The sequence below is a fragment of the Papaver somniferum genome, unplaced genomic scaffold (assembly GCF_003573695.1).
Source record: "Papaver somniferum cultivar HN1 unplaced genomic scaffold, ASM357369v1 unplaced-scaffold_133, whole genome shotgun sequence".
NCBI lineage: Eukaryota > Viridiplantae > Streptophyta > Magnoliopsida > Ranunculales > Papaveraceae > Papaver > Papaver somniferum.
Window position 1 is genome coordinate 6,640,659 of NW_020622492.1, and position 72,089 is coordinate 6,712,747.

At 35.7% G+C, this 72,089-nt stretch overlaps 1 protein-coding gene and 2 long non-coding RNA genes across 24 annotated transcripts; 2 read left to right on the forward strand and 1 right to left on the reverse strand.

Annotated features, from left to right (window-relative positions):
• Positions 1 to 12,633: 12,633 nt before the first annotated feature.
• Positions 12,634 to 16,662, forward strand: LOC113333704. Of its 22 annotated transcripts, none has more exons than XR_003352222.1 (9): positions 12,965 to 13,323; positions 13,429 to 13,477; positions 13,565 to 13,939; positions 14,023 to 14,086; positions 14,218 to 14,285; positions 14,379 to 14,799; positions 14,882 to 14,983; positions 15,683 to 15,787; positions 16,294 to 16,662. It is a non-coding gene; the product is annotated as an uncharacterized LOC113333704 (long non-coding RNA). The 22 variants fall into 22 exon arrangements; XR_003352221.1 differs by having other exon boundaries at positions 14,027 to 14,086; XR_003352212.1 differs by having other exon boundaries at positions 13,565 to 14,086.
• A 12,541-nt stretch (positions 16,663 to 29,203) lies between these two features.
• On the forward strand, positions 29,204 to 30,368 carry LOC113333526. The gene is made up of 3 exons (XR_003352111.1): positions 29,204 to 30,051; positions 30,133 to 30,196; positions 30,312 to 30,368. It is a non-coding gene; the product is annotated as an uncharacterized LOC113333526 (long non-coding RNA).
• Positions 30,369 to 62,207: 31,839 nt separating this feature from the next.
• Positions 62,208 to 66,036, reverse strand: LOC113333681. The gene is made up of 3 exons (XM_026580105.1): positions 65,257 to 66,036; positions 63,848 to 63,934; positions 62,208 to 63,737 (listed from the first exon to the last, which is right to left on the reverse strand). The coding sequence occupies exons 1-3, from the start codon at positions 65,641 to 65,643 to the stop codon at positions 62,565 to 62,567; spliced, it is 1,647 nt and encodes a 548-aa protein (XP_026435890.1). The 5' UTR covers positions 65,644 to 66,036; the 3' UTR covers positions 62,208 to 62,564.
• Positions 66,037 to 72,089: the final 6,053 nt, after the last annotated feature.

Sequence of the window (72,089 nt, forward strand, 5' to 3'; positions counted from 1 at the left end):
TCTTCTTCCTTATGTCATCCTTGTCAACTTGCAAAAATCAAGAGATTGCCTTTTTAATTATCTTTATCACATGCTTATTCTCCACTTGTTTTAGTTCATTGTGATGAGTGGGGTCCTGCTCCTGTCACCTCATTTGCAGGATATAGATACTATATTCTTTTTGTTGATGATTTTAGCAGATTTCATTGGATTTATCCAATGCAGCTTAAAAATGAGTCTTTAAAATGCTTTCAACATTTCAAAAACTTAACTGAGAATCTTTTTAAAACAAAAATAGTTGCTTTTCAAACTGATGGTGCTAGTGAGCTAGTTAAAGGCCTTTATTAAAACTTTTTTGGAAACATCTGGCATTCAAATAAGAATCTCTTGTCCTAAAACTCCTGAACAGAATGGTCTTGCTGAGAGAAAGCATAGACACATTACTGAAATGGGTAATGCTTTGCTTTTTACTACTTCTTGTCCTAAAGAATATTGTATGATGCATTCTTAACAGCTACTTATTTGATAAATAGAACTCATACTCAAATTCTTAATAATCAATCTCCTTATCAAGTTTTGTACAATGAATGTCCAGATTCAACACCTTGTCTCCACCAAACTTGACTCTAGTAACTACCTCATATGGCGTGCTCAATTCGTAGCTCTTCTACGCAGTCATCGACTCATGAAATTTTTCGATGGATCTAATCCCTGTCCTCCAAAAACCCTCAATGTTGTTACTCCATCTGATGATGGTAAATCCGAATCTACAAAGGAAGAACCAAATCCTGCATACGAATCATGGCAACAACAAGATATGACCATCGTAAGCTGGATTTTCTCTACTCTTTCCGACTCAATCTTAGTATTGGTAGCTCGCCTCGAAACATCAGAAGAAATTTGGATGGCTATTGAAGGAAAATTAGCTTCAAAGTCTCAAGCTCGGATAATGCAACTTCAACACAGTCTTCGTACAATCCGCAAAGGTGAGTCATCTATGAGCGATTACCTTCTTAAAGCTAAAACCCTAGCCGACAACCTAGCTACTGCAGGTGATCCCGTCTCTGATCATACCTTTCAACAAATTATTCTTGATGGCTTAGAGACATCATATGATCCTATTGTCACCACCTTAACCGCAACCATAGATAACAAATTATTTTCTATGGATGATTTTCATGCACATCTCTTAGCTTTTGAGCTGAGAATAGAGGCTCAACATTCTGTTCTTTCACCTCAACCCACAGCTAATATTACTACTTCATATTCACCATCCCAACATGCCCGCAATCAACCACAAAACCGTTATCGTAACAGCAATCCACATCCCCGTAATTCTTCTCCGTTCCCATCCCCATCTCGAAATCCTCACTCTACTCCTTCCTACACAGGATCCCCCTGTCAACTGTGTGGTCTTGATAATCCCCATGCTACTCGTTGTTGCCGTCATTTCGATAGAAATTTTAAGAACTTCCAGCAGCGTTCTATCTTACCCTCATCTCAACCTCCATTGTTGCCAACTCCTCCTCGGCCAAATCCTGCATATATTTCTGCTCAATCTACCCAACCTATGTCGTTGCACCAACCTCATATAATAATGGTAACTGGATCCTAGATTCCGGAGCCTCTCATCATGTTACTGGTGATCTCCAGAACCTCCACTTATACGAAGAATATAGTGGCCCTGATAATATCCGTATTGGCAATGGTCAAAACCTTCCCGTAACTCATACAGGTAAAGCTTCTTTATCTTCTGTCCTTTCATCTTTTTCTATGGATCACGTATATTTTGTACCATCCTTGAAGGCTAATTTACTATCGGTTTCTCAATTCTCTAAAGCTCATAATGTTTACTTTGAATTCCATCCCTTCTTTTTTGTTGTGAAGGACCGCGGCACGCGGAAAGTGGTACTACAAGGCTTGCATAAAGATGGACTCTACTACTTCACCAATGCCCAAGAGTTTACTTCCGGTATCATCAAAAAGTTCGGTTTAGTTTCTAGCTTACATAAATCAACGTCTCTTGATGTGTGGCATCAAAGATTAGGTCATCCATGTTTCGTACGGTCCAACGGATTGTCAATGAATTTTCTCTTCCAACTATTAGTAATAAAATTTCACATTGTTCTTCGTGTCTAGTTAATAAAAGTTCTAAAGTCTCATTTACAGACAGCCTTACTCATTATTCTTCTCCTTTGCACTTGATTGTCTCTGATTTATGGGAGCATCTCGTAGCTTCTCGTGATGGATTTCGATATTATTTATTGCTCATGGATGTTTACAGTCGTTTTGTGTGGATTTTTCCTTTACATCGTAAATCTGATGCTTTACCGGTATTTATTAGCTTTAAGAACAAAATTGAAAACCTTCTCAATTCTAAAATTAAGATTTTTTAGTCCGATAATGGTACCGAGTATCGAAAAGTCACTCCTTATCTTGATTCTCATGGCATTTTTCATCGATTCTCTTGCCCTCATACCTCGGAACAAAATGGTCTTGCAGAGCGGCGTCATCGCCATATCCGTGAAACTGATACCTCACTACTCCACCATGCGTCACTTCCGTTTTTCATTTTGGGTAGATGCTTTCCAAACCTCCTGCTATCTTTTAAATCGTTTGCCATCTCCTGTTCTAAATAATCGACCCCCTCACCAAGTTCTCTTTGGAAATGATCCCGACTATAGCTTACTTCGTGTATTTGGTTTTCTATGTTTTCCATATTTACGTGCTTATGGTGAGCACAAGCTTGCACCACGTTCGCTTCCGTGTGTTTTCTTGGGATATCATTCTTCGTATAAAGGTTATGTTTGCTACCATATTCCGTCCAAGAGGTTGTATGTATCTCGGCATGTGAAGTTTGTGGAGGACGTCTTCCCATTTGCAGCTGTAGTATCTACTCCCCTGGCAGACGGTAAGTTCAAATCAACTAGCATTCCACTTATGTTTTCTATACCACCACATCCAAAGTCTCCTGAAATTTTACCCTCTACACCCACTAATCAAAATGGTTCTGGTTCCCTCTCTTCTTTATCTCCACATAATATCAGCCCCACTGATCTCTCTAGTTTAGCCCCATCGGACCTCACTACACCAAGTCACACACGTTCTCCTCTATCCACTCCAGCACCTTGTATCAACGACCCCACCAATATCTCCGCTTCAACTTCTAGTCCACTTCCAACAACTTCTGTATCATCTTTTCAACCTGCTCCACCTCAACCATCTTCCGCAACCAGTACTTCAATCTCCCTTACTGTACCTGGACCACAACCTTAACCTAGTGGTACTCTAGCTCCAAGTCATCCCATGCGAACTCGTGGTAAATCCGGTATATTCAAGCCCAAGATTTTGGTTACTACTCGTCACCCAGTTTCTACAGTTGAACCTACCTGTTACTCTCAAGCTGCCTTAGTCAAAGAATCGCGCGATTCTGTGGATACTCAATACAATTTTTTGATTAGTAACGGGACATTTACAATTGTTCCTCCAAAACCAGGCTCCAACATCGTTGGTTGTAAGTGTCTTTTTTGCATAAAAAGACACGCCGATGGCTCTATTGATCGGTACAAGGCACGATTAGTTGCCAAGGGTTTCCACCAACGTGAAGGTATTGATTACAAGGATACATTCAGCCCCGTAGTTAAGTTATGTACCATTCCTACAGTTCTAACAATTGCTCTATCTCGACAATGCCCTATCAAGCAAGATGTCCAAAATGCTTTCCTTCATGGAGACCTTGAAGAAGTATATATGCAGCAACCACTAAGGTACGTTGATCCAGAACACCCAAATTATGTTTGTCGTCTTCACAAGTCTGTACACTGCTTGAAACAAGGTCCTCGTGCTTGGTATACAAAACTTAGTTCATTTTTATTGCAAAATGGGTTCACTAGCTCGAAGGCTGACATCTCCCTATTTATCAAAATCACACCTTCTGAAACCTTATATGTGTTGGTATATGTTGATTGATATATTAGTTACAGGATCCTCTCCGCAAAGTGTTCAAGCGCTAATTTCTCTTCTCAGCACATCATTTGCTATTAAGGATTTGGGTTTGTTGCATTATTTTTTGGGCATTGAAGCAGACTTTTCACCGTCAGGTTTATTTCTTTCGCAGCGCAAGTACATTACTGATCTGTTAACAAGAAGTAAAATGGATGGGTCAAAGCTAGTTTCCACACCCTTGGATTCTAAAGTCATCTTATCCGCCTTTGATGGTCCTCGAATGACTGATCCTACTATGTATCGTAGTTTCGTGGGGGCTCTGTAATATCTAACTTTTACTCGCCCCGATATATCTTTTGCTGTCAATAGGGTATGCCAGTTTATGCAAGATCCTCGTGAATTACATTGGGTTGCTGTGGAACGTATTTTACGGTATCTAAAAGGGACCATCGAGCTAGGTTTATCTCTCTATAAAGCTATTAATCTTGATCTTTGATCGTATTCAGATGCTGATTGGGCTGGGTGTCCTGATTTTGTCGTTCTACCAGTGGGTATTGTGTCTTTTTTGGCAACACATTAATTTCTTGGAGTGCTATGAAGCAGAAGACAGTAGCTAAATCAACTACAGAAGCAGAATATAGGGCTTTTGCAACTGTCACTGCCGAACTTATATGGATCCAGTCCTTATTGCGCGAGTTAGGCATTAATATTAACCCACCATTACTGCGGTGTGACAATCTTGAATCTACATATCTTACGGCTAATCCGGTGTTTCATGCTCGTACAAAGCACATCGAGATCGATTATCACTTTGTTCGTGAGAGGGTTGCTCGTCGCCAACTTGTTGTTCGTTTTATCTCTACCAAGGACTAGCTGGATGATATCATGACCAAATGTTTGGGTTCTCAGCGGCATGATCTTCGCTTCAAGTTGACCGTAAGACCGCTCAACTTGCGGGGGCGTGTTAAGGATAAGTGATGAGCATGCCAATGCTCACACGTTCGATAGCTTTAGCTTCAAGACCACGTCTTTCCTATAATTGTGTTTCCTTTGTATAGCATGTCTTTGTCTACAAGAATGTTAAATATAGAAATCTCTGTAACCATGAATTTATATATATATATATATATTATGGTCTCTGCAGAAAGTAAGTCAGAGAACCAGAATTCTTCAATTAACTTATAACCTTTACCAGAACTGTGTATATTACCGGCGCTAGTTGAATGGTGGTTTGTATCTAACTCTCATGGTCTAGGAAACCTGCACGAACAAAAAATTGTTCTATTAGATGATCTACTCGTACTTTGAACTGCTTCTCATCTCCTGCACTACACTGCGGTTACCTGGTTTCTGTTGTACTTCAGCGACAATGATTTGTGCTACGCTGCGGTCAGATAACATCTTTACAATAACATGGAATTGGGTTACGCTGCGGTTACATAGCGGCTTTACAGCAACATTGATTCGGGCTACACTGCGGTTACATAGCGGCTTTACAACAATATTTATCCGGACTACACTAAGGTTACATAGCGTCTTTTCAGCAATATTGAGATGGACCGGAGCTATCATCGCAATGGGTGACCGGAGCTATTGTCGGAATTGAGCTGGTATGCGTCATTGGAATGGGGAATTTGAGCTATCACCGGAATGGAGGATCAGAGCTACATCGCCGTCGGATTTAAGCTACGCGTCACATGAGCTGTACTTCGGGTTACTTGAATCATCGTCATAGGATTTTGGATCGCCTGGTTACTTGTACGTTGGGTAGCACGTTGGTCAACTACATAAAATAAAATGAAAAATAGATTCGTCAGGAATGCCACTTGGAAAATAATTCCTTGAGTTGAACTGCAAGCCCATTTTAGTTGCATTCCACTGTTCTTTTCTATCGAGCAACCTCATCACGAGCTTTGAGAACTATCTGTTATCAGCGGTAGTGAATTTTGTCTTTTATCTTGGCAATCAGCTTAGACTGCAGCTGTATGATCGGATTTTAGGATCGGGATTGCATGTGACTAGGGGTGCACATACCCTACCTATACCCGCCATCCCTACCCTACCCGTCAGTTTTTTAACCGTATCCTATCCTATCCACTATTTGGCGGGTAGGGTGGCGGGTAGAGATTTTCTTAACCGCCAGTAAACGGGTAGGGTGGCGGGTATAGGCCATATCCTACCCACCCTACCTAGAAGTGCACATACCCTACTCCTACCCGTCAACCCTACCCTACCCGCCAGTTTTTTAACCGTATCCTACCCTATCCATTATTTGGCGGGTAGGGTGGCGGGTAAAGATTTTCTTAACCGCCGGTAAACGGGTAAGGTGGCGGGTATATGCCATATCCTACCCACCATACCCGTTGTGCAGCCCTACATGTGCCCAATGACAATTTCTATGATGACCGTGTTCGTTGATGACATAGATGAAATATAAACTTTATCTGATGGTTGCTAAACGCGGTCTACTCCCGATGGTCTACTTCCGTTGCACGCGCAACGAAGGTTGTACTTTCCTTTATCTTAGCTCTAGCTAAAACGAAGTCTAAGATGGTACTCTCTCCACCCCACTGTTAAGTGACCTAGTTCAAATTTGCACAATTTTTAAGGCAAGCAATGGAAAAGAATATTTTAAGCATATTTTACAATTATACCCTTATAGATAATAATTAGTGAAATTTTGAAATGATTTATCTCTCAAACTACACCATTGATGTTCGCAAACTTTAAACCATTGAAAAACATTTTAAAACACCTACTTAACGAATATAAATATGCTTATCAAATTATGCATATTTCATATATTTCTTATAATTAATTAAAAGGATAATTTAAAAAATATCACCTTGTTTAGTGATATAGATAACTTAACAATGGGACAAAATCTAAAAGTAAATAGGTCATTTAATAGGGGGACGGAGGGAGTATTACTTAGTTTGCCCCAAAAAAACAAAATTATTGATGAGAAATGTGGTTATCACTCAACATCAAACTTGAAATATTTAATAAATACTTAATTTGGCTAAATAAAAATAATCCAAACTCAAATTTCATCGATAAATGAACAGACCAAGACAAAGTTTAAAAGTTTGCAAAACTAGGAGAAACTTTGCTGATAAAACCATGAAGACCATAAAGATTTCCAAAAACGGTATGATGTTGGGTTGGAAACCAACATAACTAGCTGAACCAAGTCTCAAAGTTTAAGAAGATTTTTTTTTAAAATATCACGATTCACTGAATCATTTTCTCAAACAAGTCAAAGGTAAGTTTAAAAGCTTCATGCAAAGCTCGATTTAGTATTGAGAAACAAAACTCATAAACCTATATAATAGTTGAGCTCCTAAATAATCATTTATGAATTTTCAAATCATACACAGGAACAAAAAATTTCGTCTAAGTAAACATCAGTTAAAAACTGTTTTAGGATGAAATGTATTGGAAAGGTAAATATCCTATTGGTCTATAGAGACGCGTGAAAAAATTGAGAGATTTCATCAATTAAAAATCAATTTCAAAAAGGAAAAAATAAGAAAGATAAATTCTTTACCGGTAGCCTACTACTAGCGCCAAATTGTAACTATCATTTATCTGATGTCACGACCAATTGAAGCATATCATAAAACTAATATCAAATAAGATATAAACTGAAATCATAAAACAAGAGTAAGGTGCAGAGAAATTAAGCAAAAATTGATTCAAGCATATACGTGGTTCGACAACGGAGTGTTTACATCCACGGATAAAAGAGGGTTGAAGTGTTTATTCATAATTGTTCAATTATATTCAAGAAACTCCTTTATTTGAGTTCATTGAGTTTAAGATCGTAAGAAGAGAAAAAAAATTCCCTACTCAACCTAATCACTTGGGATTATAAGGAAAAGTTGAGCTCTAAAACATTACTCTTCTATCCATAGCTTAAGATTGAAGCAATCCTGAAGTTGTTACCGTGTACACCATTGCTTCATAATACTTTACTTCGACTCTAATCATCTGCCACATGTTGAGGTAAATTATGGTGTCTACAGCTCCTTTCCATCTCCCATTTCTGCGATCCATACATTAACCCCAAATAAACGTCATTCCACTTTAATCATTTAAGTTCGGCCCATGAACAGACACTAAGACAAAATCTTGTCCAATATACCCACTAATAAAATAATCTCCATCCGTACAAGTAAAATCAAGCTTCTTTTGGAGTTGTGAACCACATTAATAATTTTCAAGTCTTCCCACCATGCAAACCGTGCCATGTCACACCCCTTTAGCATCTTTCATCTTTACTGGCTCACTCTCACTACTAGTGCATCTTCCTCCAAGATTAAGCAAACACATTTAGTTCCCACATCATTTTCCCTTTTCCAAAGGTTAGCCATACCATACACAACATACGAAAGGAATATAAAATCATCATGTACTCCTTCACGCCAATCGTATGTCAGGATTAAATTACAGTAAAACTATTTTAAAATAATATTCGATAATATTATAGTCTCGCTAAAATAATAAAATTTTCTAGTCACGACTCGGACCCTTAGTGCTAAAATAATAAATTCGATAAAATTATAATATAATACGTTTCAAAAGTTCCACTAGGCTCCAAATATTATATAAAATAATAATTCTTCATATAAAAATAGAGTTTTTTCGAGCGCTATGGTTAATCGGAGCTTCTGGTTGATTCTGACCCCACCAAATTTTTAAAAAGGAAATTTTCCACACGTGTACAAATAGAAAAAGTGTAAAAGCCCCACGTAATCTTTTTTTTTGGAAACAAATTTTTTTTGTTACCAATAAAAATTTATTCCAGTAAATAAAATATTACCAAAAATAATTAAGTCATGCATCCACGGTTTCGCCCAAGAACTAAATTAATCATGCATTAATCACAAAAGTAATCAGGCAATCAATCGCATCAGAAATTTTACAAAAAATAATAAAAAAAATATGTCCAATGTCTTGTTACAATTTTTCGAGTTTCTTTTTTCCTAATTACAACTTCGTTCTATCAGTTAAAATCAAATTGAAGCTAACGAATAAGTTAATCCCGATTATTACACTTCCGATGATGAGAAACTTAAAAAAAAATGATTAAATTGATCGTGGGTACTAACCTTTCGATCGGACGATATGTCTCTCTTGCGAATGGCATTATTATTGATCCTGTTTGACAAAAAAAAATTTACGCAATCATTAGAATTTGAAACAGAAAAATGGAAGCAAATATCGATTAACATACAAAAAATCCAGCAAACAAAAAATGGGCTCATACAAAACAAAACCCGAGCAATATTTCCGAATTAGTAAAATTATTTTCATGTTACTTTTCTTAATATTGTTTATACCATAATTAAAAAAAATAGATATAAAATAAAGAAAATTGATAAATAAGGTAGATACTCCCATTTATGGAGTTTATTATATTTGATAATAATAAAAAGGTGGATTTTAAATATTGTTATATCTTGATATTTCTATTCTAAAATGTAATTATGATGATATGGAGATAACAAAAATATCCAAATTTTAAAGATTTTGATGGGTATCACAATTTTATTCTTTACAAAAAATATTTTTTACCTATTTCGCGGTTTTGTTTTTTTGGAAATTTCGTGCTCATGCCATCTATATAAAGTGCCCCAACAACATTGGGGTCATGTTGTTTCAGCGGTGAGTTTTTTCCCGGCTAGGGTTTTTTCTTCTTGCTTTTTTGATTCGTATTTTTATTATTGTTAATAGTATTAGTAGTTAATATCCGATCTTTATGATGTTGTTTGGTTTTGGTTTGCAGATGTTGGTTGTGCTTCCATTTGCTTTAGGCTTTAGTGCCGATAATTAAATCAATGATGTCGTGTAAAAATGAGGTGATCAGTTTTGTTTTACAGTGGTGCGCATTTTTGTTGTTCCTACGCATTTTTGTTGTTCGTTGTTGTTGTTTTTACTGTTGTGTGATCTATCAATATTAGGAAACGATTTAGTCGTTGTTTGTTTCTTCTTGTGAACTGATAAGGTAAGGGATTCCTTTTTCATATTAATATTTGTTACTTCCCTATGGTTTTCCTAGATTTTATTTTTTTTTCGTTCTCAAAGTCAACCTAGATACTATTAAAAATCATGATTCTTCTACTTTCTGCTTGCAGGTTATTTATTTGCACGATGTTGTTGTATCATTCTGCTAACCGTACCTGATCACCAAAATAACTTAATTATATGCGTACTTTTTATTTTCCATTCCTCTCGGATATCACAATATGCTACATTGTGGACGTGATGCTATTACTTTTCGAGTGTTTTCTACTTATTTAACACCACCAACTCTTTGACTTCCTGCTGGGTTACAACGGTATTGTTTAATGGCAAGCTATATAAGATGTGTCAAACATTCGGGGTTCAGAACTTAAGTATTTGCCTGCTTCTTTAATTTGGGTAAACCTGTTTATGTTTAATGTGTTTAATAGTTGATCTGAGACTCTATAAGAGTATTAGTTTACATATCGGCATCAGTCGCAACAACGAGTTACAAAAAGCCACACGAATTGGAGGATTACCTGTTCTCTGAATTTAGTAAGTATTTATCTGTTTAATCTTTGCTTCCTCACATGACTATGTGATTAGACACGTATATCCTAGCTCAATCCAGTTATACAACTCCTTATGGTGACGGCAGAAGCGGAAATAGGAGTTTTCAGTACCTTCATTGACAATAACATCCCATCAACAACTCATCAAAGAGTTACAGGGATCGACTAGAATTTACTCTGTAAACAAATGTATATCAAACCCACATTCTAACAAGATAGAACAATATAAGGAAAAACCACGGTCATGTAGCTCTAGATTTAACAGACCTTCTTTAGTACCTGGCGGAACTTCATAGTTATTTCTATATTCTGTTCTCATTTGGTTCTCACTTTGTATTTGATAAGAAGCGCGTTTCATTTAAAACCACGCAGACCAACTAAATTTACGTATATGAACAAAATCGGTGGGAGGGTCTTCTACGACCGCCCGTGGCTCTTCCACCATCGCCCGGTTTAATTTAGGTTTTCCAAAAATTATTTTACAACTTCTTTACTCATTTTATCCTGTTTTATCTCAAATAAATATAATATTTTATATAAATATAATATTTTATATAAATATAATATTTTATATTTTAACTTTATCCTATAAAATATTTTATATTATAAAAAAACAGTTGGACCCTAGAAAGCCTTCATTTTGCTTTGATTTTCACATTTATCCATCCACGTGGCTTGGTAAAAAAAATATATTTGGTACCAAAGGAACTACCCTAAGATTCCCATTACAATCACAAGCTAAAACTCAGGGAAAAGTAAAACTAGAAAATTGGTCAAATTTTACATTTCAAAGCCGAGAACATGTTATAATTAATTGGTCAACCCTATGGTGTATCTTGTTAGTTTTAAATGAACAGGTAGACTTTGAAACTAAGAGTTTCTGATGATTTATTTTATTTTATTTAGTAATTTTCAGTGATGTAGTTCTTAAAGTTTCGTATTATACCAATCACTTTAGTTGTATAAGATGTTAGATGATTTGTGCAAAAGAATTATTTAAATCCGGATGATTTGTACCAATGAATTATTTGAGTCCCGAAGATGTATACTAAACCATAATAAATTTTCTATTGAGAAATTTTTCATCTTACAACATTTATATTTTTGTAACAGTTTTCATCTTAAAAGTCCTAATTTTTTGTGCCTTAATAGTTAATAATTCCGATGTAGCTTATTGTCTTCTTATTATCCTCGCTAATTGTCATCTCACATGCATCATTATTTTTCATCTTATGATTCATACAGGTTATTATCCATATGATTTACAATGGTTATATGAGTTTTTCTGCGCAGTTCTTCAATGACCATGAAAGATGATTTACTTTAATTCTATTTTGTGGATCTTACTAATTGGGTTGTTGATTTCAAAGATTTTTTGCGCGTTTTATTTGTATATGGAGAATAAAATGTTTAAATCGAATGATCGTGTAGTTGTAGTAGGTGTCTGTAAAACTGGTAAATCATGTGTTATAAGTCCCGATGTTAAAGAAAAAAAATCGTGTGGTTGTACATTTTATTATAAGGACTTTATTAGCATTTGAGTTTTTTGATATTTACATTTTTAGCATAAAGAATGGTCTAGGGATGAAATCCGATAAATTGATAATGAGACAGCTTACAAACCTTAGGATCGTCGGATGTCGTTGATTAGGATAAAATTTGGATGGAATTTGGATGGTCGGATACAACGTTTGTCTCTCAAAATGTTATCCGACCGTCCAAAGTTCAAAAATCTCTTCTGTTTTGTATTTGTGATTTTATTGTCTCTATATTATTTAAAATCCAATTTATTCTTAGTTTGATGATTTCCACGTAGAAACCATTTTTAGGCAGGGGAGAGAAAACAAAAATCAAGAGAAAACCATTCAACAACCAAAAAAGCTCATTGTTCCCGATTATTTTACCTTAAAAAAATACCCAACACAGCCACATGACTTAATTGAGATTAATGAATATTTAAAAAATCAAGTAACTGGACAATTTCTTTTTTAGAGATATAATGTATCATAATTTCGATAACGCTTTGGCTGATGAAATAAAATAAATAAATAATTAAGCGGACCAACAGAGATGAGAGTATATAAAATAAATGCATGAGCTTTAGAAATTTAAAGAATGTCAATTCAATGAAAGATTGGTGCGACAACGCTCTTAATCAATTTATGAAACTTGAATAAATACCATAGGCTTTGAAGATGTCTAAAATTTCCTACGAGTCCCATATTACATAAAGGTTTTCATATTTTTCCAAGAATTTTCTGATTTCTCCCTATTCTGAAATCATATACAAACTTAAAACATAATATGAGTTTAATTTTAAATAGTCTGTTAGACAAAAAAATCATATTGAATTCTAGGAATTATAAAACACGAGACTTAAATATCATACGAAACATTATTATGGTAAATCAAGCATTAAATATGTATTCTTACCCTTTCGAAATATTATTTCCGTAATTTCTAATCTGTGAACAATTCGCTTCTTCTCTTTTCTCACATCACAAAACCCTAATCTTCACTTCTTCTTCTTTTTTTGATCTATTGTTTAATTCACATTACAAAACCCTAATCTTCACTTCTTCTTCTTCTTCTTTTGATCTATTGTTTAATTGCAGGATGTTTACTTTGACGATCGATTGGCTGAAGTTCTGATCTCATCCGTCAGGCTTGGCGATGACCAAAAGAGGGTATCACTTCTGCAGATAAGTGTGTATACAGAATGTGATTTAGTCTCCCGAGTTCTGGAATCACCACCGCTTTGCCACCAACCTTCATATATCCTCTCTCGCTCTCTTTCAATACGACAATCAAATACTCAGTAAGTACTTAATTTTCTACCCTTTTTTTGGTTAGTTTTTGTACTTCAGTTTTTTATTTTTTCATCGTGGATTCATTAATCAGATTAGTTTCTTATGCATTACAGGGAACTTTGAAGTCAGATCCTTCTCCCCTTTTTCCATGAATGCAGAGAGGTAAGTCCGTTCCCGTCTCCACTTCAATATAATGAATTATGTTGTTCTTATTCAACTGCATCGTTGGTTTATGTGTTTTGTTTTTAGAAAATTATTTGCAGGAAGCTTGGGCTAGCTTGGAAGGCGCAGGAAACAGTTTGACATCTCTCGCAATCTCAATTTGTTGAGGATTTAAACTCCCTTGAAGCCTAACAATTTATCTTGCTTACAAAATCTAATTTAATATAATATTTGTATAGGGACGGCAGTAATCATAATATAACGATTTAGAATCAGAAAGATGTGCCGCTTAATGGATTCATGCATCGAAACGTATTAAAATTTATTGGTTTTTTTTAGTTATCTCTTAATGAGTTCTCTGAGTTTATTTTTATTGATTGGGGTTTGTTGATTTTTGTTCCAGGTTTTTCTACAGGATATACTAAATTTGTGCATGCTCATCTTAACATCTGAACTTAAAAGGTAGGCGTTTTGTTAAAAACACGGCAGGCTCATAATTTTAACAACTTAATTTCAAAGGTGTTTTTTTGTTTTATTGTTTCAAGCTAGGCTCTTGCTGCATGTGTTGGATTTTCCGAAGGAGAATTCAGAAAATTAGGATATAACTGGGTATAGTGATATTACAATTGTTTCGATGATGCCATCTTTATTTATTTTTATATTTCGATTGCGTTCTTTTATTCATGGTCTTGCAAGTAGGAGAAGATACATGCTTATTTTTTTTCTTTACTTTTTTTAAGATACTGGCTGATCTAATGCTTATCCTAAAAGTCGAGCCTTCGGTTTATATCAATATTATTCTTTGCATGTACGTAGTAATTTATATATTGATATTATTCTTTGAATGTATATAGTAATTTATATTGGTTGTTTTGATCTAACTAACTGAGATATTTTGCAGAAAGCACCATTGAGACATGTCCTCTAAGAAATATCGGCACGATAAAGGAGTGTTACTTTTAACGAGGATGCTTTAAACCCAGTAAACTTGAACTCGATGACTACAATAACATAAGTAATATCGATGAGTTAGGATGCAGTAACAATATTCGGGTACAGTTAGGAAGAATAGCCTCCTGGATTAATATGCAAACTCTTGGTGTACAAGAGTGACAAAGTTGAAAGTACAGAAGATCGAAGACCCCCTTTATATGTGATTGTAGTACACAACCACCATTCTATATATATAAATAATTTCTATTCACTTCATTTATCTTCCTGATTATGTTACTGGGAAAGAATCTTAGCATCACTTAGTACTTAGCCGTTCAACCCTGTAAGCAAATGCCCTTCCCAGCCATATCCGGAATGAATGAGAGATCGTAAGTAAATTCTCTATTTTTCTTAGTATTTGGGAGATGTTTTTCTCTCAAAATTTTAATTATTCTTATTGCTTTTTTGTAGGTAGAACCACGGTTTTTTATCCTACTGGTGTTGCTTCTTCGTTCCGGCTGAGGTGTTGCTTCTTCGTTCTGGCTGAGGTGTTGCTTCTTTGCTCCAGTTGATGTACGTATGTTTTAGCTTTTTGCATTTACATTTAAATCTGCGTAGAATAAGTTTTCGTTAGTTTTGCCCTTCGCCGAGTGCTGCTTTTGCTGCTCAAAACTACTATCACCTCACAGTTTTATAGACAGACTTGAATGGAAAGCCACACATGATCAGTTTGGTATTGCTTGCCTGAAATTTCGTTAAGTTTTTGTTGAATGGAAACATTGTTGAATCAACATAATTTTAAAGAAGCATTCTCTGATATCTATATGTTGTATTAGAGGCTATGAATGACGACATTTTTTAATTTATTATGGTTTGAGATGAGGTCGGGTTTGGGTTCTTGGTATATGTATTTTCAGATGAGTTGCCATATCCTGTCAACTACTGCTAACCATGTTCTCTCTAACTTCTTAGTTATTGGGGTTAGAAGAAGTTGCCAGGGCAAGACAATTCAGTGGTCATTACGCGTTTGCAAAACTAAGAAGTAATAGGAAAGAGCTGTTGTGTTTTTTGTTCACTGCAGTTAGTAATTAACCCATGAGGGAAAAAAATCTTTACATTTTAAGGTACTTACAATCTAAAAGAAAGCTCCAATTGGCAACAGGACAGAAGGCTTTAAGGTCTCTTCACCAAAATGAATATGTTTCTTAGGAATTGTTTCTTTTTATTCGTTGTCTTCTACTTTTAAACTAATTTTGCTGAATTTCTATTCAGGCAATGGTGTATAGACTGAGTGGATAAAACGAGTCATATATGATATCCAGCTTGGAAAACTGAGCACGGTGCACCCATTTTCCAAATACACTTGCTCGATAAGAGGTTTGCAGTTGTCGTCCTTATTAAATTTCTACTTCCAAAGTCAATCTGCTACCTTCGTGACAATTTTCTCATTTTCAAGATCTAACCCAGTATCAGTCAGTTGTATGATTTTTTTTTCTTTTTTTTTTTTTGACACGATCAGCGCGGGAATTGAACCCGAAACCTATAGGTTGGTAGCCCAACCCCTGGCCAACTGGGCTAATGCCAGCTGGTTAGTTGTATGATATGTAACTTTTCAAATAAAATGGAAAGAAAAAAAAAATTATATATGTGCGGTATTTTCCGTTCCCTATTCCGGTTATTAGCCAGTCTTTGTTCTGTTTTTGGCTATAGTGTAATTAACATTTGTGTGAGAAAATGTAGAAACATATCCTTATTTTTTTTCCCTTTTTCTTTGAAGGTATTTTGTAGCATTTGGGTGAGAAAACGTCGAGACATATCCGGTTATTAGCCAGTCTTTGTTCTGTTTATAGTTACCAGCTTTTTGTTTTCCTTTTTATTTGAAGGTATTTTGTAGCTACCAAGGGAGGAAGTTTACAGTCTAAAGATTCAAAAGCATCCTTACAAGGTCCGGATAAATTTTGCAGTCGGAAGCCTCCTAAGCAAGTGCCTTTCGGGTTGCCACCATGTGAGCACTCTCAATTGCAGCTGATGGACAGAAACCAGGTGAACAATACTTAGCAAGAACATAATGGATATAAACAAGCAGAATTGTTGGATTGAAACCATAAACCTTTACCTCATTTGTAGTTGGTCGATGTCATTCATGCTTACATTCCTCAATTTTGTCATAGATATTTAGTCCTACTTCTACCGAAGCCTGCAGGTTTGTACATGACACAAAAATAATTAGTTATACCTTCCTTTGGTATTCATTGACTCTTTTATATACACAAATCCATTTTTATATAACTTTCCATAAAGTTAAAATCCATTACAGTTGTCCTTGATGCAAGGGATGAGTGTATTGTTGTGTCAGTGGATAATGGGGATACACGGAATACTATCAGATAAGAGTATTGGCGTTGCGCATGAACGGAATACTATCACACACACGGTGTGTTGCATTATAAAAATGAAGAATACTGATAGAAGAACCTCCTTAAGAGCAACCACAGTCACGGTCAAATTTGGGGACTAAACTCAAATTTGGTCTCAAAATATGCCGCAACGGAAGGGACCAAACCCAAATTTGATCGCCAAAATTAGGGTTTGAGACCAAATGTGGTCGTTAACCCAGACTAAACGAAATATAGTGGGACGGAAGTATTAATAGCGTATGAAAGCAGACGAGATTTTAGTGACCGTATGAAATCAGACGGAAGTATAATTAACGTATGAATCAGGCGCATCTATAAACTCCGCCTAACCAAACGCATGTAATACATACGCCCCAACACAGACGTAGTTATATTGTACGCCCCAATGGGACGTTGGTATATTTTACGTCCCAATGGGACGTTGCTTTAATGTACGCCCCAATGGGACGTTGGTATATTCACTCGTTTAGTGGGCTAATACGTTATTAGAAGAAGATTAGTGGGCTAATACGTTATTAGAAGAAGATTAGTGGCTAATATTTATGTAAATTCACTAATCAGGCGGTCATTAAAAGTGCGCCTGAATCAGGCGGTCATTGAAAGTGCGCCTGAAATCAGGCGATCATTAAAAGTGCGCCTGAATTAGACGGACATTAAAAGTGCGCCTGAATCAGGCGCACATTAAAAATGCGCCTGATATCAGACGGTCATTAAAAGTGCGCCTGAATGAGGCGGACATTAAAAATGCGCCTGAATGAGACGGTCATTAAAAGCGCGCCTGAACTGGGACGGTCATTAAAAGTGCGCCTGAACTGGGGCGTTTGTTATACTTCCGCCTGACTAAAAATAGTCTTCCACGACTGTGGTTGCTCAGTGTAAAATGCCAATTTTTTTTAGCTTTTGGTCTGCTATTTGGCATTTGGTCGACTCCATGACTGTGGATGCTCTAAGAGTGCATTAATATGTATGTCATCAGATAGCTTCCTATACTGCATGACAAGACAAGTTTTAATTCTTAATTTTTTTAAAGTTGCAGCAGATTCAGAACTCATTTCGGCTCTCCGACCAAAGCTTTTATTTTCTTTGTGTCTGGAGGCATAGCCACTTGCCTATGGTGCACCGACAGAAATGACAGGACAAGAGCTCCCAGTGCCCTAGGAAGCATGGAAATACAGCTGCATCGCGAAAAGAGAATCATTAAACAAGGAGTAATCACAAGGGAAAAAAGGTGTTAATCTTTTTTCTTTTTTTTTTGGTTTTTTTGATAGTCCGGGACAGTATTAGTATAATATATATATATCTATTGGAGGATATTTGTAACAAAGTTCTCCGTATATTTTTTTTATAATTCATATCTTTCAAGTTTTGGAATCGTATGTGAGATTAGGGGTGCACATATCCTACTCTACCCGCCAGTTTTTTAACCGTATCCTATTCTATCCACTATTTGGCGGGTAGGGTGGCGGGTAAAGATTTTCTTAACCGCCAGTAAACGGGTAGGGTGGCGGGTATAGGCCATATCCTACCCACCCTACCTAGAAGTGCACATACCCTTTTCCTACCCGTCAATCCTACTCTATCCGCCAGTTTTTTAACCGTATCCTACCCTATCCATTATTTGGCGGGTAGGGTGGCGGTTAAAGATTTTCTTAACCGCCGGTAAACGGGTAGGGTGGCGGATATAGGCCATATCCTATCCACCCTACCCGTTGTGCAGCCCTATGTGAGATCCCTGGCCTGTAGTGTTCTTGCTTTCCGGAATTGGTATTTACCGTGGAGTGAGTGACTATAAAAATCAGTACACCTAGACTATATTACCTGATCTTCTAACTAAGTCTGATGGTCGGAACATCTGTTAATTTATCTTCGGGCCAAACTCCAAAGAGCACCTACCGTTAAATTAGTATTGATGTCAAGTGGATCTATAATTGGAGCAAGTCTTATGGTGGAATCCAACCTATTCCAAATGTGGAAAATTCTTGGAATGTCAAGTCTAGTGGCTTCCAAGTTGGGATTTTTCACAGAAAATCCAAGCAAGGTTCCATGGTTTGGTGGAAGGGTCCGTGGAATCCATCTAAACGCTAATAAGAACAGCGTTAAACGCAATTAAAAATGGAGCTAAAAAAACGCAATTAAGAATTGCGTTTTCTTTTATCTGTAGATTTGAAATGAGTTATTGAAATCTAACGGCTGAAAAAAAAGCTTCATTCCTAATTGCGTTTTCTTTTTATCCTTAGATTAAAAATGAGTTGTTGAAATCTAACGGCCGAAAAAAAAATCTTCATTCTTAATTGCGTTTTTTTAGCTCCATTCTTAATTGTGTTGTTTTAGCTCCATTAAGAACAGCGTTTCTATTATTCCACCATTACACTTGCGCTTCCATCCACAATTCCAAATACTGAGGTGGCGTGGAAGATGGATGGATTCCACCCTAAGACTTGCTCTTCCACTGATTGCAAAAGTTTCAGGACTTTACATCCAAACACCTTCAAATAGTCAGAGCAGCGGTCCCTGGACTTTACATCCAAACTCCTTCAAATAAAAAGGAGTTGTTGTGTCAACAACGAAGTTCGAACCATAACCTCCACTGTGGCAGGTTTCAGAACTTAGAGTTTCAATTAGTAGCTCACTTTGACCAAAATTTCAGACTAAAAAATGCGAATCATTTTGATAGTTTTCTTGGGACTAAAATTATAGACAAAAAAATGTGGATCATTTCAACGACAATGCAGCTTTATTGACCTTTGCATTTCTATATTATAACGGCTGGGATTATGCCTTGGCTATGGATAAAGCTAACCTAGGTATTAACGAGAAACACGGCTGGGTTGTCGTAACTGAGTTTCCTAATATAACCAGATTTCTTAATCTAACTTAATTTTCTAATTAAAAGCAGTTAACCTTAATGCCAAATATTAATTTCCAAAATTATTTAAAGGGCCACGGCTGTAGGCTTGGGTAATTTGATCCGACCACCAAACTACCGGGATCACAGGCCCCGACTAATTTATATGTTAAATATCTAAATTTCAACTAAATCGCTACTAATTTAATATCGGGACTATGTTCGATCCCAGATATTTCAATCACGGGCGGGTCAATAGGCCCCGACTAATTTTATGATACAAACAAAACACCAGGACTGCAAGACCCAGCTAAGCATTGGGCAGTTCTTAATGTCGTGCGCCGAAGGTCCCGAAAACTGTGACCCGACTAATTAAACATGATATAACAACCTCGCTTTTTAAATACCCGTCATGTGAGCCCTGAGTAACTTACATGTTGATTAAAATATTCTGGGGAATACAGACAAACCGACCAAACAACATACGATAAAGGTTGAGCTCCGGGCGTAGGCCCGGGTGTTTGGTTTAAAAGGATTGAACTTACTTGACCAGGAAAAAGGTTTTTTGATTGACATTAAGCTTATGCTTTCGTGTACAAAGATTTTTAAGGAACTTGGCATAAGTAGACACTTGCGTAATTGCCACTAATAGTGGGATGCTATACCTGCTTAAATATTTCCATTATTTCGTAGAAAGTCGACTCCCAGACTCCTTCTTTGTTGGTACTAACAACTGCGGATGCAGGGTAAAAACGCAAGGTATACCAAGTAGATCCAACTTTTTCGTTCAACAACCTGTATAAACAAAATTTAATATAATTACAAGTAGACCAACTTAATGATTCTTGACAATATGTATATATACTTAATATCTCAACCTCTACTCGATACTTAGCAAACAAAAAAATGGTTTAAATATCAATACTTAATTTTAAAAATTAAATAATCGTGGTTATTTTTTTATCTTTATCCTTGAGCAACATGGTGTGATTTTTTGTGTTTGTTAGTCGAAGTCACTAATTTTTTGGCTATTGTTTATGCATGGAGCCAGATACATTGAGTGCAAAACAATTAGAGGAGCACATATGCAGGATCAGATTAGCACATAAATATAAACTTACACTGGTTACAGGGAACATATGAACATTTAGAGCGGGCAACTCTTGAACAAATGGTTTACTACTTAGGGTGACAAGAGAAGTCATATAATATCTTTTGGCTCAAACGCAGGTTGTGCATATGTATATGGCCATTCATCGTGCATTTAATTGTAATTTGGTTTTATTTTTATTTGAAACAAATGTATTTTTAGCGCATGCAGTAAGATTGCATCTACAAGCAGTTCCCAGACAACCAAGATTGGATCTATACGAAGTAAAGGTAAATCATTTAATGCGCAGGGACAAGGTGATACCAAAGCCTCTATTTAAATACTCATCTATTATTCCACGATGAGAGTTGCGCTAACCTCCCCTCTCATTGGCCGATCAGCGAAACCTTCGTTCCTGATTGGCTGGAAAAAAAGGTTATACCCCCTATATTTTCTGGCCGTTAATTTTTAGTAGGGATTGGTTCGATTTAATGCTTCAGATTGTTCGAAAATTTAACAAAATTCTTATACCATATTTACATTATTTTAATAAAATCAGGTCCATAAAATTAATTTTCATTATAAAAAAATGTGCGAAAATCTTTGGTAGCATCTTAATTATCCTTATATTGTTTTCCATGCTAAATATTTATCTAAAAAATAAAAAAATAGACGGAATTACCGACTTTATTTGTTAATAATCATTTGTGTACTATTTACCAGATAATGTTCTACACTCTTATGTTAGTTTCCTAACAAGCAATGGCGTCGAGAAGAGAAACAAATCTATCTTATGCTAAATTTAGCACCCGGAGAACCAAATTTATCTTATGCCAAATTTAGCGACAAAAAAATATTATTTTTGTGAAAAAAATTATTTCTTGAAGTTTTCTTGGTGATCAAGTTAATATTGCGTTGGTGAATTGTCTTTTATACTACTTAGTGAGTGTATATTTGCTACTTTTGGTTTATGGATCTGTTGAATAATAGTCGATACATGTAGAACAGGAGGAGGAGGAGATTCTGCACCTCTACAGTTACAAAAAAATAAGTTGAACATGGATGTATTTCATTAACTAATCCTACAAATATATCCGATGAACATGTGGTTGAACCTGTCAGCGTGTACACTGAGATGTTTCTAGCATTAGATCGTGAAGTACTTGCAGTGTAGGCTGTCAGAAGATTGTAAAGTGCTTCCAGTGTAGACTGTCATAAAAGCCGAGTATGAGTTTGGTGATACTTGAGAGGTCCATCATAAGTCTTACAAAATCTTTGTTATTATGTTATTATTTGGTTCTTTGTATAGGTGGACTTGAAAAAAGCAGGTTTCGTTGCTTTGGTTGTTCCGGAACTGCTTATGCAATAAAAGGTGGTGCAAAAGTAACTCGAGGAATTGGCTTTTCCATTAGTTACTGTTTCCCGTTTCAATTTTAAGGATCGGTGTTTTCTTTCCCTATTTAGGTGCGTACTTCAATAAAAAATCTATTGTATGCAAATGTACTAAATTTCCATAATGATCATTGAATCTCATCGATGGTAATGAACAATAAAATGATGTATATAACAGAAAAAAATACAGAAGATACAAAAAAAAATATATAGCAGAAGATACAAATCACATTATATTGAATTCGCTGTTTTAAGAGATGTAATCAATTCTTATATGTTTAAGGCGGAAAGATACTAAATATTTCTATTACCAAGTCATAAGCTACAATTTAAAGCTGGAATACCTATTGTTCTTCTCAAAAAAAATAAGCAGAAGATAAGACATCATTGAGGGTACACGGTTAGTTATAACGCAGTTAGGACAAGAAAAGATTGAAGCAGAAGTGTTGATCGGTGCTGGTGGTGGTGCTGGTGAAAACTGTAGTACGACGTGGGTTGATGACATTGGATAGTTCAAGGGATTTAAGTAAGCAGTGTATGGAAATTCGAAGTTGGAAATTACGATGATAAAAAAAGAACGTTCGGCAAATTACTATACAAAGACCACTGTTCATAAGCAAAACTATGAAAATTCCCAGTTTATGTATTGTAATATAGACCGAACCATGGCGAATGTAATGGGATAGTTAGGGCACTTGATATCAAATTAGAGTTTAGTTTCGAATTTGGCATTTTGAGCATCCAGAGCTTATGTTTTAGAAAACTTGAGCTAATTTTTTTTTTGTTTTATGGTAGTACTACATTATTCTTATATTAATTTTAGTACGATATTCTTACCTGCAGTATCTATTTTTCGTTGGATGATGTATTGTTATGCATATTTGTAAGCGTATTGGAATTCGTGATTTTCGTATGTGCTACATTCTCAACAGGTATAACAGAACTCTTAGGTAATTATGAGCGTATATGATGATGGTTTGCTTGGTTGTTTATATGCAATGTTGATAACTGTGTATTGTTGGTGCGCTAAACTTTTTTCATTAATATAGAATGCTTAAGTTGAAGGTTTGCTTGGTTAGTTATATGCTATGTTAATATGTTCACTTAGATCTTTAACATCTTCTTCTCTATTAATTTTATAAGGAAAATTTTCTAATTTTTGGATGTCGTCGCTTTACATTTCTGTGTTTTCATTTTCTCGATGTGGTACCAATGTTCTTAGTTTCTACTTTGCAACAAGCTAGATAATTGTTAGAATCTGCAATGAAGAAAATGGTGATTTGAGTTATAATTTCAGGCCATATATTTTGCTACATCTGTCAAGTTCCCGTATTACATGATTCTAAAACAATTTTTTGATTTACGCATATTTCATAGACATGTTAAGAATGGACCCAATGATTTTCACATTTTAGACGTGCAGTGGTTTCTCTATGAGAATGAGTAACGTGTTAAGTTACTTCCAATTGGCTTTAGGGACTTGGAGAATGTAGTTGTTTCTCATGAAATTATAGGATGGTTTTGTGCCAATACGTAGGTGCAGTTTAGCCTGCACAAGGGAACAACTATAGCTAGCACATGTGCAGGATGTAGTTTTTAAACTTTAAGAAATCTTCTGACTTACGGTAAAGTAGATGTTTGGAGGTTAGAAGGAACTAATGTGTTTTCTGCTATTTTGTTAATATTATCCGAACTCATTGTTTTCTGAATTTGAGGATTCTGAAACAAGAACATTAAAATTTGCATCAGAATTGAAGTTGTACTAATACTGTGGAGATGGAGAAAACAATTATTAGTGTGAGTTATAATGGGAGTTTGTTATTGTATCTTCACCAAAATTGTGGAGACAAATAAACCATTCTCTGAAGGAGTAGCGAAGGAGTATTAATGGGAGTCTTATGTTGCAAAGTTAAAATGAAAGCATATCTTTGTGTAATATATCATCACCGATTTTAGAAATGGGAAATACAAAGAATGAGACAAAATAACCTTACTATCTGATGTCCGTAATATAAATGTCCCCGCCACTCCAATCGACAGTTCCCACAACACTTGGTGCGTAGCACGGGTTACATACTAAACATAGCATCCATAATGACAATGTCGATTTGTAAAGCGTTCTATTAAAGAGAAAAGTATGGAGTGTAGATACTAGAGAATAAGGTAACTCTCGATATCATGCAGCCACTGAGTTCACAGTTTGACTTTATTCATTTTAATTCGAATTCGATTCCGGTGAGAGAATTGCTTAGGGAAGTTGAAGGCCTAATAACTGAGGTAAAAGAGGTATTGAGGGAATTTAGTTACGAGCGTCAGCAGTTGTTGATGCTTTTGTTTTGTTGGGTTGAACTTGAAAAGGTTTGTGCTCGAATAGTTTTGTGGTTTAATACACCTGAAACTCTATTTTATCTTAGACCCCACAGCTTATGCAATACCAAATACTTTGGCTACGAAAAAGCTTAAATTATTACAGCAAGGAATTATATTTATTTCCATCTTTTATGTATAAATAACGTAATAACCTACCCACTAAAGGAGTATATAATTTTTGTTACACGGTCAGACTTCTCTCTACAAGAAATTTACCTTTTCGAGGATTCAAAAATCAAGTTTAAGAAGATATAAAAAAACATGGAAAAAATTAACCTTACAAGATATTACTTTTATTTTCTGACACAAATTTCGTTCAGGTCTTTCCGAACTAAGTAGGAGTTTATACGGAGCTATGGAGAACAAGTGTTCTCATTTTTATTTTTTCAATAAAATAAAATAGATAAGCGTTCTCATTGAATATCAAAATTTTATACAACTCTGAGCATCATATAGTCTAAGCCTCATTAAACTTCAATTGAATCAAAATTAATATATTTAGTTAATTTGAGTTAAGTTTTGTTTCTTTTGGATAATATACTATCATATTCCACTTTATAGGGACTTCCACTCCACTCTATAGAAACATGCAGCACCACACATGATAAATATGAGATCATGCATATATCATTTGGGCCTCCAAGTTTAACAAAGACGAAACATGAAGGTTCGAAATATTATAAGAAGCCTGCAAAAACATGTCAAAGTTCAGGATTGTCAGATATTAGGTTTCGATATTTCGAGTAACAAAATGCATTTTTGATGTAAAGACGTTCCAATGCATTTGGACCACGGGTGCGGGGCGAAGCCCCGCCACACCATTCGACAATTCTCACCGATCCCGGTATGTAGCACGGGTTACACACTAGTAAAAAATAATTTTCATACACCTTTGAGATGAGAAGACATCCTAGTGATTTAGAAGCTTGTATTGTTTGTGACTAAATTGAATTGTAAATTGTACGTTAAATACAAAAAATTTCTGTATAAAAATCTTTTTTCATGGAAATTAATAAGATTTATTAATTTAAAAATAAATGCATGCCGTTCTAAAAATATTTTTGTTAATGTTTTTTTATCTTTTTCCATATTTTCCACTTTTAAAAATATATTTCGTTATTTATCCTAAGATACTTTTTTTTAATATGGACATTCTCATTTTTTTTCTAAGGAATTTTTTTAAATTAAGAATTATTCTCTAAATTAATATATTATTATTATAAAATAAGGGTAGATGAAAATTAGTGAAATACTTTTTATATTCTATTCGAAATTACACACCAGAGATTTAAGTTGGCAGCCGAGCGACAAGCTGAGCGCCAACTCCCTTTTGAATAGCAACACCTAATCTATGAAAAACAAACCTTCCTGCACCATAGATGTCATATATAATAATAAACTAGCCTAAGAGAATATATTATATGTATAAAATAATAAATTATTATTTTATCGATTAAGTAATATCTCTTTAAAATAATAGGATTTGGGTGGTCCCAAGCCTAATATTTCATAGATGTTTTACTGTACACCGTCCACGTCCTTAGTCAGCAACCGAACTCTTTTGTATAGCCAATTGCTTCACTATTAATCCAAATCCATTTTGAACTTCCACTTTTTTTTTTTGATCGGCAAAGAAGAGATTTATTGATCAAAAAAGAAGAGGTTATGAAAGGATTATACCACCCTGAAAACAAGAAAGCAAAAGAAGGTAACACACTACCAACTTAAGAAAGAAAGAAAGTGCATAAGAGGTAACAGACTACCAACTTAATGCGCAAAATAGACATCAACCCAATGTTTCATAACCTCAGCTGAGTTCACCCCTTCAAAATCCTTAATATCTAGAGACCAAGAGAATAAGCAGTAAACTGCTTTGTTGATAATAGCTCTGACACTGCAACTTTTATTAGAAAAAGCTCTAGCATTCCTTTCTTTCCAAACGCTCCACATAATGGCTGCAGGAATTAAGTTCCAGACAACAGTTGAAGCTTTATCTCTTTGAATTAAACCCCAAGCATGAAGCACAGCACCAACATCAGCAGGCATTGAGAAAAACCAATTCAACTGTTTCATAAAGTCATTCCAGACCTGAGTTGCAAAGTTGCAATGGAGCAAAAGATGAGAAGTAGTTTGTTCCTCATTGTAGAAAAGACAATTTGCTGGAACATCAATATTTCTTCTGATTAATAAATCTCCTATGGGAAGCCTGTTGTAAGCAATCAGCCAGAGAAAGAAACCAATCTTGGGAGGACATTTGAGCTTCCAAATTAGATTGAAAATTGGACCTGTCACTTATGTTGCATCATCTGCATCAAGAGCTTCATACACAGATTTAACAGAAAATTGATTGTTTCTGTTGAGAGACCACTGCAATTCATCATTAACATTCAAGTTAAAACTGAAATTATTCAAGTCAGCATTTAAAAGATTTAATTCCACTGAAGCTGCAGCATTAAGTCTTCTTGGAAGTTGCAGGTTCCAATTGATAGCAGTGCCAACCATACTACCCACTTCAGCAACAAGAGAGTTCTTTGATCTTGAAACAACATATAAATTAGGATAACAAGTTTTTACTGGGTGTTGATAGAGCAATTATCATCCCAGAATCTACACAAAAGCCCATTGTTTACCTTGAATCTAACATACTTTAGGAAGGTAGAATGATATTTCATGATTGCCCTCCAGACTGACTTCCCATAAGTACATTTTGGGATTTTTGAAGCCCAAGAAACAACACCAGATTCATATTTTTCTTCAACAATTGACCTCCACAAAGCCTTGTCTTCAACAACATATCTCCAAGACCATTTTGTGAGCAAAGCATGATTAACATGTTTAATGTTCTTTATTCCAAGACCACCAACCTTCTTTTTTCTAGATAAATCTAACCATTTAACCAAATGAAGTTTCTTTCTGCCTTTGTTATCATGCCATAAGAAATCTTTCATAATTTTTTCAATCTTCTTAACAACTGAAATTGGCATCTCATAGAGAGACATGTAATACACGGGAAGACTTGCAAGAACACTATTAATGAGAGTTATTTTTCCATCTCTTGAAAGAAGAGGTTTTTTCCATCCATCCAACTTCTTAATGAACTTTTCAATAATATTATCCCACTTAGCAACTCCCCACATCTATCACCTAGAGGTACTCCAAGATAAGTTGTTGGTAAAGAGCCACTGTAACAACCCAAAATTGAAGAAAATATAGCTATATCTCCCTCAAACCCAACTCCATAAATTTGACTATTAGCAAAATTAATTTTGAGACCAGTGAGCATTTCAAAATAAAGAAGAAGAAGTCTCAAGTTTTTTACCTGCTCAACATCTGCATCCATAAAGATGAGGGTATCATCTGCAAACTGCAAATGACTGATATCTAAGCCATTATCTTTAACTTGAAAACCATAGATTAAGCCTTGTTCTTGTGCCCTTTTAATCATGAAGGATAAAGCTTCACCAACTAGCAAGAATAAGAAAGGTGAAATGGGGTCACCTTGCCTGATACCCTTTTTGCTTGTAAAGAAACCAGTAGCACTGCCATTAATAACAACAGAAAATTTGACATACTCCACACATCATCTTATCCATCTTCTCCATATTTCACCAAACCCCATGAGCATAAAGATTTCATCAAGAAATCCCCAATTCACATGATCAAAGGCTTTTTCAAAGTCAATTTTGCAAAGGATATCTGGTTTTCCACTTCTTAGTCTTGAATCTATCAGCTCATTTGCAATTAACACTCCATCTAAAATTTGCCTCTTTTTAACAAAGGCAGTTTGCTGCTGAGAAATAATGTGAGGTATAGTTAGCCTTAACATTAACCAATCATGGATAACATGTCTATCACAAATGACGACAAATCTTATCAAAAACTTTAAGAGTGTTCCCTGCATAATAGTAGTCTCTTGTCCAGAAAATGATCAGCGACATAGATGAAAATTATTGTTGGCTAGCTTGTGTAACTATTGATTGGTGCCGTATTGTAGTTTCACCAAAATATTTGTGTTTTGCTTGTAGTCTCGAGTTTTATGTATGTAGCCTAGAAAAACGCAAAAGTAACAAAACTAGTAAGAGTACAAGAACTAACAAATACAAATTAGGCAATAAAAATAGTAGAAATTAACATTTAGTCCCAAATATGTTGGGCTTTAGACAATCTAGTCCTGCTCTCTCAAGCCTAGTACTGTGAAATCCAAATTTACCTAATCTTAGACGAGTCCGTCCGTTTACGAACAATTCAGTCCAAATAGATTTTTTTTGAAGACAAAAGTACCCATCAACAAAATCTCATAGTTTCAATTTTTCTGTTTCATATCGAAACTCGAAAGAGCCTCCATCTACTTCTGTTTAAGATAAGACAACGTTATAAGATTTGACAAAATTTCAGTTTGAGCTTACGTGTCTCTATCTTTCTCTTCTCTCTCAACCTCGAAGAACCTCAGAAACAAGATCTTAAAACAAACAGATCCGATAAAGTTTCATCTAAATCTTATCCAAATTCATTAGATTTAGATGAGCAATAGTTTTTTTTGTAAGAATTCTTTGGAATTCTGATTACAATTTCTTTTGTGATGTTTTAGGTATTCGTTTCGCTTTTATTAGTTATCAAATGCTAATCTGATTAGTAGATTTGTATACGTGCTTTTGTGTTTAAGTTCCCAGATCGATGAAATTTGTAACATGTTTTTGGGAATTTTTAATTAGTATGAGATTTATTCGAGGCTAATTAAAATTTTGTTGAGAATTCGTTGGTTTTGATCGTCTACAATGCATGCATTTAGACTTGATTTTTCACGAGATTTTTTTTGTCTATTACGTCACATTTCTCCGAATTTTGGTTCTTATATGACGAATCACATACCAATTCTTACTAATTCAATCATTTTTGTTATGTGTTATGAAAAAATTACAGTAATGCGGTGGTAGGAATAGGTATGTTCTTTTTTACCGTCCTTTCATTTTTTAGGTTTGGCCTTTTTGGTAACACTCTTTAGTAATTGGTACTACTAGCTACATTCTTAATTTTTGGTTTATAAGGAAAGCATTTGTGAAATTTGATTTTTATATATGGTGTAGGAAATGAGATTTGGACAATGAATAGTAGTTGGTTCAATTATTGCATTTAGTGCATCAACATTTGGAAGTGTATGAGGAGTGGGTGGTGGAATTTATGTTCCTATGCTTATTCTAGTTATAGATTCGATGCGAAGGCCTCCGTCCCAGTTTCTAAACATAAGAGTGTTGTGCTTGGTTGCTAGAATTTTGTTTTCAGGAACGTATATAAGGACAACATTTTTGCTATTTGGTCTTTATGGTGAGGTGTGATAATGGATAATGCAGCTTCAATTTTTTACTGCAATTTTAAGAGACGGCATCCAATACTTGAAATGCCTGTAACCAACAACACTTTGGCGGTGCTTATACAATCGATGTTAATGTTGGAGTCAGTATCGGTGTAGGTATAGGTGGGATCCTAGCGGATTGGATGGTCATAGTTCTTCTGATTTTTATTTTTAGTGGTAAGAAGCATACCGAATTGCTTTTTTCTTATATCCGAGTATGCTTATTGATGATATTCACTAGTGATGGGGAATCTGCAGGCACATCAGTTATGATGCTCTTGGAGGACATATAGTTTTGGAAAAAAAAACAATAGAAGAGAAGGTAGTTTGTCATAAACTCTTACAGTACATCAATTTTTGAATATAATTCGTGTCATAGTTATTCTTTTTTTGATGCAAATTTTCAACATGGATGCGAATTCGTCTCTATCCCCCAGGTTCTGGAAAATGCTGCACGTATCGAATAACTTACTGAAGAGATGCCTGTTTGTGAGGTATTTTCTAGTTTAATTTAGTTACGCCAATTTACTGTAACTTCGACTGACATGACTCATAAGCTCTAGACTCATTCTCTAAAATGTGGGGCGAAGTCTATCTATCACTATTGACTTTTTAATTTATTAAGCTAATGGAGGTATTATCAGTGGATTTTGGAACGTAATTTTCATGATTTGAATGAAGGAGTCTGTGGAAACCAGTTTGTTCACATTTTTGTTATTGAATTTTAATGTACACATAGTTGTACGTATGTTGATATTTAACATGTACATAATTGTACACGTTGATTTTTCGTGTGTACATAGTTGTACACTTATTTTCTTAATGTTTACATAACTGTTCACATGTTAATTTTCAGTGTGCATATAGTTGTACATCTTATGATGCATTCTTTTGAAGCGTCATTTGTTAGTTATATAACCCAAAAATGTAACAGGTACGCGCCACTATGCGGAAATTGACTGCCATTACATTCCAGATTATGCATTTGTACAACATAGGCATATGAATCATTCAGTTTCTTACCTGTATTGTTGTATTGATCGGAATGCAGACATCAAGGACAGAGTACAATTAAATCCTTGTGAAGAAGCCTGGGGTTGTGACTTCTTGGGAAATTAGGTAAAAACATCCTGATTAAACAATTTCTCGTTTATATATATATATATATATGACATTTTACATGTTTATATTGATATATTGTTGAATTTTAACCAACTATACTTCGGTCTCCTCCAAAATTGAATGAATTCTTATCTTTTTATTCATGCCATAGCTTTTTGAGTATTGTATAAAGGTTCAATCAGTTATTAAAATAGACAAAGACCTTTAGTTTAAATTGCATAACCAACCTATAACTACGGTCTACTGTCTAATAGTACTCTTAGTCAAGGTCTATAAACTCAAAAAAAATTCCTAAGCATAGATTAATAAAACTAAGGAACTAATAGTACTACCAAAGTTAGTTGTCTGTTGGTAAAGATATGAAACATTTTAATAAAATTACATGTGTGCCATAATATGAGTGATGTTTCTCCATAAAGGTGCAATCAAATGCAATTTTACTAGAATTAAGATAGAATCATTTTTATGAACATAATAATGAAATAAGTGAGTGGGTAAGTCTAATGGAGATGTTAATTTAACTAAAATTAATTTTCTGTTATTGTTTAAGTTACTATTTAGTTTAGCCTTCAAGTTGCTGGAGGCTGAATTGGGTTATGATTCTTTGTGAAATGCACTGGAAAGTGAGAACTGAAGAACATGGTTATATTATTTCCCGTCGTTGGTATGTTTGTACAGCTGATGCATCTCAAAGAATGATTGATGAACATTTGAAAGGATTTTTTTCATTCGTTGAATTTATGTCTTTGGATTTTTCTTGCTTATTTTTATATGGTTGTGTATAATTGTTTCCCTTTACTCTATTTTTTCATTTTCTCTAATTATATAGCAGTTGAAATTCAGAAATCACTTTTATACTATTCATTTTTGATATCTACATAATTATACACCTATTCATTCTTAATGTGTACATAATTGTACACCTATTATAATGCGCACATAATTATACTATTCCACTTGTTCCTTTTCATTGTAGTCTGTGTTATTCACTTGTAGGATAATATTAACTGACATGATCGGAGCATTAATTTCATAAGTTTAGGTATAACTTAAGGATTCAACATTGGATGACTTTATAATTTATTAGAGAGGCATCAGTGATGATTCTATAGTTAGTTTCATACTTTTTAAGATAATGTGTACATAGTTGTGCACGTTGCTTGTGCACATAAATGTACACTTGTTGATTGTTCATGTGTACATAAATGTACACATGCTAATTATTAATGTGCATATAAATGTACACATCTTTGATTCTTATGCTCTCTGGCTCTGCGCCTTATATTGATGAAAGTATTCTCACTTTTTCCAGTGCCTCTCATGTTCGACGCAGTCCTAGTCCTAGGAAGAGGATTGCATCTCCTTGCAGGTCTCCTCTATCTAGGCGTGAAATCCCTGATAAATGCAGTCTTGAAAGTCTTAGAAAAAGGAGTCGATCTCATCGTGGACCTGCTCGTTCTCATAATGTAAGTAATCTGACCACATTTTTGTTTTTTAGGCTCGACTTATATTACATGAATGATGTAGTGTTTACATAATGGAAAAATCGCATCTGTTGAGTAGGCGTGTTGTTTAAAAACCGGTGGGTTTTTGCATGTTCTTTTAAAGGTACAAGTGTACAAATATGTACACCTGTTGACTGTTAACGTTTATCTAGTTGTACACATGTTTTGATTATAAGAAACTTCTTTCATTAGAAGTTTATTTGAAAATATTTTCTTTGTACTACTGAATCAAGAACTTCTTTAGGTGAGCATGTTTGGTTGCTTAATAGCGTTATTTCTCTCCCATTCTTGCTTTCTTTATTTTTTTAGGTTCTGAAGTTTTGTTTTTTACCATAGGAGATTTCTTTTAACAAAGATTGAGATTTTAAAACAATCCATAAGATATTGTACAGATTGATTTTACAGATTTTGGGTTAAGTGACAAATGTGAAAATGATCTTAGAAAATACAAGAGGTTGGTTTGGCTTGCTGGTTTGCATCCGTGAGATCAAATGTTTGTTCGATAATGTATAACAATCTTTTAATGTCGACGACTGTAATCTCTTCTTTTATCGTCATTCTATTTATTGTTGGAAATATCGGGAGCCTAAATTAGGCGATAGATAATAACTGCCATTCCTATGAATATAACATTACCTGGAGCCTAGATTTGACCTGCATTCATCTCTTTGATGATTAGAGAAGATGAGTAGGCCTCTGGTACGGAACTTAAGGTGTTATTACACCATCTTGTGAAGTTTTATGTTTCTGCAGCATTATGAGGTTTATTACTACTGTTGCTTATTTTCACTTGAATATGTGTTTGATGAATTCCTTTCTTACTCACATGATATATGCATAGAAGGACCATAGAATATCGGGATGTTTGTTTTAAGGAAAAGGAGAGTGCATGTAACACAAGAATATTTTAAGATGTTGCGGCCAAAGTAATGAAGAAGGAAATATAAAAGAACAGGACGTTAGATTTTTGTAGGTGTGTACATAATCGTGTAACATTGTGATCTCTCAATAATATGAAAATACTAATTCTTGATGAAACCTTAAGTTGTTTTTCGATATCATGAGATGATTTTAATAACATGCTTTCTACGTGTTAGGTACTTTTCGAGGGATCTTAAGAACGTGGAGAAGAACAATGAACATGTTGTATGTGGTGTACAAAATGGTGCACCTTATCTTGTCTTTTGATTTTCTAGATTTTTGTAGATGTGAACATGTTTATACACAAGTGTAAACTAAGATTTTTAAAAAATGAAAATTATATAGCCATATGGGTACTCTTTTTATAGATCTCGAAAAGAGCTTTCCGAATATATAAAATTTGCGAATTTTGGACAAACTGTGCGAAAGATAAATTATTTTTTAATTATTTTTATATTATATAAAATTGTTGACATCATCATGAGTCATTTTGGACTAAACTGTTAATATTTGGACTAAATTGTAAATCAGGAAGGTTATATGTGTATTTTCCGTATTTTAAATAACTTTTGGACTAAACTGAACCTAGTTAACTCGGGATTGACTAAGCCATACTTTTTGATGCGGTTTTGGACTAAACCGTTTTTTCCCTATAAAAATATACAAATTAAGCACCTATGCATCACCAACCAGTCTGTTGGTTGCCCCTATATTCCAGTAATATAATTTGAAATACGAGTATCTCACAACAAGCTTCTATCCTCAAAAGCAGGAAAAGAAATTATACTTAAAGAACTAGAAATTACTAAAGTTAATCTTCGACTGTCAAAAGAAAGAAAACTTAGAAATGTTAGGTTGAATTCTCGGTTGAACCTACAAACCTAGACATGTCAAGTATGTTTTCATATTTTAGGTACCACAACTATTTCTTGATTTAGCTTACTAAAAACAACTTCGGTTTGAAATAATTAGGTAGTAGAGTCTTCGGATTTTCCAAGTTACTCAAGACAAATGAATAAATGAAAAGCACACAAAAACATCAATTTAAAGAAACTTCATGGAGGTAAGTAACGAAGATTGGTCTTTCCTTTTGAACTCGTTTCCATCTATTTATCTATTAACCATAGCAAAATCCGAGGATTTTATAGATGATCACAATTTAGAGAAGATCATATCACGAATTAGGTTCTTGCTAAATCTAGTAATGTTTCGAATTCCAAGCACTTTTTTGTCTAGAACTCGAAACTCGGCTTGAGAGAAAATCACAAGTATAAACGAAAAATTTAAGGCTTGTTATAGTTACGTAAAACCGGTGGAACAGTGGAATGGATTCCAGGGTTTTGAGTGTGAGCTTCGGGAGGTTAAACACGAACAATCCTCACTAAACCAAGAGAGATGATCGTACAAGGGTTGCTTCAGTCACATGAGATAGGATATGTCTATTCTTATGGATGGAAGCAGAGGAGAGATATCAGAGAATTCTAGGTTTGTAGAAGAATACTCTGAGAGTTGTGTTTTGCTTGTTCGATAGAATGACCTATATATAACAGAACTCTCTAATATCAAGTAGATGAAAATAAGGGTTACTCTGTTTTTTCAGGAATATCTAAGGATAATCTAGAATGAGTTATCCTTCGATTCCTTTCAACCATCTTTTCTCCCTTTTGCAGTGAGAAATAAGCCGGTAAGAAGTCTCGAAATTTCATGCATACACCTTTAGCATTACTTTATTTCCACCAAATAAAGATCTCATTAGATTTCCTTCATTATATGAGTGACTGAAATAGTATGTGGAAAATAAGTCTAACTAGAAGCAAATAAGATAAGAGAGACCTTAAAATCGTAAAGGTGTCATTGCTCGGAGCAGATTTTATCATAATCCGCGAAATATTCTCCTATATTTTTGTTCTTTACTATTTATTAGATCTTTCCTTGATTTAGCTTTTAGGACCTTCTTTACTCACATATTATCTCTTGTTTTATTTTCGAACCATTTTTTTAATCCTTCCACTGGATTTAGTTTAAGTAACTTTGTTTCCATCGATTAATTACTAGATTCATCTCCTATTGTTGTCTTAGGAATTTATTTTGGGATCTCTTCTGTAATTTGTTGTGGGTTTAAAATCTTGTGATGAATCTCAAGAGTTGGATTTTGATTCTCACCAAAAGAACTCCGTTTTTAGTGATATCATCAATAACATCAACAACAAAAGAAAGATCTCCATCAACAACTAAGACCATAACAACAACGGAAGCATCAACAGGCACTATAGTCTGTTTGAATACACACCTTTTTGACTTCTGGAAGCAAAAAAGTCAGAAGTTAGTTTGGGTATCAATTTCAAAATGCATTATAGAAGCAAAAAAGTCAACTTTTCGTGAAGCAAAATGTTTTTGCTTTTGACTTTTACTTCTTGTATCCAAATGCGCTATAAGATTCCAACAACAACATAATAGACCAAGAGAACAAAATCATATACCAAGACTCCGATTCAGGTGCAGATTCAAACCGATTTAGCCTTTTTCACACTGATTCAAAACAATCCAGTAAAACTCTATACTTTAATTGTTTAGTTAGTTTAGGTGATTACATTTGGTTAAAAAACCCTAAGAAATGGTTGGATCATTTGATGATCCCAACACTTCTTCATTTTGCAGTTATTTATTACTCCCCCAATTTCTAAAAAATAGGCAGGTTTTTTTTTTTGGGTATGTCAAAAAAATAGGCTTGTTCCATATGTGGAAAGTCAAATGTTATGATTTTACTACTATACCCATAGAGGGACCACTTCTCTCTCTCCATTTTCTCTCCTAATACAAAAGGAAACAACTTCTCTCTCCTCTTTCTCTAATAACAAATGAGTGGGAACCAAAGGATAGATTAGGAAAAAACATGGAAAAGTGGCTCCAATGATTAGTTTTCTTAATTTTTGTGAAAACCAAACAAGCCTATTTTTTAGAAACGGACGGAGTAGTTTGTTTTTGTTTCAGATAGAACATATATGTCCATTTAATACTTTCATGTTACCTAGTTCTTTGAGTTCTAGAATGGTAGAATTGAAAGCAAAAGTCTTATCCTATAGCCAATATAAGTAGGGTTGTTCATGGTCGGTTTCATCTCGGTTTTTAGCACAACCAAAATCGAAACCATTACTATCGGTTTGTAAAAAAATTAAAAATACCGAGCCGTTAACCATCGGCTCGGTTTCTAGTCGGTTTTCACTAGTGGGTTTCCGAATAACCGACTGTAACATCAGTTTCAGGAAATTGACAGTTCAAATCTTCAAAAGAAATTTAAAAAGTTTGAAATCAAGCTGCAACTGTTCATCCCAAATTCATAAACATGACGAACACAATTAACACACAAGTCATACAATTCAAGACATAAACATTACAAATAGAAAAAACTCTAAGTCATAAACTCTATGTTCGGCATGTTCCAAATCCAAATTCATAAACTCCCTGCATTTGCACCTCCAAATTGGCATGCTCCCTGTATTTCAGAACAAAGATTCAAACATCAAACATTCACCTATTGAAGACACAAAGACAAGAGGACCGGATAAACCCCATTTCAACAAAAAGGTTGAGCTTACCATAAGCAAGGAGTTTAATCTACATAATGTTATAATTTTCTACAATCACAAAACCCACAAAAAATCAGAAACAAAAAACCCAAAACAAAGAGAAAGCAAAACCCAACCCGAGTCATGCTGTGACGAGATCACCCTCGTGACAATTATTATAAGGGTGCGGTTCCTATCCCTTGGATATTAATCCTAGATGTACACACATCTCAAGAAAAAATTTAGAAAAAAATCTATTTATTATTTTTTTTAATTTCACACATTTAGAAAATTAAATTATTTTTTAATTCTTTTAAATTCATATATTTAATGATAGTTGTACCTTAGTCCCTCTAAAAAAATGAAGCAATTTGATTACAAATCATTAAATATATCGAATATTTATCTTCCTTCCCAAAATCTTAGATATGGAAGTGGATTCTTTTTTTTCTTCTTTTTTTTTTGTTTGTTTTGAAATGTAGAAGAAGATTTAATTAACTTGGATCATAAAAGCTTCAAAGGGATTAGATTCGATAAACAATGAGTGAAAAGAAATATGTAAGAATATTTGATTCACTTGAATCATAACGGCTTCGACGAGATTATAGATTTGATCAATAGTGAGTCGAAAAAAAATCATAGTATGATATATGCAGCCCTTCTAGTTTTGGATTTTGTTAAACGTGCAAATGAAATGTGATCAATATCGTCAACACAATCATGGTGTAATGGATCTAGGCACTCACAAAGTCTATTGCACCATTCGATTTCTCCATGATCAATCCTTTTTCAAAGCCGCCATGTCGAAATTGAAAAGGAACAAAAACTCCGATTTAGGTCTTAGGATTAGGAAGCAAAAACTATTCACGGGCCAATATATTGGATATATGATTTACTAAAGGGATTAAGAAGCAAAAATTATGAAATATAGGGATTTAAAAGATAACTAAAATCATAAAATTAATTATATTTTCTAAATTTTATCTTCAGGTATGTGCATTTCTAAGATATATTATCCAAGGATTAAGAAGTGCACCCTTACGGTAGATATCACGAGGATGACCTCGTCACAGCAAGACTCAACCCAAAATTCACCAACTAACTAGTGAGATAGGAGACTTACTGGTGTTGAGTGAGAATCTTCCACCATAATTGAATCAACTGGAGCAACTTTAACCCGCAAAATTACTCATGCAAATTTAATTTGACTAAACCCAAGTTTTAAAATTATAAATCTATAAGCCTAAATCATCAAAATCATGTTAATCAAGTAACCCAACAACACAAATAAGAGAAAATGATACCTTTTAAAAGCAATTAGATGTTCATTTGTTTATTTCGTCTGAAAATGATACCTTCCAGTAAACCCTAGCTAACACTAACAGGTTACATACTCGTATGAAGAGATTCTGTCTGAGAAGATTAGATTCTGCTAATGATCATGATTCATGATTTGACTTTTTTAGCACATCTTGATTCTTGACATCATGCGGAGGAAGGTAGTTCTGTTCTGTGAACTGAAGAAGGAGGCGAAGGAAAAACTAGAGAAGTGAAGTGAGAATAGGTCGATGATCTATTATTATTACTTAAGAAATACAAAGGCGTAGATTAAATCTTAGGTTTTAATCTAAAGGTTGATATAACCAGTTTTCCAATGGTATTCAGTTCGGTTTTGGAGGTCAAACCAAAACCGAAACCACTACTTCGGTTTTCCACTTTCTACACCATAACCATTCCATTAGTAAACGGTTCGGTTCGGTTTCCTCCTAATCGGTCCGGTTCCAGTGGAAAACCGTAACCATGTTCAACCCTAAATATAAGAGAAGCAAATCTTGTGATGATGCTGGTGTATTTAGATGTGATACTTTATTAAACTATATAATCTCTACTGACTTGTAATAATTCCGATTTTAAATCTTAGGTATAAACGAATAGTTGAGGCTTGGCCTTTTAAATTTAAGGTATTATTTGAGAATTGTCTCTTTTTAGGATCAAAAGGAAAGAAATTACGGGTGACTTTTTTCTTTTTTTGCAACATATATGATCCCATTCGCTAAATTTATCCAGGACTAATTTAGTCTGAGCTAATCTTTTTCTCGTCCAACCTTGAATTCTCTTTTCTATACTTCGGGAAACCTTGAATTCTCTTATGGGAAAAATATCGTTTAGTCCTTTTAGGTCTGGGCCCACATCAGTTTAGTCCTTTCAGAAATCACCTTTTCCATTTAGTCCATAATTATTTAAAATACCAAACAGATAATAATATCCCTCCTTTAACTATTACCGCCTCAAACACAATAACTTCCTAAAAAAACGCGTATATCTTTCTCTCTCTTTTCAGTCTCTTCATTTTCCATTTTCAGAGGAAAAACTGCTTCGTCTTCATCTCTTCTCTTCTCTGAAAAACCAAAGAAAACGAACTAGGAAAAATTGAAAATCGCAAAACAAACAAAAAATCGGTCGAAAACATTTCAATCTTCACAATCGAAATCAAATCAGTATTCAAAATCAGTAACCCAAAATCGAAAACTCTAGAAAATAGAGAAATCAAAACCTTATAAAAAGGAGGAGATCGAAGAGGCATGTAGTAGAATCATCTTTTGACGATGAAGTTGAAGAAGTTGAAGAAAGAAACAGCCAATTAGTCGTGTTTGAAGAAGTTAATCAAGTTGAAGAAGAACCAGTTTCAAAGAAATCAAAAGGAAAGAAACCAGCGAAAGGTACAAAATTAAAACCCTAAATCGAAGTACTAGAAGTTGATTTTTGATATTTATTTTTCTTCTGAAATTGATTTTTCACATGAGTAATCATCATGTTTCATGTTGCATGTTGATTATCCAGTTATATTCAGTTATAGGTAGGGCATATCTTGTCGGAGTTCATTTTGTTGAATGAAGTTCTAAATCGCATGTATCTTGTCAGAGTTCATCCTTTAGAATAAAGTTGTAGATCTATTTGATGCTTGAATGTGTTCATTTTGTACCGTGAAACATGTTTCTTCTTTGATGTTTTGCTGGACTTCATTTATGAATGAAGTCTATAAATATTATAGTTCAAGATTATACAGTTCATACTACAGATGGACATCATTTTTGGAATGAAGTCTAGAAAAGTTATAGATCAAGATTATACACCTAATACTATAGAATGGACTTCATTTTTGGAATGAAGTCTAGAAAAGTTATAGATCAAGATTCTACAGTTCATACTATATAATGGATTTCATTTTTGTAAAGAAGTTTAGAAAAATTATAGATATAGATTCTACAGTTCATACTATAGAATGGACTTCATTTTTGGAATGAAGTCTAGAAAAGTTATAGATATAGATTCTACAGTTCATTATATAGAATGGACTTCATTCTATAAAATGAAGTCCTCTACTGAGTGTTGGTTCTTCTTTAAAGTCTCATTTTACTGAATTAAATTCTAGAATGAACTGAATTAAATTTGAATTGCTTTAGAGTTCAGCCAATAGAAATGAACTGTAATATTGGTCCTTCAAGCTACAGTTTATCTTCTTTATATCAGCTAATATTTATGAAAGTAATCATTAATCTTTTTTTGTTTTTCTTTTAAAAAAATGTAGAAAAGAAGATAAAGTGTAGCTTTGCTGGACTAATTTCACTTGCTGATAAGATTAAAGCACTAAAGGGGGAAGAGGCTTTGAATGAAGAACATAGACGTGCTTTGTATAGGAGTCCATTGGGTAATGTATACAAAGTGTTTATGAAAGAGAAAATTCTTGCTACTGAATGGAATAAGTCAATACTTGCCGTCCAAATTCTATGCAATACACATCAGTTCATTCCTGGTACAAATGATCATATTTTTGTTTTCAAAGTAGGGAAAGAAACATATGTGCTAAGATCCTCACTTGAAGAATTGTCATTAATATATAGAATACCATGCATCCCTGGAGGTGGAATAGAATAATCTTTCTTGGACTCGAGAAACCTGACAGACTACTGGTAGGACTAAAAACCTACAATATTATTAAACCGCAAGTGCACAATATTAAAAATGTAAACATGGAAAATACGGGTCGAACTCACAGAGACTAGAGCAGTGCGAAATTGAATCTAAAGCCTAACTAATATTAATTCAAATAAGAAATTACAACAGAGGTTTGTGTGTCGAAAAGAAAAGATGTTGGCAAGGATCAAAGTAGAAAAGTGAAATGGAAATATGGATGCAAGGAGAGTTGAAAACAGTCAACTAAGAGGCACTAGGGCAGTTGAGTCCACCACTTAACTTCTACTTAGAGATTCAACAACAAAAATTATTTTTTTCCCTTATAACGGATCAGCGGTGAAGATACGAGTCTTTCGCCTTTCCAAAGGGGTTTCATAGATGGATAGTTTAACGTCAACTAAAGCATTAATCTCCAATATTAGATATCTTCTTACAACACAACTAATCAAAGATTAAAGATATCCATTAAACATAAGTTGATGTGACAATATACAGGTGTTCTAACAACCTAGGATACATGATATACTAGGTGAAAGTAGTACATTGCAGCTCAAAAGTTAAACATCTCTTAACTCAGTAAAGCACAACAAGAACAATAACGAAAACAAGAATCATCTAGTAGTAAGTTAAGGGCTTCAGCTATGCCCTAGCTAAGAATTTAGAACATATTGAGAACAAGAGACAAATAGAATTCAAATATAGATAATCTCATTGATGAAATTGAACTCTATTCTCTTTTAAACTGGTTTTTCAAGAACACTCAGTACCAATGAAATTACTTAAGAGTATTTTAAACCACTCACAATCTATACCCAAATACATCATAACAGCCCCTATTTATACAAAGATTTCTCCCCCAATTTTCAATCCCTATTCTGATCAACATAAACAATATTAAATTTTGGGGAGTTTGTTCTCGAAAATCAGCACTTTGTAAGACTCATCATTCATGCACTGCCACTGCACTTATCTTCATCCTTTTGACTGATGTTGTCGCTCTTTGAACTCAGACCTAACTGCCATTTGCTTAATCATCACTGCTACCCTATTTCTGTCGATTGCGTGCTGCTGTTGCTGATGTTTGCAGAGAGTAACAAAATCGAATCCCTAGCTTGCCCTATTTGTATGATTCAATCCTTAGGGTTATGACTTAAAAGATAATAGAAAAGATAAGCAACTACTCTTGACAGGGTAAAAGTGGTGATATAGGTATGGGTTTGATAGATTTGACATGAAGCTTGTTATCGATGAGATTGGCAGAGCTAGGGTTGATGATTGAAGGGGGGGGGGTGTGGGGTGGGGGAGGGGGTGTTGTCGGGTGAGTAGGAGAAAGTGAAATGGAAGATGGATTAAGGGTATGTTTGGGTGATGTTTGGATTAAGGGTCTGTCTTTGGTATATGAGAATGGAACTTGGGCTAGGCTTTTTTTCTTAACTCCCAAAATGGGTATTACTTGGATTATGGCCCATTACTTAATTTCATGCTTAGATTATCCTTCTTCTTGAGCTTCTCATCCACTGGTAGATTTATTAGCTTCACAAGTCTGCTGGCACCCTGGCTGCCTTCTCCAGTACATGCGTCTGCCTAACATCGACTTGGCATCTAGCTCGACATGGCATTGCAGCTCCACTTCTTTCATATCACATGCTCAGACCATTCTTTTCATTCCCCTGGTATTACAAAACAAAATTCAGGTCAATTGCCACACATTTTACTCTCAACGAATAAGAAGTACATAGTATATAGTTTGGCATAATTATAAGCAATTAGTGCAACAAAATACCCTAAACACCTAAAAAATGATAAGAATGTATGCAATATTAGGTGCCCATCAAATACCCCCAAACCTGCCTTTTGCTCGACCTCGAGTAAAACACAAAACCAAAAGAAAGGTCTACCTACGCCACTGGCGCAGGCCAGAATATACCCAAAAAGTTCTTAGGACAAAATGTAAGCTCAGATTCCATGAAAGTGATAACTGCATTCAGTTTTTAGCTCACAACAAATGGATATGTCAATCTAGCTTTCAAAGGTACACCTGACACACACTGATTCCAGCACAAAAATCATTTTGAAATCCAAGAGTTTGACTAGTTAACATGTGATCAAAGTGTAAGGTGTAATTCTATCGTGAACATGTATAGCGACTGATTTATCAACCTAATTCATGACTTCCAATACTGAAATATAGTTTAACCGATTCAAAGACAAGCTAGATTTATGGGAGATGTGAATGTTCACCTAAAGTGTAGGTGATATTTCAGCTTACCCGTTTTGTACATCGATGACATACACCCTCCCTTGCTTATTACAAGATCATTTACAACATACAACAACACCGAACATTGACTACACATTTACATTGACTACTCTCTTAATTTGAGGCAAGAAAGGAACTTTAACTCTGAAACAGAGCATAACAAACAATGGATACTTCTTATTTCTTTCTCTTTCTGATTTTTTTTTGGCTGAATTTTCAACTGACTTTGCAAAAATGAGAGATACAAACACATCATGACGCAACAACTTTACACGGAAAACAGAACAACACATTACATGACACTTTGGCAAGAGGTAGCCCTTCTCGATGCACACAGTAACATTCAAAGGTCGCTTTTCATAACGTATACACCAACTACTATCCCAGCCGACCAAAAAACAAGCTAGTCAAGTCTCTTCGGTATTCTAGATGAATGGCAGTCTACCGGATTACGCAAATGAGGCGCTATACATGCTTGACAGATAGTGCAAGTGCGTTTTCAGATCACATGTTCAAAAAGTTTCAAAAAAAATGTAAATCGAACTCACATGTTGAAGTGCTAGAATCAGAAAGATATCAAACTAGTACCTCATCATCTAGATCAAGAACCCTAAGATATCATACATGCAGGTATCACAATTCAAGGTAAATGACCTCCATTTTTTATTTTTTTATTTTTTTCTAAGATGTTATCAATTCACAAGATTCAAACATACCAAATTTCTACAAAGATCATGTGATATCTACTTGTACCCCCAAACCTATGTTAAACAGTGTCCTCAATGTTTCTAAGGATTCACAAAGTTATAAAATTCCATGAAGTTCATGAAGATAAAGAAAGGTTAGAGAGTACCGGATCCAAAAAATGTTTGCCAAACCAGATAGTCGAGCAGCAAGGTAGATATCACAAAAACAAAACAGAGATTATATACAACAAAAACTAGCCTATCAAACTGAAACCGAAAGAAAGCAAAAGACAGAAAATGGAATTCTAAACCTAGTATGTACAAGAGTGAACCACTTCAATCCAGATAGACAGGGTCCTCCAGATCAGTTTTCTGAATTTCAGGTGGGATTGCTTCAAGGAACGGCTTCAGTCTCTGCCCATTGACCTTGAAGACGTTCTTAGCTGCTACATCTTCGAGTTCTACAGCTCCATGAGGGAATATTGTTCGCACCATGAATGGGCTTGTCCATATAGAACGCAATTTACATGGAAAAAGATGCAAACGTGAGTTGTACAATAAAACTTTCTGGCCAGGTGTGAATGACTTGCCCAAAATGCGCTTGTCATGGAACACCTTCATTCTATCTTTGTACATCTTTGCACTGTCATAAGCATCACTCCTTAATTCTTCCAACTCGTTGAGTTGGAGTTTCCGTTGGGTACCTGCCTTATCAAGAGAAAAGTTGAGTTTCTTAACTGCCCAATATGCTTGATGTTCTAGTTTAACAGGTAAATGACAAGGTTTTCCATACACAAGTCTGTATGGAGACATGCCAATAGGGGTTTTATATGTTGTTCTATAGGCCCATAAATCATCATTCAATCGTAATGACCAATATTTCATAGACGGGTTAACAGTCTTTTCTAGAATGTGATTAATTTCCTTATTAGAAACCTCTACTTGGCCGCTGGTCTGTGGATGGTATGGGGTTGTGACTTTATGAGTTATGCCATACTTGCGAACTAATGACTCAAAAGACCTATTGCAAAAGTGTGAACCACCATCACTAATTATAGCTCTAGGTGTGCCAAAACGAGAAAATATGTTTTCTTTTAAGAAGGCCAGAACCACCCTATGGTCATTTGTTTTGGTCGCAACTGCTTCTACCCACTTAGAAACATAATCAACATCAACAAGGATGTATAGCTTACCTTCATAATTGGGAAACGGACCCATGAAATCAATTCCACAAACATCAAACAGTTGAACAATCAAAATAGGGTGCAATGGCATCATGTTTCTCTTGGAAATACTTCCTAGTTTCTGACAACGTTCACAAGCAATACAATAAGCATGGCAGTCTTTGAATAACGATGGCCAATAAAACCCACTCTGCAAGACTTTTGCAGCAGTTTTCTTGGCACTGAAATGGCCACCACATGCTTGGTCGTGACAAAAAGATATCACATCTTTTTGTTCACTGTTGGAGACACATTTCCCAATGATTTGTTCCGGGCAGTACTTAAACAGGTACGGGCCATCCCAAGAGAAGTATTTAACTTCAGTCAAGAACTTAGAACGGTCTTTTCTATACCAATGCGAAGGCATTCTTCCCGTGGCAAGATAGTTCACAATGTCAGCAAACCAAGGATACTCAGACACAAGCATTAATTGTTCATCTGGAAAAAACTCTCTAATCTGCACGGACTCATCAAAAGACTCAACATTTAATCTAGACAAGTGATCAGCAACCACATTCTAAGAACCTTTCTCATCTCGAATTTCGAGATCGAATTCCTGCAATAATAATATCCATCGGATGGGACGAGTTTTAGCATCCTTCTTAGAAAGAAGGAATTTCAGGGCAGCATGATCAGTGTATATGATGACCTTAGACCCTATCAAGTATGACCTGAACTTGTCCAATGCAAAAACAACAGCAAGCAACTCTTTCTCAGTAGTTGTATAATTAAGTTGAGCATCATTAAGAGTCTTGCTAGCATAGTATATCACATATGGAAGTCTATCGACGCGCTGTCCTAAAACAACACCAACAGCAAAATCAGACGTGTCACACATGATTTCAAATGGAAATTTCCAGTCAGGTGGTCGGACTATAGGGGATGAAATTATAAGAGTTTTGAGTTCTTCCCATGCACGCACACAAGCATCATCAAACACAAATGCAACATCTTTACCAAGTAGATTACACAGTGGCCTTGAGATCTTACTGAAATCCTTAATGAATCTACAGTAGAAGCAAGCATGGCCTAAAAATGATCTAACCTCCCTCACAGAGTGAGGTTGCGGCAAGTGTTGAATGAGGTCAACTTTATCTTTATCTACTTTTATGCCTTTTTGAGAGATGATGTGTCCTAGAACTATGCCTGAGTTCACCATAAAATGACACTTTTCCCAATTCAAAACCAAATTTTTCTTTTTACATCTAATCAGCACATGAGTGATATGGTTCAAACATTCATCAAAAGAAGATCCAAACACAGAGAAATCATCCATAAAGATCTCAAGGAAGTTATCTATCATGTCAGAGAAAATGCTCATCATACAACGTTGAAATGTGGCGGGTGCATTACACAACCCAAAGGGCATACGACGATAAGCAAATATTCCAAATGGACATGTAAATGTAGTCTTTTCCTGATCTTCAGTTGCAATATGAATCTGGTTGTAACCAGAAAATCCATCTAAGAAACAGTAGTAATTGTGCCTAGACAACCGTTCTAGCATTTGGTCTATGAATGGAAGAGGGAAGTGGTCGTTCCTTGTTAGTGTGTTCAACTTCCTATAATCAATGCAAACTCGCCACCCTGTGGTTACTCGAGTAGTAACTAACTCATCTTTATCATTTTGAACTACAGTAACACCTGATTTTTTCGGCACAACCTGAATGGGACTAACCCATTTGCTATCTGAGATCGGTTATATGATACCTGCATCAAGAAGTTTTAGAATGTCACCCTTAACAACCTTTTTCATGTTAGGATTGAGTATCCTCTGCATTTTCCTAGATGGTTTAGCCTTTTCTTCAATATTTATATGATGCATGCAAACAGTGGGACTTATGCCTTTAAGGTCTGAGATGGTCCATCCTAATGCTTCTTTATGCTCCTTAAGTACTTCTAAAAGCTGACTCTCTTGTTCTTTATCTAAGGAAGATGAAATGATTACAGGAAAAGTATTAGAAGATCCCAAAAATGCATATTTAAGAGTGTCAGGCAATGTTTTCAGTTCGAGCTTTGGTGGCTCAACAAGAGACGGGACAGACTTGGATTCAGAGAGTGGAAGTGGCTCCACTCTAGCTTTCCATTTGGTGGTGTCCATGAGAGGTGCAGACTCAAGCAAAGAATTCACTTCACTTATGTATTCATCATCAAACAGATCTAAGTTAAAATTATTCAAACAAGCATGCAAAGGGTCAACAGACATGCTACTAGACGACGAACCCTGAATCAAACTTTCAATCATGTTGATTTCATGCACATCATTATCATCGTCAAGATATAAATGTTGTTGGCTAGCATTAAAAACATTCAACTCCACAGTGATGTTACCAAACGAAAATTTCAACACTCCATTACGACAGTTAATGATTGCATTGGACGTCCCCAAGAAAGGACGTCCTAAAATGACAGGAATTTGACAGTCTGGGTTATGCACAGGCTGAGTATCTAATACAATGAAGTCCACAGGAATATAGAACTTATCAACCTTGATTAGAACATCTTCTACCACACCACGTGGCACTTTGACGGATCTGTCTGCCAATTGCAGAGTTATAGGTGTTGGTTTTAACTCTCCAAGACCCAACTGTGCATACACCGAATATGGCAGTAGGTTACCACTTGCCCCTAAGTCCAGTAACGCCTTATTGACCGTATGGTCACCTATCATTCAAGTGATTGTGGGACAACCTGGGTCTCTAAACTTAGGTGGAGTCTTATTTTGAATGGTAGAACTCACCTGTTCAGCAAGAAAGGCACACTTATGCACATTAAGCTTTCGCTTTTGTGTGCACAGATCTTTCAAGAACTTAGCATAAGCAGGGATCTGCTTTATTGCTTCAAGAAATGGGATGTTGATGTTAACTCGTTCGAACATCTCTAACATCTCATTGTAATGGGTACCTTTCTTCTGCTGCACCAACCTTTGAGGAAATGGAGCAACAGGGACATTAGCTGGCAAAGAAACATTAACATCAGTAGAATTTTTAGATTTACAAACATGCTCAGAGTCATTTTCTACAATGGATGTTTTATGTGGCGTTGTATGCAATGATGAGTCTGACTCAGACTCACTAGTCTGTGGTATGCCTATATTGTTATCAACAATTTTACCACTACGAAGAGTGGTGACCGCATGCACAGTCTCATTACAATTAGATGTACTTGCCTTAAATGTGCCTTTCGGATTTTGCTGAGGTTGACTAGGGAGCTTACCCTTTTCCCTCTCATTTAGAGCATCACAGATTTGGCCCAACTTAAGTTCTAGACTAGCAAAACTTTGGTCATTCATCTTCTGATATTGCAAAATATTTTGATTCATTTGGTTTACACCATCATCAAAGATATGCCTTTTCTCTACAGGGTACTGTGTGTGCGATTGTACTTGGGGGTTTCTAGGATATGAATATCCTTGTGTATTTCCTGATGTACCCCCTTGTACAGGGCCCTTGGACCACGAAAAGTTAGGGTGGTTTCTCCACCCTGGGTTATATGTCTGAGAATAGGGGTTATTCTCATGATTTTGATACAAAACATTAGCTTGTTCAGGTCTGGACTCTTGAAATACATGCAATTGTGGGAAGTTATCAACAAGATGATCAGAACTATTACACGCAACACAAATAGAAACAACTTGGTTGCAAGAAGTAGTTGCAGCAGATTTCATACTTTTCTCTAGTTCTAAAGCCTCAACTTTTCTAACCAATGATGCTATTTTAGCATTACCCTCAAAGTCATACTCTATTTTATGAACATTACCCCTGATGGTCGACTTCCTAGGTGCTATATCAAACTCCCATTGCTGAGTTTTCTTGGCAACTTCATGCAAGAAGACCCACGACTCGTCGGCACTTTTATCTGTGAACTCACCATTGCACATAGATTCAACCAAGGTTCGAGTGGAGAAATCCAACCCTTCATATAGAATTGTTGATAGTCTCCACTATTCGAAACCATGGTGAGGACACTGCAGTAACAAATCGTTAAACCTTTCTAAATACTTGGACAATGTCTCACCATCTAGTTGAACAAAACTATTGATATCCTGACGAATGGTGGCTGTTTTGTGATTTGGGAAAAAAAATTTGAAAAATTCTTTCGTAAGTTCATCCCAAGTTTTAATGGACCGAGGCTACAAAGCATATAGCCAAGATTTGGCTTTTTCCTTCAAAGAGAAAGCAAACAAACGCAATTTCAGGGATTCTTCTGTCAACTGATTTAATCTGAGAGTCCCACAAATCTCCTCAAAGTATCTCACGTGATGGTAAAGGTTTTCAGCATCAACCCCTCGAAACACAGGGAGCATATGTATTGTGCTCGCTTTTAGCTCAAAATGACCAGCAGTTTCTGGTGGAACAATGCAAGAGGGCTGGCTTTTCCTCGTGGGGTACAAGTAATCTTTGAGACTTCGGGGTTGGATTATCTCCTCACCCATTGTCTCAGGTTGGTCAAGTCTTTCCTCGACAGACACAGGAATCTCAACTATGTCCTCTTGCTGAATTCTAACTAGACGATTGGCATGGTCTCGAAAAGTTACAATCATATCCCAGCTGACATACCATCTAACATATTATTACACCCAGTCAAGCAAGCACAACATAATTCAAAAACTCAGGATTTATGTGAATGAGTATCAAGATTATGCAAGCATAAATACAAATATCAAAAGTTCATAGGTTGTGACTTGAACAAAAAGGGTGAACGTTTCAGCAGGCAAACATGCTATTCAGATCAATCAAAGAATCATGCTAAGGGTATCATGCATTGCAAGTGTTTTGACAGGGCTATGTAAAGCAACTAGTTCATTTTGCATGCAAGATGGTGTATCATTCAAGACAAGGATATTAAAGTTGAGGCACGATATCGCCGGTATAAGACCGGGTTTAGGCACAACACCCAGGTTGCTTCGATCTTTTTCTTCTCCTCCCTGGGCTTGCAAAACAGAGATTTCAATCACCTGCTGGGCTCAAAAGAGGAAATTCAGTTCCCAGAAATGGTATATGTGAAATAAAAATAAGAAAGCACAGCTACTGACTGTAATTTAAATCTAACATATGATTGCACATCATAAAGAATAAAAGTTTAAACTATTTGTGATTCAGTCAGCTCACGTGAAGAAAGTTCAGGAAGCAAGCACAGAGTTTGTGCAAGTGTCACAGACTCATGCACAAAGATACCCAGGCAACCAGTTCAACAGACAGTTATCGTATGTCACAGATTAATACTTATGAATGCACTGGTTCTGCCGAGATCAAGAGGTGCAGAACAAAAGAACAAGTTTAATACGTAAACAGGTTATTCAATTTCACAGGATAAAGGCAAAGGTTCAGTCAAGCTGCTAGTTTTTCTAGCAGACATGGCATATTATTCGTGACAACATCAAAAATACAGAGATTAGCTGTTGGATTGCAAGCAAACAATTAACTCAGTTATCACAGAATCAAGCATACAGGTACCAGATTTTGACAATCATTAATGAGCATTTATCTCAGCAGACGAAGAAGATAGTTAAGACAGAATTCGAGTTTGAGAATACGATACCGCCAGTACAAAACTAGGTTTAGGCACGATAAAACAGTTTCTGCTGCTCCTTTATCTTTCCTTGATTTGTATTTCAGCTCAGCAGGTACCTGTTAACTCAACAACCTGTTTCAGTTCCCAGATTTGCATAGATGTGGCAAAGTCTAGAGAGCACTATTACTGAAAATTTTCATAAAAAGAGTTCTGCAATATGAAATGCAGGGATGCTGGGATGGATATTATACATGGGAAAATGGATAGTTATTATGCTTATTTGGAATGATAGGGGTTGACACAATATGCATCTATGGAAAAAGTACAATTACTGACACAATATGCTAGATATATTACAGGATGATGAATACTGTAAACTGGTAATGACCTGCAAAACCAGACACAACACTACTCTCTTCAATGCTTAACCCAAAGATGCAATTTTCGTGAAAAAGCTTCAAAAGCTAAGCTACAACGGATTTCTTACAGCTACTGGAATGATTTTAGCAGACTGAAGAGTCACAAACGCACTGACCTATGAGCTAAAGGTTAAAAGATGTAGCAAACCTAACAAATTCACAACTAATATGCAGAATGCAACTAGTTACACATGTCAAATTAAAAAAAAATGATGCAGCTAACACTAAGAATATGTTACAGGATATTATGAATGGTGAACTATATGCAAATAACTTAAACTAGTTGTGGCAGTGATGCTGATATGAGAATGCAGATATGTACAATTGCTACTACAGATACAAATGAAAGAAGCTACAAAATATAGAAAATGGACAACCTACAGATTGTGACAACCAACGACTGAGAAAGAGAACCAAAGAAAAGCTAACAAATATGCTAAAGAAAAACTTCCAAGACTATGATACAGGTACCCTAACTGAAACCAGATGCAGTTTACAAGATATAACTATTTACAGATGGAAGTGAACTACAAATTGAAAAACAACAGGAGCTGAGATGCATGATATAAAACAAATGGTTTAAATACTAGGTTACACTATAACACCACAGAAAAAATACAATAGAAGACAGAAAGACTACACTAACAACATGAAAACATAAAAATCTAAACAAATATATGCAGGCTAATACTAAAAATCAGTAAAGTTAATCAAAGAAGCAACTACACCGTTACCGAGTCCCCGGCAGCGGCACCAAAAACTTGGTAGGACTAAAAACCTAAAATATTATTAAACCGCAAGTGCACAGTAACAACAATGTAAACAGGGCAAATACGGGTCGAACCCACAGAGACTAGAGCAGTGCGAAATTGAATCTAAAGCCTAACTAATATTAATTCAAATAAGAAATCACAACAGCGGGTTGTGTGTCGAAAAGACAAGATGTTGGCATGGATCATAGAAAAGTGAAATGGAAATATGGATGCAAGGAAAGTTGAAAACAGTCAACTAAGAGGCACTAGGGAAGTTAAGTCCACCACTTAACTTTTACTTAGAGATTCAGCAACAGAAATTGTTCTTTTCCCTTATAACGGATCAGCGGTGAAGATACGAGTCTTTCGCCTTTCCAAAGGGGTTTCACAGATGGATAGTTTAACGTCAACTAAAGAATTAATCCCTAGTATTAGATGTATTCTTACAGCACAACTAATCAAAGATTAAAGATATCCATTAAACATAAGTTGATGTGACAATATACAGGTGTTCTAACAACCTAGGATACATGATATACTAGGTGAAAGTAGTACATTACATCTCAAAAGTTAAACATCTCTTAACTCAGTAAATCACAACAAGAACAATAACGAAAACAAGAATCATCTAGTAGTAAGTTAAAGGCTTCATCTATGCCCTAGCTAAGAATTTAGAACATATTGAGAACAAGAGACAAATAGAATTCAAATATAAATAATCTCATTGATGAAATTGAACTCTATTCTCTTTCAAACTGATTTTTCAAGAACACTCAGTACCAATTAAATTACTTAAAGTATTTTAAACCACTTTTACTCCATACCCAAATACATCATAACAGCCCCTATTTATACAAAGATTTCTCCCCCAATTTTCAATACCTATTCTGATCGACAGAAACAATATTAAATTTTGGGGAGTTTGTTCTCGAAACTCACCACTTTGTAAGACTCATCATTCATGCATCACCACTGCACTTATCTTCATCCTTTTGACTGATGTTGTCGCTCTTTGAACTCAGACCTAACTTCCATTTGCTTAATCATCACTGCTACCCTATTTCCGTCGATTGCGTGCTGTTGCTGCTGATGTTTGCAAAGAGTAACAAAATCAAATCCCTAGCTTTCCCTATTTGTATGAGTCAAAGCCTAGGGTTATGACTTAAAAGATAATAGAAAAGATAAGCAACTAGTCTTGACAGGGTAAAAGTGGTGATAGAGGTATGGGTTTGATATATTTGACATGAAGCTTGTTATCGATGAGATTGGCAAAGTTAGGGTTGATGATTGAAGGAGGGGTGGGGGGGGGGGTGTATTGTCGGGTGAGTAGGAGAAAGTGAAATGGAAGATGGATTAAGGGTATGTTTGGGTGATGTTTGGATTAAGGGCCTGTCTTTGGTATATGGGAACGAAACTTGGGCTAGGCTTATTTTATTTAACTCCCAAAATGGGTATAACTTGGATTATGGCCCATTACTTCATTTCATGCTCAGATAATCCTTCTTCTTGATCTTCTCATCCACTAGTAGATTTATTAGCATCACAAGTCTGCTGGCACCCTAGCTGCCTTCTCCACTACACGCGTCTGCCTAACATCGACTTGGCATCTAGCTCGACAGGGCATTGTAGCTCCACTTCTTTCATATCACATGCTCAGACCATTCTTTTCATTCCCCTAGTATTACAAAATAAAAGTCAGGTCAATTTCCACACATTTTACTCGCAACGAATAAGAAGTACATAGTATATACTTTGGAATAATTACAAGCAATTAGTGCAACAAAATACCCTAAACACCTACAAAATGATAAGAATGTATGCAATATTAGGTGCCCATCAACTACACTTGTGAAAATTTCTATACAACCTACAAATTTGATCCACCAAATAAGAAACCTTATGATATAAAGAATACATAATTGAAAGATAAAATCATTGAGTTGATTAAGAATAAAGGACTTATTGAAGATCTTGTAACCATGTTTGAACTTTTTCTCTTGTCTACCATTTTTGTTACTACTAGTGATGGAGGTTCCATACACTCCAAGTACCTATCCTGCCTAGATTCAGTGGGTAGAGTGTCTTTGCCGCATCTCATACATAAGCATTTGATGGAAAGCTTGAGGGGAGGTTCTTCTGATGGATGTTACCTTTACTTGTTGGTGAGGTGAAAAATTGTTAGATACTTGTTCATAATTATTTGGAAGTTCATTAATTTGTATATTTCTTCATAATTATTGTTGATAACTGTCTAGTGTATTTCTTCTTTTTTACAGCCTTGGTTTGCTGAGCATTCAAAGAAAATAGAACCCAGGTGGAGGGTGCAGAATAAAGTAGGATACTATCCAAGGTTTGCAAGGTGGAACATTATGAACATTGGCAAACACATAGAAATGAATGTTGATAATTTTGGAGAGGTAAAAAACTAGTTTAAGATGATACTGTTATATTATATTCAATTCTGTAATGAAAATATGTAACTTTAAGATAAAACTGGGAATTCATTCTATAAAATGAACTCTGACTGTTAATGCCGATTCATATGAAGTTGTAGTTCAATCATTTTAATGAATTTAAAATATGAATGAGGATGCAATTGGAGTTTCATTGTGTGAAATTATCTGAAAATTTGAATTTTGTGTGTGCAGCTATCACAAAATTCATGGAAGAATATACTGATGTTGAAAACAAGCTACTGCAACAACAAAAATCCAAGACAAAAGCTGAGTTGCTCGAGAAAGAATTCAATATTATTTCCGGTCAGATAGAAAGTTTTAAATCTACACATGTTGGTGAGATAGAGAACCTGAGAGTTAAACATACGCGAGAGATAAAAGAGTTGACAAGAAAGCATTCTGAGGAGATGGGGAATCTTTTGTTAAAGCAACAAGAACTTGAGCACTCACTTGCAGAAGCAACAACTTAAAAGATACTTATTGACAGCAAGATGGAATCCCTTGTAGTACACTTGTCTTCTAAGAAAACTGAAGTTGATGCATTGCTAGCTACAGGTGGGGATATGGAGAAATTCATGACAGAAAAAACTTCTGAATACATGCATAATGTTTTCATTGATGAGTACAAGAGTTTATTGTTGAGTGATGAAATAAAAAATACACTGAATCAACAAGTAGATGAAGGCATGGAAGCTGGTGGAGGGAATGTGAATGAAGATATTTTTATGGACGAAGGAATGCAAGCAGTAACAGATGCTGATGAAGGAATGCAAACAGTACCAGATGCTTCTATGGAAGCTGCTGGAGGATCTGGTTCTGATCATATCTTTCCCGTTTTATCTGTCGAAAATACTTCTATTGAAGTCGATACAAGCGACATTCAAGAAAATCTCGTTGATACAATGACTGAAGAAGAGCTACCTTCATTTCCAATGGAAAGCACCGGAGTTCCTTCAGTGTTTGAACCTAGGTAAATATTCCAACTATTCTTCCCCCTTTTGTAAAAAATTTTGCTTTAGAGGTTGGACTTCATTATTGGAATGAAGTCTAGAAAAGTTAGGGTTAATATCAATGATATATATTAGAGTGAAGTCTTGAAAAGTTAGGGTTAATATCAATGTTCTATATTGGAGTCCATTTTTGGAATGAAGTATATAGAATGGACTTCATTTTTGGAATGAAGTCTAGAAAAGTTATATATCAAGATTCTACAGTTCATACTATGAAGGGACTTCATTTTTGGAATGAAGTCTAGAAAGGTTGGAGTTCATTCTCATGGATGAACTATGGATACAATATAGATGTTAGGGTGAACTCTGACTTTATGCTTCTTGAATGATGCACAAGACCATTATTGAATTATTTTTGATTTATGCTTCTTGAATTATTTTTAACAGCAAGTAACAAAGATGATATGTTCGTCAATGAAGAGCATATGAGTTTGCAGCTTGTTGATGACAGGAATCAGAAGAATGAATATTTGAATGATGATGAAGCTGACACCATCATCAAAAATACACTAAACGAAATCAATTGTAGTAGTCCTAGTTTCTCGATTGGGATCACAGAATTTGAAGAAGTTGTTGAGCCAGTAAACAACATTGAGACAGTATCACAGATAGTTGAGGATTTCAATGAACATGACTTTGGTTCTTCTTCCACTGATAACACTAAAGCAACCCCAATTCAAGTTTTTGAAAGACACGGGATGATACAAGGGGAAGAAAAGCAGTAAATGTGCTTGGAAAAGAGTACATCAGTGGATCGGATTACAGTGAATCGAAACTGAAGTTCAAATTGAAACTACAAAGGAAAGAACAACTAAATGAGGAGCAGAAGAAAGTTGAGCAGAAGAAACCAGAGGTGAAGAATCAAGTAAACAAGAAAGTTTCTTCAAAGACTCCTCCTAAACCTGTTGACCAGGAGAAGAATGAGAGCAAAAGAAGAGAAAGAATGTACCTGCTGCAATCAAGAAAGCATATCAAAAACCTGCAGCAAGCAAGAAGAGAAGAAGAAATGAACTAAAAAATCCTCCAACAGATAAAGAGAGAGTAATTAAAGAAGCTGAGAGCATACATGCCAATCGTTCCATATATGGGGGACCTGGAAAAGTCTTCATACTTCTCCAAATTGAACAGAGATCAAAAGATAGTGTTGGGTACCTTCTACAAACATGCTATGCAAGGTAAAAAAAACATAAATGAACTTCTATTCATTTATGTTGAAGTTTCTTTTATATGTTGATATGATGCAGCTAACAAAGCTCAGCTTGGTGTCCAAGGTAAACACATTAATGATCTAATGTTCAATAAAGAACTTGATGTCCTAATTCTTTTCTACTACTGCTACAAGAGGAAGACGGCAGCACAAAGGGAGAGAGCAAAAATGGATAGCGAAGACAACCAAGATCCATCGAAATACATCCACTTTGAGATGATGGCACCTACTGCATTTGTAAGTCCTTACTTCCATAAATTTAGTGGCAGCTCTTCATTATAACTATTGATGATACATAGTGATCTAAAGAAACAGTTGATTCATTTAGCAAGATTTAAACCTGTCAGTTCATTAACAATATGAACTAGTCTGACAAAACTATCATTCCATATTGTTACTCAGCAGTTCATTTTTATGATGAACTGCTTTCTTGATGTTATTCTGTATTTAAAAATTTATATATCTCTTTGCAGACATTTGTTCATCAGAGGAAAGCCGATGATAGGTCAGGTGAGATTGATGACTTCATAGCAGATATGCCTAGCAAGACTTAGAAGATAATCATTCCAATGAATCTGCCTAATGAAGGCAAATTAGAAGGGCCCATGGGTTTACATTGGCACCTGCTTGTTTACGACATCAGAAACTATCAGTGGGAGTATTACAATTCACCCAAATCAGGAGAAATATGACAAAGATGCTCAAAGGATGCAAGAAAAATGGTTGTCTACTGTATACAACACATTGATAAATGGCTGGTGAAACATGATCTTCGTAAAATCACTGACTTAAACATTGAGCAAATACAGGTACCTGATCAGGGAGCACGCCCAGATTGCCTTATCTATACATGTTATTGGATAAAGCGAAATTGCAAGCCATTGGTCCTGAAATCTCAGCATCTGATTCCAATAGATGAAATGATAAAAAAGATGCAGCGATGGAGGTACAAAATGGCGTACAAGCTTCTAACTAAAGAGAAAGATGGATTAAGTTGGGGTGAAACAACTAATGAAGCATATCTTAACAATGAAATGATTAAACAAGGTTACAAAGACTGAAATGATTAAACCTTAGTTTCTAATGTCATATATAATATGATCTGTGTACTCTTTTAACTATAGTATTTTGGACAGTAGATTACTTCTTGCTGCAACATAAAAGTAATTGATACTCTAATATCACCTGAATGATAGTTATGTCTCAATGATAGTAGTGTGTAATATCACCTGAATTAGTTTCTAATGTAATTGATACTATAATATGTTTTATATTTTCATCTATAATATTTGGATAATAGATAATATCAATGTTCTGTCTTATGTATTGTCTTACTGTCTTATATCTTGTCTTACTGTCTTATGGATACCTGTTCATTCTAGAAATGAAGTGGGTTCATTCCAGTACTTCTAATAAAAAATGGACTTCAATCCAAAAATGTTTTATATTTTCATTTGGGATAGTTTTATGTCTTGTCTTACTGTCTTATGGATACCTGTTCATTCCAGAAATGAAGTGGGTTCATTCTAGTACTTCTAAGAAAAAATGAACTCCATTTAATAACATTTAGAATAATAAATGGACTTTCTTATCGATACATGTTCATTCTAGTAATGAAGTTCACTCCAGAAATGAGGTCGGTTCATTCCAGTACTCATAGGAAAAAATGGAGTTCATTCCAATAATGAAGTTCACTCCACTAAATGAACTGATATATAACAGTCAATTCTGATCAATGAAGTACATATCCAAATAGAAATAACATTTCAAAATAACAGTTCTACGAAAAAAAAAAAGGAGTTCATTCCAGGAAATGAAGTTCACAAAATAAATGCATATCCCAGAACAAAAAAAACTAAAAAACACCAATTTATATCAAAAGCTAAAACCAGAAACTAATAAAAGTTCAAGCATACTACTCCAGCATTAATACATGACAAATAACTTTGTTGTGATTCCCAATCTTCTTGCAATTAGAGCACTTCATAGGGCTCCTCTGCTTCTCATAAGCACTGCGAATATGCTTCTTTGGTGGTCTTCCTGGAGATGGCCTTGGAATACCAGGTAGAACTATGTCTTCAGGTTCATACATTTCGGGCCTATCGAAGTTAGGAATGGGTCGAATTGCAGGAGCATAAGAATTACGAAAAAGATTTGAACCAAAGTAAGGCTGAATATACTTCAAAATCTCAGCCCCATTCATATTAATAGCAGCAGTGGAATGAACGCAAGGGAAACCAAATACTTTCCATCTCTGACAGGTACAAGTCATCTGCATAAGATCAACAACATGGGAACTGGGATAATGCACCTCATAGATATCGTTACTTGACTCGATAATACTCCATGGACGACCTATGTTGACATGTTCCTTGAGTATAGATTTGTAGATGGGTGTCAAACTATCTAGATAAGTTCTACCAAGCTCGCGCCTTTCTGGCTCATCCTCATAATCTTTATCCTGAGCTCATCAACAAGAGTAGCTGGAGGCAAATTCCTTTCACGGTGAATCCAATTATTGAAAGATTCTGCAATACTTGATGAGTGTGTCCCATACCTACATCCTTCGAAGAAAGCATTTGCCCTGTGCTTCAGATCGATATTTCTGAGGTACTTGGAAACCCAAACATATCCAATAATACACATCTCATTCAAAGAAGACTCATATTTAGCAACGCTGTAACAATATGCAACTTTATGAAACAAATCCAGTACTTATTTATACTTTTCATGTCCTTTCATGATAGGGAGTTTAATCTTCAAATAATAAAAACAATAACTATGATGTGAGTTAGTAAAAAACTTAGGAATACTTTGCTTCAGCCCTTCATGACGATCAGTGATAAAGGTGATAGGACGAAAGTCGACACAATACTGCAAGTTTTCCATGAACCACTCCCAACCTTCAATGTCTTCTGAAGTAACTAAAGCAAACGCGAAAGGGAAAAACCTACAGAATGAAAAGAGCTAAAAACTGTCAGTTCATTGTGAAAACTAATGGTTCATTGAGAAAACTATCGGTTCATTTAGAAGTATGAACTAAAACCTGTCAGTTGATTAAGAATTGTGAACTAGAATTTCAGTAAAATGAGACTTTCAAAGAAGAACCAACACTCAGCAGAGGACTTCATTCTATATAATGAATTGTAGAATCTATATCTATTAACTTTTCTAGAATTCATTCCGAAATGAATTCCATTCTATATAATGAACTGTAGAAAACTAATCAAAAGAACTAATCAGAAGAAAAACAGTCAGTTCATTAACAGTTAGTTATCCAGAAGAGAAAACAGTTAGTTATCCAGAAAAGAAGAAGTTTACCTTGGTTCCCATTCACGCCTGTGGCAGCAATCAACGTTCCCCTGAATCCCCCAGTAAGAAATGTTGCATCGCAATAAAGCATATGGCGAATGTACTGGTATCCTTCGATACAAGCAGCAAAACAAACGAAAAGCCTCTCAAATCGTTTAGTCTCCTCATTAAATTCAAACTTAACATAGCTGCCAGGATTGGAATCCTTTATTGCTTCAACATACCAAACTAGATATGTAAAACTTTTTACATCATCACCATATATCTCTACCTATGATGTTTCCTTCCCTTTATAAGCATGATGGTATTTTATGTTAATACCATAACAACTCTTCACCTGAGCAACGATATACCGAGGCTATATCGTCGGATTTGATTGTACTTGATCCTTGAATAGATGTTTAATCAATTTGTTCTTCACAGGGGGATCCTTCAGCTTATAAGCACCACCACGTGTATGATTCCCGTTGAATTCATTGATAGCAAACACAATTTTAGCGGTATCAATTGGAATAGCGTGCAGATGCCAAGTACAATCTGCATTCCAACCACACTTTGCTGTGAACCTAAGTCTATCATTCTTAAGCTTTGCAACTTTATAACCAGACTTGCTGCAATATTTTTCAACAGCTAAGCGCACCTCATCAACACACACCATGAAAAACTTGACCAACGCCTCTAAAAATATCCTCGTAACCATCAGACAAAAGAGGTTTTATTTTCTCATGACCTTCCGTCAGGTATTTAATCTTTGAAGTCTCAGTGAACCCACTACATGATTCATTGTCACTGATCGACTGCGTGGAAATACCAGATGAAGAGCTAGAAGCACCACCATTAGAAGCCTCCTCAATGAACAAATTAAAAATTGACAATTGCTTTGAACAAGTAAAAGCAATTAGACATTGAAGAGAATAATCACAATTGATGATAGCTTTATCACAACCTACGCCATGACTAAATCTTATGCTCCGAGGAGTCAAGTTTCTCCAATAATCACAAACATATATTTTCAGGTCACGAATCATCGTATCTAAAGAAACTTCCAGCGGAAGACCATCACCTTTGTAGTACACAACTGCATAACAACTGGAGTGGGCCATACTGAACCTGGAAAATGAACACACAAAAACAAAATAGTTCATTCTTAACAGAATAGCTTCATTCATTAACATCCTAACACATAAAAAAGCAGCAACACTACTTCTTCCTTAACAAAATAAAAGTTCATTCTAACAAATGAAGCCTTAACAGAATGACTTCATTCATTAACATCCTAAACAGATAAACAAAGCAGCAACAATACTTTTTCCTTGACAAAGAAAGAGTTCATTCCAAGAATGAAGCCGTAACAGAATGACTTCATTCGTTAACATCCTAACACATAAACAAGCAGCAGCACTACTTCTTTCCTTCAACAAAATAAAGAGTTCATTCTAACAAATGAAGCCTTGACAGAATGACTTCATTCATTTCTCTTAAAATTCAAAAAACAAACTAATCGATAAAATAATTAGCTGATCTGTAGAATTACTTCAAGTAAAAATAAAATCAGAGAAAGGATTAGTGTGAAAACTCACCAGAATAATTCAAATCAACTCCAATCTTTGAATATCAGATCCCAAAATCAACTCCAATCGAATCAATCTTCAAAAAGCCTCGAATCAATCATCAAAAGCAAAATCAACTCAGTAAAATCGAATAAGATCTGTAATTCCAAATCAAACTCTGTAATCAAATCAGTCTTCATAACCAAGTTAATCTGCTATAAATCGAATCAATCTTGGTATCAAAAACAAAATTATTCTACCACAGCATAAAGATTTCGTGAACCCTAGAAAAAAAATTCTACAGATCGGAGTAGGAGAGAGAAAATAAAACTGAAACCGAAAGTGATACTTGATCTTTTCCGGTTATATACGTCAATGAAAGGACCAAATAAGAAAATTTATGACCAAACGATAAATTTAGCATGTGCAGGAGTTTTTTAGTAACATAAAAAGAATATTCCATGTGGGTGGACAAAACCCTAGGACCAAATTATAATTTTTAGGACTAAACTATAATATAATTTTCCAAAAAGGACTATAATTTTTAGGACTAAACTATAATATAATTTTCCAAAAAGGACTAAACAGACGGTCAACTGCACTAGACTTTCTCTAATATATTATTTCTAGGACTATCAAATATTTCCTACCTTCTCTTTTCTATACTTTGAACGATATTGACGAGAAATTTAAGTTTAGATTTATCAAAAATAATGGGGCTCCTAAATAAGAGTCTCTGAGAAGATAACACTACAATTATCAATCTCAGTCTGAAAAATTATCAAGTCAATAACACCGTTTAGGTCTTGAGCCTGACGTACTGACAGTAATATAAATTCGATAAAACCCGAGGCCTTAAAGTAATAACACTTCTACAAATTTAATTTAATTTTGATAGAATTAGAAACAGAAAACAAATATACGTCTTTTATTTACATACCAGAAGCTAAGAAGCTCAACACAACTGTAAACCAGATTAAGCTACATTGAACCCATAATGCATCGGGTTCCTGCAGATGTGATAAGCATAAGCTCTAATTGATATAGCAAGCATTTTTGCTTCTAGGGATTCCCGGCTAGCTAACCATCCTGCAGACGTGACATAAGCTCTAATTGATATAGCAAGCATTTTTCCTTCTAGGGATTCCTGGCTAGCTAACCAACTTACGTGATAACTTAATATATTTACTAGTAATAACAGATTTACGGTTCTTAACAGTTTTCGAAATCGAACACAAAAACCCCGTCACCCAACAGGTCAGCTTGAGAGGAAACAAAATCTGACTGTGACGGCACTGTATCATTTGAAGCAGTGCCCAAAACTGACTGATTTGCAAGAGAATCAAACCAGTTATCCAACTCTGATTGACCAGTCGGGTTCACGTTTATTTCATGCGGAGAGCCGTAGGAAGGATCTGTACCATCAACAGGTAAAGGCGGGGCTGAGGTTGGCTGCAGACCTGGAATTTGAGAAACCTCTGCCATGGGATATGTGTCCACTGTTGGTTGTGTTTCCATAAACCAATTAAAGTTGTATTCTGAAGGGATTGGATTAGTGATATTAGAAACAGGAGTCTCAACCGGATATAGATGCTGCATGTTACTACTGGGTTCAGTATCATACAAAGCATCTGCAGAATTGCCACTTATGGTTGAGCTTGGTTGGGATAGGTTCTTATAGGTGTTATCCCCTGCGGAGTCGATGGTCCCAAAGGAGTTCTGACATCTTTGGTTATGATAATTTCCACCTTGAACTTTCACTGAAGGCTGGTAGATCCTCTTTGCCTGTAATTTCTGTGCCGGATCATTGTAATGAACAGAAGAACTGTGGGCAAATCGGTGCTTAGGTAAAGCACCAACACCGACAGACCCCACCCTTTTAAAATTTGTATGTGGATGTGGGCCTAAAGCAACACCAACTCTATCTCTATCTCTTCTGGCAATGTTGTTATTACTTGTACCACCACCCGACATTAGGGGTGACCTGCTGCTAATGTGATCAGGGTATCTATTTCTGCTCAAGGGGACTGATGCTACCCGTGCAATGTTCGTACTTCTCCGGTTAATGATATTAGGGACACCAAAGTTGGAATTTGGCAAACAAGGTCGTACTGCAGCTGATGAGACTGAGTGTGATAGAAAAGAACCATTACCCATAGGTTGAGTAAGCGGGAATGTTGATGGGGATTTGTAAGAGGCTATGTGGGGCTTTGATGAAGTTGTCCCAGGAAGTTTCTGCATTGCTAGAGTGGCTTTTAGCTTGAAGCATTTCCTTTGAGCTTTCCATATTTCCTCCTTATCAGATGCATGACAATGGTCATTTTTGGAGAGACCGGCGCCCCAATATTTGCATGGAGCACGCAAGTCACAAACATAACAATGGCACTGCAGGCAAGGTTTTCCCAAATTTTATAACATTTGAAGTAGAAGAATAGATGTAATTATGTAACAAATATAATAAAGTACAGCTATTTTACGGGAATGAGTGATTTTACCAGGTCACAGTACTTTTCGTGTGGCGCAGTGCGGAAAGGATATGTTGCACACTGTTCTCGTGAGTGAGGATAATCTCTGCATGCTACCTGACACAGCAAAATGGGAAAGTATATAAATTCAGCCAATGACCTAAACACAAGAGTTTAATCCCAAACCTATCAAGATAAGTAGATCAAAATCCTCAGTAAATTTAGTGGATATACAAGTATAGCATCAGCTCACTCCAAGATAATTGAAGACAACATTTAAATGTACCACAAACAATTATATGAGCACTATTCCTTTGACCTAAACATGTCACACCAAAGGCAACAAAACCTTTGTATCTCTCTAATGTGAAGCCCAACAGTGTACTTCTTAATCTCTGAACTGCCAAATATCTCACCTTTCTCTCTTTCTAGTTGGCCCGGCTTTGTCCAACATAGGAAATGAGTAACCAGTCATGATTTCAAGTCAGAAAGACATCAACTAGGGAAGCTTCACTTCGAACCCCTAGGGACAATATAAGAAAACTAATAAGGCGTAGAAGTGAGTCTTAACATCAATCTCTCTAACCACCATTCTATTTCAACAAAGCTTCACACATGGATTATTCCCATAGAATTGTCTCAAACTGCTCGGTCTGACCATATTCCTCATCAGAGAGTTACCAACATCCACCCTGTGGAATAAGCTTGGCCTGAAAATATCCATGCATTAACCTCCGTAACGAGACAATACAGATGAGAAACCGGATAAGGACAGACAGGTAACAAGATTCTAAGTGTAATTTGTTCTTAGTTGGCAAAAGACATTTCAGAGTCTATAGAGGGCGAAAGAGAGTTTAAAATTTTCAATCCATGACTAGCAACTTAAGACAACGCATAAAAGGATGAGGGAGTCTTTAGATAGGCGTGATGGTAGTGAGGGAGGAAAGGAGTATATGTCTTGTCCAAAATAAGCTTTTAGGGGTTGATAAAAAGGAGCAGCAGAAATTACTAAGGACACTGAGTTAGTTTGTCACCAGAGGTGACATCTGCCAAGGAGATGCCATGATGTGTAAGTGATAATGCAAATTTGTGTGATAAATTAAGGAACTACTATAGTATATGCAATGCAATACAATTTTAGATCAACACCATCTTCCTGACATCCCTAGCCTTCCGTAAAATAGGCCTGGAATAAAATATCATGTCTTGCTAATGACAACCATCTAAATGACACCTTCCCAATTAAAGATGCAGTAGATTGTGATGATCTTATAGTTTAAGTTATGCCTCAAACACAAGAACACCTCGGCACAATACCTACTAGTTTCGCACATACTTGCATCACAAAAGCATCAATGTTCTTTACAAGTTTACTAAACACCAAAATCGACAAGCTTATAATGAGTTATAAAAGGATAATAGAACAACTAAAAAGTTACCTGCCCTTTTTCGCTAACAACAAGCAACTCATCTGATTCATTCTCATTACTATTATTCTCAACAGCAACTGGATTCTCAGGATCTTCATCCAATATCAAACAATCATCATCATCATCGTTTCTAATTACACCAGGTTTCTTCAAATCGGATGCCTTCTTATTATTATTTCTACTCTCTCTCAGCTTATTAGAACTACACGAAACCTCACTAATAAATACAACGTCATCAGATGAATCATCATCCTTTATACTTTCAGCAGAATCAAGTAATTCTGATAGCCAATCAATCTGATCATCTTCAGTTTCTTTCCTTTCCTCCTGAACTCCTCCATTATCTTCTTCTTCATCATCAGAACTGATGTGAAAAATAATTGGCTCTTGACTCATAACTTCAAAGAAATAAATACTTCTCCTAAGCAATACTTAAAACTTTTACATGGGGTTTCCAAAAATCTATACCAGATAAAGAGGTTCTCTCCATAAACAAAGATGTAATTTTACCTAAAATGAATTTTTTTTGCTGGAAAGAAAAAAAGAATATAAAACCAGATAAACAATGAATTTTAGAGAGAAACCAGTAAAAAGTACCGAAACTCAAAGATACGCTGAATCGAGATTGATGGAATAGCATTGGCTCCTTATGATTGACGAAACCCTAACCTGAAAATGGGAACGAGGTTTTTCGGAAACTATGCTATGAACGAGGTTTTCCCCAAATAAGTTCTTCTCCAAGGTGTTGTGATGTTGTCAATGGAGTCAATGTTTTGGACTAGGTGGATATTTGGGCTTATGATTTGAAGACTTTAATAGGATTTGTGAAGTAAGATCCAGCTATTTTCTCTATGAATGGCTTTTTTTTGGATCATGATTTTTTTGGGACCATGGTTCTATTTTTAGTAAGACATTTAGAAGTAAATGTAGGTCACTTCTTATTTAGATATTTATTTAATACCTAAACTACCCTCCTGATTAATTTTGGGTAATGATTAATGAAATCATTAGTGAAATGATTAAGCTAAAGAAGTAGAATTATTGAGAGAGTAAAATTAGAGAAGATGAAGAAGAAAAACATGGAAAATAAATTTTCTTCCAATTCACTAAGCTTGAGTATTCAAGTGATGATAGCTCATCTGATTCTTCATCTCCATCCTCTCCTAGAGTATTTGTTAATCTTCACTATGATCTAAATATGAGTTATTTCTTAGATGGTGAATGTATTCTTCCACAAACTCAATCTCAAGATGAAAATGATGGATTTTACCAACCACAACCGGAGGAAGAGTATTTGGGTACCCAAGTATGCTTCAAACTTAGATAATGGTGGTTGAATTGGTCCAAATATTCATAAAACTGTAAATTTTTATACAAAATTCGTGCTAGGTTCATGTAGTTCGTTTACCAAGTGTGAAGAACAGGTAACCGAACACGGAGTTTGGTTAATAAATGTCAAGAACATATAACCGAACACAGAGTTCGGTTTCTTTCTTCAAACACGCAGGTGGCCGAACTTTAGTAATAAGATTTACAGAGGTATGTTTGGTTAGTTCGCAAACTTCAACGCAACCAAGTTTCCAATCGAACTGCAGGTTAAAAGTAACCTAGTATTAGAAGTTCGGTTGGTTCACAAACTTCAACATATTTTGCGAATCAACCGAACTGGGCTTATATATGCATATATGCAGGCAAACGTTCGGTTACTACGAAATTTATTTCTTGGCGAATTAGGTAGAGTTCGGTTACGAAGTTTCAAAGGTAGAGTTCGATTACAAAGAAAACTTAATATTTTTGCGAAGGAACCGAACTTATGGACTTGTGTTGTTCTAATATTTTTGCGAAGAAAACTTAACAAGGAGTTCGGTTAAAAGTATTTTTTGCGAATCAACCGAACTCTGAGTTCGGTTAAGAAAAAAATAATTCCTGATAACCGAACTTTTTGCGACGAAACCGAACGTTTTGCGACGTAACCGAACTTTTCTCTGGAAAAAAAAAACTCCATTAAACCTCTCTGCAACTTCCATTTTCAACTCATTTTGATGATTACTTCTCATTTATTCAACCAAAAACGAATGACAAGTAATGGGTTTGTGAGAATATCTTTTTTAATGTTTTAAATTAAGCTATATATATAGAGGTGGTGGTGGTTGGTGGTGGTGGTAATCGGAGGTGGTGGTGGTAATCGTGGTTGGTGGTGGTGATAATCAGAGGTGGTGGTGGTGGTAATCTACGGTGGTGGTGGGAGGAGGTGGTGGTTATTAGGTTGGTTTTAAATTAAATTAGGTTAAGAGTAGGTTAGTCATTCCAACGCTTTAGGACACCCCTTATAACTATAGGGAGGGTGGCTTAATAAAACCATGGTCCCTAAAAAATCATTCTACAGTTACGTATTCTGATCTTACTTGTTCTATCGTATTGAGTTTTATCTTCTCTAAGATTTACTCGAGATTTATCTCCGATAGGTAAGATATAAAAGTAATCACAACAGTTTTTCGTCTCAGACTATTGTGATTCCGCAATAACTTTTCATGTTAATCAGTTGGGTTATTGTAAGGTGACTAATATTTCTAGGCTGCTCTTCGGGAGGATAAGACCGGATTATTAGTTGGTTCCTGTTCACTTTGATTTTATCAAAAGACGGAACAAAACCCGAATAAAGAATAAAAATTTTGTGGGAGACAAATTTGTTTATAAGTCTTCGACTTTGGGTCGTAGAAACTCTTAGTTGTGGGTGAGATCAACTAAGGGAATCAAGTGTGTTGATACATGAAAAATATTACCCTTTAGCCGGGCTAGTGTGCCCCCAAAAGGGAGGCAAACCCAACATGAAAATTGAGGACTTGGGGATTAAAGACCAAGTCCACTAAGAAAGTATCCATAAGATGGGAAGGACAAGGGAGGAATTAATAAGAAAAAAAGAGGTTATATTAGAAAAAGAATGACATTGGTAGTAATTAAGGGGGGGGGGGGTTAGAACACGTGGCACGATATCATAAAAAGAGGAGACTTTTGAAAAGTCTATATAAGGAGGCGTATAGTACAATAGAAGGGGAATCTCTTTCTCTCTCTCTTCTCTTGAGGAATTGGGTGTGTTGTGGCTAGGACTTGTAGAACCAAAATCAAATTCACCCCTCAACATTTGGCGACCACACCCGGAGACACGTCTCTAGCCCAGGCGCTTAATTCCCTCAATTTTTCTTATCTTTCTCGGTGTTTAATATCACCTCTCACCCATTTTCCTAAGATTTCCCTACTCATCATTTACACGCCAACTATTTACCCCCACATCGCCCTCTTTTATCTCCGCGTGCTTGTCCATCCGTGCCCTCTCAAAAAAAAAAAAGACAAAGAGTCACCTCCTCGTTACCACCGCCGCTTCACTACATCAACGCTCTCGAACTACACCAGCGCCCTTCTCCCCTATCTCCGACTACAATAAGTAACCAGTGTCACTTCACCCTCATGTTGGGTAAATTACTAATAATGTAACTGAGAAGAAGATACTTAGCTCAAACCGATGTTGCTGGAGATGCACAGAAAATGTAGAGGCACGTATACAATACGCTGTCCTAAAGGCAATATCGCCTGCCACTCCTCTGAGATGCTACAGCAGTTGGCGAGTCACCTCCAGGATACAACTACAGTTAGTACCCCTCAATGTAGCATACAATGAGGGTACCCTTAGAGCTTGGCAGAACTTAAAACAGTAGAAGAGATGTTTACAGAAAAACAGAGGGAGAGTAAGGGATCCAGGACAAAACACAGACAAAGAAGCCAAGACAAGCACGTTCAGACAAAAAGATAGGATCTAATGAACCCACACCCGAGCCCGACCCGACCGACGGCGGCGTGCGTGCTTCTATGCAAAGCACCGCGCGTACGGGAAAGGCAACCTTGCCCTAGTCTAGGCCTTCCCTCCAAGCACAAAAGTCTAATGACCCAAGGGCCATGCCCTTATAGCCAATTCTATGGTATTTAAGTCTAAAGCTCTTTAGATTTTAGTCAATGTGGGACTATTGTTTTATCTATTCAAATGAAAAAACAATTAATGGGCAATAGGTTTAGGGATCAAAACATAGTCCATGGAAAAAATTGGTATTTTTAAAGCGTTTTTTCTAACACCTCATTCTCCAGTCACATTAGAGCATACTAGCTGTCTTCATCGGATAAAGTTTTAAGCGAGAACAACAACAATTTCCTATCTCCAAAAACGAAAACAAAAGAATAGCTTACCGGCGTCTATCAAAGGCTAAAGAAGTTGAAAAAAGCAGGGAGGTGAGAGGAAACCATTGAATTGGCAAAATTTCAATCACTTACGGAAGAGAGACGAGTTAGAGCAATAGGAAGTTGATGCTTGCACACGAACTGTCTGTGCAAATTCTACGCAGAAGAGCTATTCAATGTTCAAACAACAGCTGTTGTATAAATCTCTATCCTCTTAACCCCATGATCAGCGCCGCCTCACCACATCAGCATCGCCTAACTTTATCAGCGCGGTTTAACTTCATCAACGTTTCACTGCACCAGTGCCACTTCATCCCGATTCTATGGCTACCAAAGTACATCATCGCCGCTTTCCTCTTTCACGGAACCATAATGAAGGACCCGCTCTCCAACCAGAGACGTTGGTTCTCAAAGAAATTAGATACGGAGTTGGTAAATCCACTGATCACCAATAAATCAATCGGAAGAGATAAGTTTTTCGATCTCCTTAAACTCTGATTATGTTGTCTTTTTAAATATCATTTTAAGATTTCAAAAACCTCAAATGTTAATTTTATATGAATTTTCTCGTTCTGCTCGGAAATGGTGCCTTGGCAGGTGACCTTATCCTCACCAGTTCAGTTAAAAATCATGAAGAGATTGTGAAGAAATCCCTTTCTAAAGTCAGGGAGGCGCGTATACCTTTGAAGCAGTTCAATCTGAGTGCCTGATCATCGATCCTCTTTGCAAGCGCGAAGTGCACCTCTCGGTGGTTGGTATGCTTATATGTTTGTAAGGTGGCGCGTAAGTCTGGATTATAATGTTGAAGATCAGTAAGGTCGAGGGACAATCACGTAATAGCTATGTACCCGCGGTATGGCCTCAACTACCATGTCATCGGAAAGCTGTGCTGACTGCTACTACAGCTAGATGGACGCTACTCACTGCAAAGATGAGCTCCCACTTAACTTTATATTTACATACCTTTCATTTTGCAAAAAAAAGGGGAAGCTTAGCCTCTATTCGCGTAACATTTACATAGTTATTTAACTTCTACTTGAGAAGCATGAAGAGTTATATTTTGAACCTGCAACTATCACATGACCGACGAGGACAGAGCTGAATTACGAGCATGTTCACCATCTTTGTTGTCCAAGTAAGTTGCTGGTTTTCCTCCAGACGATGGTACGTCATTACGAAGCACCGGCATGATAGTAAGAGTTTTAGCAACCGTTAGATAGCCGTAACAGCACTGCCAGTAAAGTTTAAACTGTCACCTTTATAGTTAGAATATATTAGTACAGTTTATACTAGTAAAGTTTAAACTGTCATACCATAAGCCGCTTGACCAATTTAAATAAAATCTTTGGACGCGTGTACACTTATTAAATTTGCACATGTCACCTTAACTTCAAACGTGCACGCGCCTTTCCTTTCAGTGAATCCAATTCTTGAGCATGCTTCCACCACACCTTACATAGAATACTTTGACTATGATATTTTGTAGCACTTATTTAAATTTCGTACGGATTCACAGTCCAACTTATACTTTGACTTCACCGTATTCTCTCGTCTATGGCGCTGATGTTATTCTCCCAGCTGAGATCAAAATTTCCTCTGCAAAAATCGCAGCGGCCAGTGGAGTGCAGTGGGATGAAGTTGAAGTGTCTATTTCAAGAATTGCTGAATTGGACATGCTCGACTCAAGAAGGGCCAAGGTGGAAAAATACTTGGAAACCTACAAACAAAGGGTTTCCAAGGCATACAACAAAATGGTAAGACCTCGAACATTTCAAGTAGGAGATTTGGTTTTGAAAACAGCAAAGCATATTCAACAAGACATGTCTGCTCCCAAGTTCTCTCCGAAATGGGAAGGACCTTATGTAATCATCAAAGCAGTATCCAGTGGATATTACAAAATCTTAGATGTTAATGGAGGAGTGGAAGGGAACATCATCAATGGCAAGTGGCTCAAGGCATATTATGCTTAAACAAATAATTATATGTTAAATTTCAAAATGTAACTTCTATTCGTTCAAAGAGTATGCAATATGCTCATTTGTTCAAAATTCAAAGTTTTCATGAATCTCACAAAATTCTCCCAATCATCTACTTTATTAAACAAGTCTCAATCTCACAAGAAAAATCTCTCTCAAACGCTCACTCAAAGCAAACCATCTAACAACAAATAGTTCTTACTGAAAGCCATGTCAAGCCTCTTTTGAAAATTTTCATTTCTCACTCTCAAATCTTGGACAGTTTTCTCAACCCTTGACGACTCCAGAGCAAGTGCCTTCTCTTCTTCTATGATGGCAGACGTAGCAGAAATTATATTTGCAGCAGCAACCGCTCTATCAACCTTGATGATCTCGAGTCGACGACGATGCCAGCTTATATTGAACTGCAAGACCTCACAGTTCGAGATCATATCATCCCATCTGTGCAGCTCTTCGTTTTTGACATCTCGCAGGTTTATTTTGTTCATCACGTCGATAATGGGAAATAATCCAGCAATTGTAGTCAGTAAAGTTGGCAGAAAACCTCTCCACACTTCAGTGGTAGCAATGTGTCCATACTTCCTCCAAATTCTAAAGGGATGTGTGACACTTAGGAACGATGAAACCGCCAACAAGTTG

Coding starts and splice junctions, on each gene's coding strand:
- LOC113333681 (XM_026580105.1), bottom strand. CDS start 65,643: ATGAGTCAAGAGCCAATTATTTTTCACATCAGTTCTGATGATGAAGAA. Junction 63,935..65,256: donor TTGTTAGCGAAAAAGGGCAG/GTAACTTTTTAG, acceptor TTGCTGTGTCAG/GTAGCATGCAGAGATTATCC. Junction 63,738..63,847: donor ACGAAAAGTACTGTGACCTG/GTAAAATCACTC, acceptor CCTTGCCTGCAG/TGCCATTGTTATGTTTGTGA.